The 72,089-nt window shown below is 47.8% G+C and overlaps 1 protein-coding gene across 3 annotated transcripts; it reads left to right on the top strand.

The window, feature by feature from the left end:
* The first annotated feature begins 25,736 nt into the window (after positions 1-25,736).
* On the top strand, positions 25,737-50,058 carry LOC147725936 (uncharacterized). 3 transcript variants are annotated; one of them, XM_086960067.1, is made up of 3 exons: positions 25,737-25,864; positions 34,114-34,237; positions 43,413-50,058. In XM_086960067.1, the coding sequence occupies exons 2-3, from the start codon at positions 34,153-34,155 to the stop codon at positions 45,506-45,508; spliced, it is 2,181 nt and encodes a 726-aa protein (XP_086816193.1). In that variant the 5' UTR covers positions 25,737-25,864; positions 34,114-34,152; the 3' UTR covers positions 45,509-50,058. The 3 variants fall into 3 exon arrangements, with proteins under 3 accessions (XP_086816193.1, XP_086816192.1, XP_086816191.1); XM_086960066.1 differs by having other exon boundaries at positions 25,737-26,528; XM_086960065.1 differs by lacking the exon at positions 25,737-25,864 and adding an exon at positions 25,978-26,777 and having other exon boundaries at positions 34,116-34,237.
* Positions 50,059-72,089: the final 22,031 nt, after the last annotated feature.

Below are 72,089 nucleotides of genomic sequence, written 5' to 3'. Positions count from 1 at the left end.
TTGGTAATTAGTTTTTATTAACTGATTAATTGGTAATTATATTAAGTGTAATAATTTATTATTGAAGTGTGTTGTGAGTTTATAGGGCAATAGGTGGGAAGTAATTTAATTGTAATTAAGTAATTATTTATTTTATTGGGGGCGGAGCTTGCTTGATACCAAGATGGACGCTTGAGTCTCGAGCTCCGTTAAGCCGACACAATTATCCTGCATGATCCTTGGCCCTAGCGACGCTGGGGACACTAAAACCCTGCTGGGAAGGATGGATTTGCCGCGGACGATATTTGTGGCAAGACGGTGGAGCTGAGCGAGGTGCGACCCGACGAGTGAACAGGCCGTGAAGCCCCGGCCTCGAGTTGAGGATCCTGGTGCCAGCGTCGCCCTACGTGCGGAGGTGCGCTCGCCCGTCAGGTCGGTGGATCTGAGTCACGAGAGGCGGTGCGAGATTGCAATCCTACACGCACTGTGGGACGGTAAGCGGCACTGAGGGAAGCGCTGGATCAGGCGGCACCACAGCGGCGGACTGTGAGGCGGGGAAATGAGATCGGCCCCTGCTGCGGGTAGAGCGGGGATGCGGCACGACTGTGAGGGGATAACGGACGATCCTGACTACTTGGAGGTCGGAGCTCTCACTGGTGGTGTGGTGGGACTTACGGCGATTTTCAGCTGGCCTGACTAGGTTTGCGGGGGCGGAGGCCTCATTGCAGGACAGCGCTAGAGAGTCTTGGGATGGTGCACAGGCCGGGTCTGCGCTGCGGTGCACGTAAAGAGCGCTCTACACACAACGCTGCAGTGTGGGGTGGGGCCGAGAGCGGTGCAGCGGTGCAGGGGGCCCGAAGTGGAGCGCAGGTGGTGTATTGAAGGAGCATGCATCCTGGGGCCGCGGAGAGGAGTACTGACGATGTGGCACAGTTAGGAGAGACGCCTTGTTCTAGTTCTGGACACTGGTCTACTAGTGGAGGCTTTGGGGACACGGTACATACCTCATGGGAGCTGCCTAAATGGATAGGTGTGATCCATAGTACATGTGCTTTTGACACCAGAGCAGCGGCACAAATAAGAGGGAACTGCGTATCGCTGGGCGGAGTGCCGTGCACTCCATAACCAACGGGCACCACATAGGTCCCCCCGGACAGCAAGATGGGGAAACTGGAGCGCAGCCAGCCCAAGCTATCCATTTCTCAAAAGTGCTCAATCACAGGACAGAGCCTCAGGAGGCAGCAGCAGGCCCTCTTCCCCTTCGGAACAAGACCAAGACATCAGAAGTATACTGAAATCCATGGAGAAGGGGCGGCAGGAAGGTATTTCCTCGTTCGGGGTGAAAATGGATGCATTAACTTACCGAATGGATAGAATGGGGGAGAGACTTGATGAACATGCAGAGAGATTAGACATGTCGGAGAGTAGGATTACAGAAGTTGAGGAGGCGCAAACAACTATCGACTCAGAACATAAGCAACTGGGTAGGGTGCTGCAGCTGCTCCAGGATAAGACAGAGGATTTGGAGGTGCGCTCCCTGCACAGTAACATGCGCATCCTTGGCCTTCCTGAAATGACTCTGACGGACAAACTGGACCCCTTTATTGAACGCATGTTGACGACGATGCTGGGTGCGGAGATCCTTTCTACCACATTTATCGTTGAGCAGGCGCATCAGTCTTTGGCACCGGGTCCGAAGCCAGGAGCACCACCTCGTCCAATTATTGCAAAGTTCCTCAATTATAGAGACAGGGATTCGGCACTTCGGGTCGCCAGAGAAAATCAGACTTTAACGTACGAAGGTTCCACTATTTCATTGTACCCTGATTTCACAGCCAAAGTCCAGGAAGCGAAGAAACATTTTGCACCCATGAAGAAACAGTTGCGCGAACAAGGCCTAGATTATGCAATGTTATATCCTGCAAAGCTGAAAGTAAACAGAAATGGGCAGTCGCATATGTTCACTGATCCGCGTGCTTTACAGAAGGCGATAAAAGACTGGGCTAAGGAACGAAGGAAAACCCCGGAACAAGAATTATTGGATGAAGCTGCAGGTAGCGCCATGGATGAGCAAGATTGAGAAAAGCTCTGCTTCAAAATTATGAATAGACACTAAGCGGCGGGAAGTGTAAGTCACAGTGGAAATACCTTGGCTGTCAGGAGGAGAATAGTTCAACTGAGCGACGTCCCCAGTGGAGTGGGGGTGAAATAGCTGTCGGCTGGAGGAGCAGGAATGAGTATCAAGTACTTGTGCGTGCTTTTACTGGTGCGGAGCAACCTCCACCCACATGTGGTGACACTGTGCTTGGGGATAAGGTTCGGGAGGGGGTTGGCCTAGGGATTGGATATGTTGCGACCTAGTTGGGGGGGGGGGGGGTCTGCTGTGGGTGGGAAGGGTGGGTGGAGGGGAGAGGGAAGTTTTGAGGTTAATGTTACGAGATGTCATTACGATTTACATATCAGATGCTATGTTGATAATCATTGTGATGAGCACAATAACATGCATGGTAGTATATACACTGGATGCCTGGTGGGACTGAGGTAGACACCACGCAGGGAGCCTTGAGGGCCCTGAGGTGGAAAGTGCGAGGTCTAAATGACTATTGTAAGCTACGCAAGGTTTTGAATTATTTAGCTCAAACCATATAGACCTGGCTTTAATACAGGAGACACATTTGCCCGCAAATAGTCCTAGGTTGAACCTAAGGGGGGTGAAGGGGCAGATAAATGCGGCAGGCTTCACGACACACGCATGTGGGGTGCTCACATGGGTAAACCCCAAATCTGATTACACATTGAGAATGCTAGTTGCAGACCCTGGGGGCAGATATATTGTATCGCTGTTTACAGGCAGAGGGGTAGACATGCTAGTGGTGAATGTATATGGACCCAACTATGACAGCCCTGAATTCTACAAAACATTGACTGATATATTATGGGAGTTTCCTGGTCTTAATGTCTTGTGGGGGGGTGGGGATTTCAATATGACTAGAAGCCCGGAAGTAGACTGATCGAGTGTTCCGGAAAGGAGACAAGCAAAGGCAGCTAGGGAGCTTGACAGGATACTGATTAGTGAAGTGTGGCGTTCCTTATACCCAGAGCTGGGAGGATACACGCAATATTCTGCCTTCCATAATATACATACACGTATAGATTATTGGCTAGCCTCTACAAGACTTCTCTCACAAGTAGGCAAATGTCAGGTTTTCCCCTGCACGCTCTCAGACCACTCACCTATATTTTTAATGCTGACAACGCCGCAGAAAGTTATCCCTCCATTTACATGGAAAGTTCCGCCATATTCACTACAAGACCCTCTATTCAAAGAGGCATTGCATGAGGCGATAGAGACATACTTTGAAGCTAATATAGGATCTATAGATAGTTTTCAGACAGTGTGGGAGGCGTTCAATGTCTATATTAGGGAGGCGGCTATGAGTAAGCATTCAGGTGTACTTCGCTCGATTTGTCAAAGGCTGTCGCACTTGGAGCGGTGATTGGCAGAGTGTGAAGAACGACAGTTAATGGGAAACACTGATGAGGCCGGGGATGAAATAAAAGGTTTTCTGATGGAATATCAGGAGGAGGCAGACGCTGAGTTTCAACATTTGGGTAAATTCGACACAGCCAGAGTATATGGGGAGAGGGATAGGCCGGGTGTGGTTCTGGCAAATATGATGAAACAACAACGGCAGAAAATAGCGGTTACAGCTGTCAAGTCAGGGGAGGGTGACTTGCTTACAAATGAAGAGGAGGTATCTCAAAGATTTAGGGAATACTATTCGGATTTATAAGCTTCGCGTGTGATGGGGAGCGAGGAGGATATATTAGATTATCTGGAACATATAAAACTCCCATTTTTAACGAACGTGCAAAGAGAGTTTTTAATGCATCCAATTGAGCATGATGAGATCCGGGAGGCTTTGGGAGGAATGATGGCAGGTAGCGCGCCAGGAGTAGATGGGCTAACAGTTAGTTTTTATAAGACTTTCTTGGACCTTCTGCTTCCGCACCTTTCTCCCCTGTTTGCAGATATGTGCGACGCGGTGAGATACCGAGATCTATGAGGGAAGCGATAATTGTGTTAACAACAAACAATGTCTAGGTGTAAAAAAAAAGGAACTCAACTACGATAACCATCCAAGACACAACTAATTACTAACGAAAGTGGAAAAAACCCAATGAGTGTGTATATGTGTGACAAATCAATAGATAAATCTCAAGGGTATGGGAAAAAGATTCCCATCAGTTGCCACTCTGTACCCCCCATTTACATCATATGGGTTCTCACAAGATCCTGCTGCTGCCAAAAGGGTTGAGTTCCATCTTGGAAGGAGGGGAAGCAGAGGCCATGTAGGGGTCAATGTGAGAGGAGTGTAAGTACCAATGATGAGGACTCAAAGACAACGGTGGAAGCAAATAGAAAAAGTCCTTGTTGATGGATGCGGCTCGCTCAAAGTGCATATTGAAAGGGGAAAACACTGAAAACTCATTTTCCCAAATTCACATGATGCATAAGTTGTTTTCAAGTTCCAAAAGTCACCAGCTCTATCCATTGTAGAAGCGTAGAAGCTAATGTAGAAGACTTGTCTTGGGGACAGATGTAAAGTAACAATGTTTACTTGTTTGGCAATTGATTTGGTAATTTCCGAATCAACTGAAATGAAAGGGCATCCTAGATGCAGTTGAAAGGAGGGTATTTGGGGCATACAACATCCTTGCTATGCCTCGGCTGGATTTTCCTAAATCACCCTCAATTCAGAAGCAAGGCATGGAGAGAGAGGAGAGGGTGTGGCATAGCTGCCAGAGCTGCTGACTTAAAAACTCGGGAAACAGGTTTGAGTGTTGGTGTCAAGTAAAAATATGCATAATAGCAAGTGAGTTGACCCAGGTACTGGAAGCTTCTGTGTATTTTCCAGGGGTGTACTTGTAGCAAATAATTTGCATGACCAAGCCGCAGCTTCTTTTATATCTGTGCTGCCTGCACCTTCTGAGAAAGTTGGAAGTTTGGGCTGGACTGTTCCCATGAGGCGCAGAGTCAAGACTGATTTGTACACAGCTGGGTCTGAACTAAGGTGGTGAAGTGAGCAAAAGAACGATGATGGATTCAACTCAGATCTGTGACTGGGGGTGAGTGTCTGAAAAGTTTCAGCGTTCCCTCCATCCTCTCCTTGTTTTTGCTTTGTTCACCCTAAGTTGGCAGGTTATGCCCAGATGTGGGTCACTTGCTCACTTTGCCACTGGTTTCAAGCTAGCCTGGCTGATGAAGGGTGTTACACAGAAAATGGTCCCAGGATGCTTGTTTCCTGTTCAGAGAAGACTTGGCTTGGCCGATCGGGCTGGACTGTTCCCATGAGGCACAGGGTAAAGACTGATTCGCATAAAGCTGGGTCTGAACTGAGGGGGCGAAGTGAGCTAAAAAAACGATGATGGATTCAACCCAGATCGGTGACTGGGGGTGAGTGTCTGTAAAGTTTCAGCGCTCCGTCCATCATCTCCTTGTGTTTGCACTGTGGAGGAATGACCATCCTGAGCACGTAGCAGAGGAGAGGGTACAGTGTAAGATATTTACATAGCCTGTGCCACCTGTGGAGAATAATATGCCATGATAAAGGAGCAAAAACGGGGCAGGGAACATTCAGAGCTCCCAGAAAGAACTGTGTGATCGATCAACTTCGTGCCACATAGCTCTTACATGATCGTGATCGTGATGGGATTTGACACCTGAGTCGGCAGTAGGACATCATTTCCCAGACTTTATTTTTTCTTAAAAAGTCACACATGTCATTTTCTGCTACGTTTTCAGTCTCATTTGCACGGCACTACTTCACAAAGTGCTCTAGTCTAACAAGATAAAATGTTTCATTTTGCCATTGAGTTTCTTTTTTTCCTAATTGAACTCTGATAAAAATGCATACCATAAAATGCCTCCCTCAGTTTTTAAGAAACAGGCTCTATTCGTGCATATTCTTGATTTTTGTGAAAAAAACACATGGAAAGTTATCATATCTTTATTGTGCTGTCAACTTTTGACCTGAGCCCTCATGTTCTAGGTCTTTCATTATAGTTTCCTCAGGTTGCCAACAAGATAGTTTAATTTTTGTTTACATTGGAAGTTAGTAATTTTCATAAAAGATACTCAGGGCTTATTTATGAGAGCGCTGTCTCACTTTTGCATGACGTAAACTGGTTCACACGTTACCTAGGGCTCGGAATCTGATTTATAAAGCCACGCAAGCCACCCTACATGGCTTTCAGTGGCCTCCTAAAGGGAAACAACCTTTACAACGCAACTTTTACACCGCACTACCATTACAACAAAACTTTTACAACGCATCATCCATTACAACGCATGCATTTACAACGCAACCATTACAACGCATGACACTACAACGCACACCACTACAACGCATGCCATTACAACGCAGTCATTACAACGCATACAATTACAACGCATAGCATTAAAACACATAGTACCCTTATACTATCCAACACTTACCCTACTGTTGCACCGCCTGGAGTTAGAATAGTAATTTTTACCCCTACGCTATCCAACACTTACCCTACTGTTGCGACCCCTGGAGTTAGAATAGTAATTTTTACCCCTACACATGCAATGTAATGTTATGCGTTGTAATGGTATGCGTTGTAAATGTAGTATGCATTGTAGTGGAATGCGTTGTAAAGGTAGTTTCAAAGAATTCGTTGTAATGGCATGCGTTGTAATGGTATGCGTTGTAATGGATGTTGCGGTGTAAAAATTGCGTTGTAAAGGTAGGCGTTGTAAAAGTATGCGTTGTAACGTCATACATCCCCTCATAAATCATGAGTAAGGCAATGCAGCAAAATCACAGCTTTGCCTTACTCTACTCTTGGTAGGAATTCCATGGATGTTGTGGTGGGTTATCCCATAAAACACACATGGATTTGAATGCTGCGACCCTGGGGAAGTGCCAAATGAAATGAAATAAAAATAGCATTTATATAGCGCACGGCCACCCGGGAGCATCCTAGCGCTGGAGCTGTAACTGGAGCAAACAAGTACCTAGGGGAAAAGCCATGTTTTTAACTTTTGCCTCCAGAGGTGAGACATAATGAGGAGAAATATCCTTATTTCTCCTAATATGTACTCTTCCAACGCAGCACACAAAGACAGAGGAAACTGTCTCTTAGGACTGTTTCCGTTCAGGAAAATGTCCCTTCCTGCACAAAATAATTCTGCATGTAAGTGAGGCACCCTTGTACCTTGCACTACGTTGGCATTAAGCTGCCAAAATGGCCTTTTACTAGTGGGAGATGACCAGTGCTCTTCTGTCTGTTTGGTAGCAACGGGGTAGGTCGGGGAAGGCGAGCCTTTAGAGGGCGGCTCCATAATGGGTCCTTGGGTCCTGAGCCCAGCTCAGAAGGGGAAATAGCTGGGCAGAGAATATTGAGAATCATGTCATTGATTATAGCTGGGGTTAAATCCAAACTCTGAAATCGTGATTGGCTTTTAGAAATTATTAGAACAGATATAGCAGATATCATATTGTTGCAAGAGACCTGGGCCACTAAGAACTTCAGTGTTAAGGTATTCCTTACCTTGTGCAACATTTCAATCTTCGTGTGCAGGTAGATCTAAGGAAGGACTAGTTACCTTATGCTCAGTTAAATTAACTAGTCTATCTACTTAGGTAATTCGCTGTAGGCTCAAATATCAGCTGCTGTTATTGCAGATCCTGCATAGTTTGGATGTGATCTTGATTAATATGTATAACAATTTTTTTGACTCTCATCTGGCCATCTTAATTTAGGGATTTAACAAGCCTTCAAGACAGCTATAACAAGGAGGCATGGATCATTTGTGGGGGGAGGGGGGAATTTTCACACGAGGATTACATGGTCTTTGGTATTTGCTAAAGACTATAAGGCACTGTACATCTATTTACTCCCTATGTATAATGGTGCTTGAATAGGTATTGAGATTGATTATTTTATGATTTCCCGTGATCTAGCCAATTTCACTGAAATGTGTCTGCTTCCTGTGTTAGAGATCACAACCCCCTGTCTGTATTGTTGGACATTTACTTGTTGGGGACATTAGGGAAGCAGGAGAGTTTGGCTCCATTTCACTCATGCAATAAGGGGGTGAGGGTAAAATGGGAAAGGGTTTGATAGGGAGGTTTTCCAGCGAAAGATAGTGATGGATCAGGCATTTGTTAAGCGCGAGTACTTACTCATAAGGGTCTCAAGGGGCAAGGGGTGTGGGAAGCAGGTTCCAGTCGATCAGGGAGAGGAATAGGAGAATAGGATATAGGGAAGCCATATCAGTACTCACCTTAGAGAAGGAGCCACCTGAGATTATCGCTAATGCCTTCAGGACCTTAAGAATATCCACAGATAAGGGGTTGAGGCAGAATAGAGCTCCAAGAAAATGCGTACCCATTGGTTGGTTCAATGATGCCTGCGCTCTGGGCCGTTGGATACTGAAACTAGCCCTCTCCTCCAGACCACGCTCTAAAGGTGATGTGTTGAGTGGTAGGAGAAGCTACAAATCCATTCTGAAGACGAAGAGGTCAGAGCTAAGAGAAGAAACATGGAGGGACTTTGGTAAGAGCTTCACACACAAAGGATTCTGCAATATGTTGGGAAGGAGTAAATCAGCCATTTTTCTCAGGATATGGTGCAATGAGGTAGCCTTTTTACAGCTTGGAGTCATTTGCTGACCTCTGTGATTCCATTTCAGTAAGGGACGTTACAGTTGTCCTCAAGTAGAGCCCTGCAGAGAAAGCCCCAGTTCCAGATGAAGTCACCTTAGATCTTCCTAAAAACAATTCCGGTCTTTAGGCCCCAATTTTAGCCAATGTTTTTAATGCTTTTATTAAAGGGGATCCCCATTCTGTCTTGGAAAGCAGCAGTGGTTGTCCCCATTTTCAAGAAGTGGGACAGACACTCATCTCGCTGTTATCGTCCACTTTATCTCTTAAAAAGCTCCCGCAAATGTTTGAGCAGAATTATTGATACTAGACTAGAGGGCTTGCTGCAGAAAAATCAGGCTCTCTCTAAAGGGCTGTTCTGATTTCGCCCGGAGTGGGCACAGTTGAACAGTGTCTGAACCTTATGTCAAGACAAGGAGAGGTTCCGTTCACCTAGCCTTTATGGACCTTTCCTCTGCCTTTAACTTGCTCAACAGGTCCAAGTTGTGTTGCATTATGGCTAAGATGGGTATAGATCAGGCTATATTTGGTTTATTGCAGAGGATGCATTGGACTGTCTGATTAGGATGAGGTATGGTCCTTAGGGTGAGCTTTCCCCTGCATTCAAGGCTCGTGGAGGGTCCGGCAGGGGCCGATATAACCCCACATTATTATCTTTATTCTATATTAATGATCTAGAGCTGCACCTGAGTAAATCAGAAAAGGATATACCTATGGTGAAATCCAGTGCCCTCCCTGTTTTACTGTACACTGATGATGCAGTTTTAATATGCAGGTGTTGAGCCCGACTCTTTTTAACATCTTTATGACCCCTTTGGCGGCACTGGCTGAGTCTTTTGGGGCCCAGATCGTTTCCTACGCCGACGATACCCAGCTTCTCTTTACGTGCAGAAAAGGAGAAGATTTTGATGGAGAGAGTATCCGTGAGTGCCTTAGGGCTGTTTTCCAATGGTTCCAGCTTAACTGCCTCAAGTGCAACTCAGATTAATTTGAGGTACTCTTCTTCGGTTGTGCATCCGATCCAGATTGGCAGGAATGGTGGCCGGTCGGCATGTTCCCTCCAGCGGGCTCGTCCCAGCTGGCAAAGAACTTAGGGATCAAGATTGACAATGGTCTGGTGTTAAAATCTCAGATCCTTGGTTTTACGGGCACATGCTTTGGCCTCCTCAGGATGCTCCGGAAGTTCCTTCCGCTGCTTTCTGAGGAGCACAGGAAGATGACGGTGCAGGCCTTGAGAGGCTGAAGATTGGATTATTCCAATGTCCTTTACCTCGGCCTGCCAGAATATCTTTTACAGCGGCTGCAGGTGGTCCAGAACTCGGCCGCAAGGGCCATCTTCGGTCTGCACAGGCGAGCGGGAGTTTCTGGTCTTCTGCAGTCGTTGCATTGGCTGCCTATCCGTAAGCGGATAGTTTTTAAGGCTCTGACCCTGGCCCATAAGGCGCTTTACGCCTCGGGCGCCAAATATCTCCAGAAGAGGCTTGCTTTTTACCATCCCGCCAGATCTTTGAGGTCTGAAGCACTCTTCCTCGCTGTGGTCCCACGAGTAAAAAGGGCTCGGATTGGAGGTCGCTCTTTCAGGCTGCTGGCGCCACAGCTTTGGAATACTCTGCCCCTAGCTCTGCGGAGCACCTCTAATCTGTTGAACTTTAGAAAGGGCCTTAAAACTTGTCTTTTTGCCCTTTAGGTTGCTTTTCCTCCTTTTGCCTGGTCTGTTATTTTACTGTGTTGTGTTTTCTCTTTTGTTACTGGTTCGTTAATTAAAAGCGCCGGGACACTCCATGGAGTAGCCGTGGGCTATAGAAAAACCAATATAACATAACATAACATAACATAACATAACATAACATAACATAACATATCTAGAACCACTAATGTATTACAATGACTTTTAGATGCTTTTAACAATTTTATGGGGGAGTTTGACCTAAAAGTTAATCAAAACACATTTTTGCCTTGAGTTTTGGTCCTAAAAATATTAAAACAAGATACTTTTTCTTGGGATGGTCTGAAATTTGTAGAGTAAAAATGTTTAACTATCTCAGTATTCCATTAGACCAATATTTGTGTTGGCACACTATATTTAACTGCAGGGCAATGTAGTGCCAAAGGTCAGTCTTTCCTTTTGCATGCCAAATAGGGCACAAACCGGTGATCAGCATATACCTAATTAAATGTAATGCTGTAGCTACCTATGGCGCTAGTGATTAGGGTACATGGGCGCAGGTCCTTTGCAGAGGGTCAAGAAAAAAATTTTACATCAACTTTTGGCAGTCCCTCAGTTGGCTCCTTCGTTTATATGCAAATCTGTGATTGGCTTGCTTCCTTGAGAGGACACGATCGTGTTGGACCCCCTGGATTAGAATTTGGGGTAAATTAGGTCCCTCTCTTTCAAAAGATATATAGGAAGATTTTCTTTCTCTGGATCACGGCCAGGTGATCCCATGGGTTACTTTTATTAAGGAGGGTTTAGGGATTTAGGTTTCCCTGAGCTATTTTCTAATCCATCAAACATTAAGTGAAATGTAATGTCCCAGGTGAAAGCAGTATTTAGAGAAAGGTGGTGCCTTCTTCACCAGCCAAATTTTGATAAACTGGGTATTAGCACTAATGGCAACTTGATTAAAACATCGCTGGAATGTGACATTTATCTAATATCAATTTTTAACTCCAATAATAGATTTTATATGACTAGGTTTCATTTTATTGGCCTTTCCCGGGGACGTTGACTTGAACGGCATTATGATAAGGCGCATTTGTGATAATACCCCTAAACAAATCACGATGCTCTTTGTTCTCTCCCGCCACTCATACTCTCTTCCCCTAAAAATGTTTTCTGACACCAATTCTGTGTAGATCTAAGGTATGGTCTCATAGAGAGGCGTTATCTTTATGCAGAAACTATATGATTTGGAGCTCTGGGTTGCATTAGTCAACTTTGTGCATTGTTCACTGAGGATAAGAAATTGATATGGGTTTGTATAATGCATTGATGATTGAATTTGTATGCTTTTGGACAGGGGCATTGTTTTTTATGTCTTTTTTATCTTCATAAGTTTCATTTTTATTGGTATGTTAAGCGTGTGTGCAAGAGACATGGCAGCATGACTTTATCTTGGCGGGGATAATGTCCAAGCTACACAGTTTGAACCACCATTCTTTCTTCTTTCTAAATATGTTATATTGAATGCACAGTATTGGGATAAAGTGTTGCTCCCAGTGTCACACATTACCTATTGCAATGCCACATATGTGTTTGAAAATCATGAAAATGCCACTCATGGGGTAGCCTGAAAACTTGGCAGCTATTCTCCAGGATTGCTGTGTGCTGAGACCAGAGTGAGGCAATGGTGTTGTGATTTGAAGGCCTGTGAGCTTGCACAACAACAGACAGATAGAGCCAACCAAGAGCTACCTGGAAGCCAAGACCACCAGCGGCAGAGGTGGGTCCCACTGCCACTTTCTGTGCCCCACAGAGCCCGAGGCTTTGTGTCACACACAGCCATAGTAAGGGCATATGGAGTCCCACGCCTCGCGTGGTACTCAGGTGAATACTCAGGTAATCATTGCGTGCAATGTGCATACTATGTTCTGACTGACTGTGTGTTCCTAACTTAGAGGTCCATTGGGATTGTGGTAAATCTGCATCCTTCGGGCCGTCAGAAGCCACCCAGAGGATGCGGATTCACCGCTGCAGACCTCCAAAACACCACCAGCCACATTAGGATGGTGGTGTTATCAGCGGCGGACGGCAAGACCATCCGCTGCTGATCCATGAGATGTTGTCTGCAATTTGGTGGTGGTGTCTGTAAGACACCGCCAGCCAAATTACAAAGGGTGAGGAAACATGCTTTTCCGCGGCAGATTTTCCGCCGTGGAAAAACGAGTGTACCTTTGCTTCTGGGGGCCCGTTGCGGGCCCCCAGGGTGTTGGGGGGTGCACATTGGGGGTACCTATGGTACCCCCCTGCATATGCATGCACAAAGCGGCAGGCACCACGCGGTGCCTGCCGCTTTGTGCATGCATATGCAAAGCATGCAATTTTAACCTTGCGGCGGGTGCTGCTTCAAGCAGCACCCGCTTCAAGGTTAAAGATACGGGAAGTGACCTCCAGGGTGGCGGTCACATCCTAATTTGCATGGAGGGACCGCCGCTGCCCCTGCGGACGGTCCCTCAAGCTCGGGGTGGCGGACGGGCGCAGGTCCGTCCGCCATCATAATCGGGCCCTTAGTGTGGATCCCAACTTTATGGTGTTTGTGAGAATGCTTACCCCTCTGGGCAAATGTGTTTTATTGGAGCCAAACTTCTGAGACCATTGTGGTGTCGCTGCCTATCTGTGGGATCGATCTGAGTTTTCTAGATAGATAGATAGATAGATAGATAGATAGATAGATAGATAGATAGATAGATAGATAGATAGATGGATGGATGGATGGATGGATAGATAGATAGATAGATAGATAGATAGATAGATAGATAGATAGATAGATAGATAGATAGATAGATAGATAGATAGATAGATAGATAGATAGATAGATAGATAGATAGATAGATAGATAGATAGATAGATAGATAGATAGATGGATGGATGGATGGATGGATGGATGGATGGATGGATGGATGGATGGATGGATGGATGGATGGATGGATGGATGGATGGATGGATGGATGGATGGATGGATGGATGGATGGATGGATGGATAGATAGATAGATAGATAGATAGATAGATAGATAGATAGATAGATAGATAGTTATTTTTTATTGCGTTTATATCTACCTAGGCATCAATCTGATACATAAGGAGAGCAGTTTCTTATGCTGCATGCTTTTATATAATGCTTTTATAAGTTGTACGGAAGCTCACGTTTGTTCTAACCATTGTTATTGTAAAAGCAATAACCTGGAAATAATGCTAGCACACCTACTCCTTTGAATGTGTGATATCACAGGGCCTCTGCCCATGAACAAATATTGAAAAAATATGGAAAGGTGTTTACATTTTACAACATGCATTGACAGCTAAGTTTTACTTATAAAGATGGATATCAGAGAATGAACTTGGGTATGTCATTGTTGCTTTTACTTTGGTGTGTTAGTTTTCCTTGATATTGATTCGTATTGCTCATCAATACATTTTATTGAGCTGCTTGCTCAGAGAAAAGCCGGTTTCCGCGGTGGGGCTCTTTCCTATGAAGCCCTTCCCTTGCGCAGCATTTACATTTGCATTTATTTGCTGTACAAGTTTTTACAAGGAGTTCGTTCCTTTGAAAAGATTTTTAGAATTCACAACTCTTCAAGATTTTTCTGTTAAAGATTAATGTTTATGGGAGGTTAATCTGTCAAGTTACTGGAAATAAATAAGGAAGGGCGATTCTTAGAAAGTTGCGCTGAATTTTACAAGTTCCTCAGAGGGGATTCAGTGGCTTTCGAAGCCCTTTAAAGATGACAGATCGCATCTCCTTTGACAGAAGTGATGTTGGCTTTCTTCTTTATTGAAATAATCTTGAAATCTTGGGAATGTGTCTGATGTGACGCCAGAGAGCAAAGTGCACCTGGGATAATGCTCCTAATAATTTGCATAGTTTGTCTAAAAAGCCTTGTCTGTTTAACCTGGTTGGCTTTCCAGGGTTGGCTGACAATCTAACGTGGCTTCATGTAATGTAATGTAATGTAATGTGTGTGTCTTGTAAAGCGCACTGCTGCCCTGAGGCGTGGTGGCGCTGTAGACCGCTGGGGAACCCGTCCTGGCTATCCCTGTGAGATGGTCCCTCCTGGGTATCTCCAAGGTGAAACCAGGCATCCCCGGCGAATGTGGGGGGCCATTGTAGAGATGAGGCAAGCTAATGCCCAGAGTTGCTGAGTGTGATCCCTGGTTAGAGTAGGCACCGAGGTGAGAATTATCAAGTCCGCTGACCCTGGTCCATGACCCTGCCGCGTTGGGAATTGAACCCTGGTCCCAGGCCGTTCTCTGCTTCCGGGTCTGCTGCCTCTAACCAGTGAGCGATATCTTGATATGTGATTAAAGAGACTGGGTGATTGTTTACAAGCCGCTTACGCCACCCTTACATCACTTTTCCCATGTTAAAAATGACGCAGAAGTGGCGCAGGGTGCTTGTAAATAAGCCCCCTAATATTTTGCTCAACAATCTTCGGCTCAAAATTCTGTTAACTCAAAGCCTCTGCACAGGCTCCCAGATGGCTTCTCCATCCACACCCCATCCTTGAGAGAGGCCAATATTGATGACAGCTGATTCATGCGCACGACCAGAGGCCCTGTGACATCACACATATAAGGAGTGGGAGCGCAATTCTCTTTCCAGATTGTTACTTTTGATATTTGCAGCCTTTAACTCCTTGTAGATGTGGGTGGACTGGAAATACATCTTTGTATGAGCCAATCAGATTCAGGCTCTGCCACAAAACCTAAACTTTTCGTTAATCGTTGTGTGTGATGTCAAACAACCAGATGGTCTTGGACAAAAACGTCTGTGGGGCAATTATATTTCTATTGACAAAATGGCATTGGTTCTGAAAATAACAGAGGGTGAAAGCAGAGTATAGTAGTTTGTTAAATGTTCAATGTAAAAGGCCGCCCGTATCTGACTTAGCCACAGGAGCAGAGGAATGCTGGGTGCTCATACACCAAACAGGGTGGTAATCAGAGAAGGCTCAGGAATGGGGAGAAAAATACCAAAAGCGAAAGACTGGAAAATAGTGTCATAAGCAGTATCCATGCACCATTTTTATTCTTTTAATTATTTATTAGTTTTGAAAGACACGGACACTGTCTACTGCTGAACCAATACATTCCAGATAAGAGCAAGAATGTGGAGAGCAATGAAATTTGACAAACTAAAAAAACTTTAAAAGGCCCAGATTCCACCTACGCCTGCTCGGCCGGAGGAAGTTAAACTTATGAGCAGCAATTCATGTAGTAAACCACTCTCAGGTACCCAAAGGGCTCCCAAAGGCAGGCGAGTTTCAGTTGGGCAAGCCCTAATCAGGTTGTAGCTCATACCCTAGCTAGAAGGCCACCGTACAAATGACAGGGTGAGAGATACAGCACTCGGACAATGCTCTCGATAAAGCCAGTGCTCAAATTGTACCCGCCATCATTCCACCGAAGGCCGGATACTTAAAACAGGTTAGTCATGCTGGACCTCTTGAGCTTTGGAGATTTATCACTGAAAAATGTGTAAGTCCCAAATCAGAATGAGAATTTATTCTTTTTTCAGAGGCGTTGGGAGACCAGACCAGGACCAAATTCGCCCGACATGGTGAAATAGCCAGTTCAATATTTTTTTCTGGTGGGTGCCACTGAGGGTCTGAAATAAAAGTTTAACAAAGGATTCCAAATGTTCTTCTGTAGCTCATGCAACCATAGGAGTACACTTATCAGGTCACTAGGACCTCGGGGGAAGCAGGTAGAGACTCTGAGGGTTCCAGCCAGAGGTCAGTAGTAAAGTCCAGAACCCTTGCAGTTGAAACTGGTCAGCTGGTTACTTCGGGAAAAAGGAATCTTGTAGCTTGTTGTGTACCTGCAGCCATATAAGAGTGATGTCAATTGACCCATAATGGTCCACTTCTTTGTCTTTGGTCTTTCGGGAAGGAGGTTCAGCAGGCCCAAACCTGTTCCTGTCTTCTGCAAGTCCTGAAAGGCTGATGCCTGACGATCCCAGATTTATGCTTTGCCCCAGCTAGTGGGTGGTGATGACTGGAGCACTCCCTAACCAAAGGGGTAAAAGTTCCAGGGGGAAACTCTCCCCACATTTTCAGTGATCCTATTAGCCATACTGCCAACCATTCAACAATGAACCTCACTTTCATAATCCAAATGGAGAAGCCCTTCCTCCCCTTGTGCAGAAAATGTGTACTCGCCCAGAGTTGTGCCTAGGGTAATAAGCTGCCGCCTCCACTGTGTTACCTCAAAATTGGTTCCAGGGGTACCTTTTCTCCGGCTGTTTGGGATGCCAGCCTGACTATGAGTACAACGGTAGGGCCTTTCCAGATGTCAATTAACATTTACTTGGGACATGGCAGGCTCCTTTGATGTAAATTACCTTCCTGGGTCCACCCTAATTGGTCTTCCTGCAATAGGATTAAAACACCTCTTAACAACAAGGGCTGTGTCTGGAGAGCAAATGTAAATTAGCCTTCAGTTGCTTCAGCCAGAGGAATAAGTAGCTTTTTAAAAGTAATATTTCTCACATATTTTATAAAATAAAAATCTGATGTCACCATTAGAACAGACATTTATTAAATATAAAAATAAGTCTTTGAATGGAGTCTATAGCTGGTACAAGTCTAAAGTCATAGATTAAAGTGTGTAAACCATACTTAGTATGTGCCAGTCATGGCCTGATTATTGACAATGTTGTTTTGATCACTTGGGGAACATGCCATTTCTAATGCCCCTCATGTTCCATTTGAGGAAAGAATGGAACATGAGTGGCATTAGAAATGGCGCGTTCACTGTTTTTACTCAAAACCAGTTTATGGGTAGCTTTGCTCTGGCTGGGTTTGGAGCCAGCCTGACTTATTTTCAATCCGTAAATGTTCTGCACCGTATGTGGGCAGTAAGGTCTTCTAAGTGGTGACTTATTTATTATTTAAAATAAGGTTTTCGTAACTGCCAAAGTAATGATTTTCTTAGGTGTGTGCAGCAGGGTTTGATCTGCTGTTGTTAGGCTAAGTAGGGCAGGCCTAAAGGCTTGTTTTCATTGTTATTGTAGTGGACGGCACAATAGGTGCTGCGTATCACAGGTGTCAATAAACTTACATATACTAGAGACTAATAGGTGAGTAAGTGGGTGCAAAAGCACTTCAGTTCTAAGTCCAGCTTAAATAGGGTCGAGAGAAAGGAAAACAAGCATTTGCAACGCAATCAGTCTGCCCTTGTTGCAGAGATTCTTCACATACACAGAACAATGGGCAGGAAACGAGGACCTCGGTTTTGTAGTGGTGTACCAGAAAACCCATCTCAGTGCCCAGAACCCCAATCCGACAAGCTATAATGTCTCATTCGTTCTCCGTACTACAGCGACGCTACCAATGATTAGGCATCCGAGAACACTTCACTCTGTCCCTCTCAGGAATCACAGGAAGAAGAACATTCTTTCGTTCAAACACTCATACTTGTCCACAACACGGGTAAACAGAGACACAATATAGTTTAAAATGTTTATTTTAACTAACGTCCCCTACAATGCAGTATACTAGCCAACACTAGCAGCAAAATACATAAGAACAATGTAATTAGCATGGTTACAATTCCATAAAGCACAAAAGGGGAAATCATATTATAATGACAGTGTAAACAGGACTACTGCGCCTTACCACCCTCCCTTTGCTGTAACCTAGTTTATTATAAGAATAAAAGACCTCTAGGCTTTGTCAGGGGGACCCCATACCTCCAAGTTTAGGTGCAAGGAATTACATCCCAGGACAAGCACAGCTCTTCTTCATTGGAATAAACCTCTTTAAGTGTCTTTTCATGAATGCAATTAAAAGCACTCGACTTTCAGTAATGCAACTGTGTGCAATGTTGGGTCTATGGGCATGGGATTGACCAAAGTGAATCAACAGCATGCATTGTTTTTCGACCTTGAACGCGCTGTGCAGACGAGAAGCACAGTGTACAGCTAATTGTGTGAAAAGCAGACAGTTCTCATGTGAGAATGCTCCAGCAGGCTATCCACGAGAATAGATCCATGTAGTAACGTGTGCAAAGCGGCAAGATTGCTGCCAAGCATATACTAACTAATGCTAACTTTGCAATGTGTGCAGTTAATTCTATGACCTCACTACAGCCTTTGGGACCATGTATGTATTTAGCTATGCAGCACATTAGCCTGGGTGCTGAAAGTAAACATCTCCTGTTCTTTAACATGGAGGAAATAAGTACCAAACTGCGTGGGAACACATGGAGAGAAATATTGCCTTTCAGCAGGAAATGGTATAGTCCAAAGCTCTATTTTTCAATATAAAAGCAGGGCCTTCGGTGGTCATATCACTGAATAATCAAGATTTGAAAAATATATTATTGTCTATGGGTGCCGGTGGAAGATAATTTCTATGGACTGGAATCTAGAGAATGCTAACCTGATTCTGGTATTTTACTGACCTCTGCTGGTCGTTTTCTATCAAGAAAGTTAAATAGAGGCATTTGTCAGAAAAATTTCCCTCAGCAGAAAGCAATTCTTGTATATTCAGTGACCACCGCGCCTTCCTTAGGCCTGGTCACCCCCTCCTGTCCCCGCTGACACCGACCGCCGCAGAAGAGCCTCAGCCACCCGAGAACCGGCTGCCAGAGCGCCCCAGCCACCCGAGAACCGGCCGCCAGACCGCCCCAGCCACCCAAAAACCGGCCGCCAGAGCGCCCCAGCCACCTCAGAGCCGGCCGCTTGCTCCGATTTTCCCGCCGCTGCCTCCCTGCGGCCCCGCCCCCCGCCGCCCATTCGCCGAGACCCAGCCGACCCGCCCTCCCGGCTCCCTACTTATGACGCCCACTCCCACGAGCAGCGTTGACGCGCAGCGGGCGCACCGATTGTGCGCCGAAGGCGCGCCAAAGGTAAGCCCATCTGTGCCCGTCCGCGCCTGGACTGCGCCCAGCGCCAGGACCCCTGGTCCTCACCGCCGATGCAAGACTTCACGACAGACCTACGATGCCGCCACTCTCAACGCACTCAATGCCGACTGGAACCCCGCCTGCTACCGAGCCACCCCGAGACGCACCAACGGACCCTTCGCCTGCAAAGCCTGCCGCTTCACCTGCTACCGGACCTGCACTGCCCCCGCCGACTCCAACACTAATAGCAACCACCTGAAGTGCATCCTGCTGAACACCCGCTCCATCCACAGGCACGCCATGGAACTCTGGGACCTGCTGGACGCATCAGCACTGGACGTCGCCTTCCTCACCGAAACCTGGATGAACGCCTCCTCAGCACCCGACATCGCCACAGCCATCCCGGACGGATACAAGATCACCCTGAAGTACCGCGTCAACCAGACGGGAGGAGGCATCGCCATCGTACACAAGAACACCATCCGAACCTCGACTAACTCCGACAAAACCTTCTCCGCCGCCGAGCACCTGCACTTCCAGATACACACCGACCCAAGACCACCCTCCAAGGCACCCTCATCTACAGACCACCGGGACCACGCACACAGTTCAGCGAAGACATCGCAGACTTCATCAGCCCGCACGCCCTTCCCTCCGCCGACTACATCCTCCTAGGGGACCTCAACTTCCACCTGGAGAACAACAACGACAGAAACACCACCGCCCTGATGGACAACCTCGCCAACCTCAGACTCAAGCAACTGGTGAACACCCCCACCCACTATGCCGGACACACGCTTGACCCCGTCTTCTCATCCAGCAAGCACGTCTCCTTCAGCCACGCCACCGGACTCCAATGGACAGATCACAGCTGCGTCCACTTCAGCTTCAGTAGAACTATGGCCCACCACCAACCGCAACGGGTCCCCCGCCGCAGCTGGAGCAATATCACCGCCGAGCAGCTCACCGCCTCCCTCAGCCTGAACACTCCCACCAGCACAACGGACCAAAACGAAGCAGCCAGCAACCTCACCAAGTGGCTGACCACCTGCGCCGATGACCTCGCACCACTAAAGAACCCTCCCAGCAGACCGGGCAGCAAGAAAACCCCCTGGTTCACCGACGAACTCAAGGAATTCAAGAAGAACTGCTGCACCCTCGAGAAAGTCATTGGGTTACTGTACTACATTTATTACGTGATAAAATTGGGTTGGGAGCAGGTAAAGATGTCGGGCAGATTTACAATAACTGGCGCATCCCTGAAGATCAGCAGGGATGCTCCAGTTATGTTGTGTGACGTTAGGAATCCCTTGCGCCACCATGGATACGCCGCATTTAGAATGCAGGGCACCATGGCGGAAGGAGAGACAGATGCGTGACGCATCTGTCAGCTTATAGTTGACCCAGTGCTGGAGTCGTATCGCAAACACGACACAACTCCAGCAATGCTCAGGGTCCGCCTATACTTGCTGTGCTGCGTCACCCCTTACGTCTGCTACAAGCATGCATAAGGTTTTGACTCAACGGGGATGTAAAAGTGACTCAGTGAAATCTTGTAGATTTCACGGAGTCACTTTTACGGGGCTTCCTTGCGATTGAACACCCACCCTGCATTCATTATACCGGACGCAGGTATAATGTAGAGCAGGGCTTTACAACATGAAGCATCTCACAAGTAAATCTGTTGCATGGTGGCGCGTGGTTTACGACGCCGGTGCGTCACAGAAGTGACGCAACAGTATCGTAAAAATGTTGCAAGGGGCTTGTTTATGCTGAAATTAATTGCAATTTAAAATAATCTTTAATTGTAAAGTTTGAAAATGCATTTTTTTAACTTGAATTTTTTTAATTGTAACCATTGGGTGCCTGCCGCCAGTGTCCTGGGTCACATGACTGTGATTAACTTAGCTTTGTGTATCTCAGATCATTAGACAAAGAAGGACTAGGTGTTGGCAGGATGGGTCATCCTGCCAGTATGGCTGTGCGGAGCTGTTTTCTTCCCCACTTACACTTCAAAGGGCAGCCTTCAGCACACACATAAATGAACCTGACACTGGCCCTTTATCACCCTAGATTTCCTGGAGCCTTGGCAGGGGAAGAACTTTCAAAAACCAAATGTGGGCTAGATATAAATGTAGTACCCTCAGAACACATCTTTGATACACTCCCAGCCCTGTGGACTACAGCAGAAGTTCTGCCTTTTACCCCAGAGGACTGCCTTGCTGCTAGAGGCTTGCCTTGCTCACTAGAGAACTGATATGCTAGCTGAAGCCTGTCCTGCTCTCTCAGAAGAAAGACCTGGCCTGCTTCCTTCATCCCAGGCTAACATGAGTGACTCCAAAGGTAAGTTAGTTGACCTCTTGTTCTAATCTACAGGGACACAGTAACCTCCAAAGGTCTCCCTGCATCTGTTAAGGTGACCTGCCTGGACCTGCAACTTGACTTGCCTGAGCTCTGCTGGCCTCTGCTAGAGTAGGCCTCTGATCCCCAAAATGTTCCTCCCCAGGTCCTAGATGCATGGCTGACATCAACGTGCACTAATCAGTGAAGAAAGGAGAAACACTGATATTTTGGGCTCTTAGTGATGGCTAAAGGGCCTGTTTGCGCAAGGGTTTTGCCACAAACAAGAAGTTCCAGCAACAATAGTCCATGACGCCTGACTGGCTCTTTGCGCTATTGAGAGACATGCTCATTTTCTAGCCGCCCTGCTGGAGAAAGTGTAAACACCTCTTCAGAGAGCAAGCGTTATCTCTGACATCGGAGAGCGGGGCTCTCACCTCCTAGAGGGTCAGAAACTTGGTGACAGGCTGGAGTGGACCAGTTAGCCAGCCCAGTAGAGGACCAGTAGAGTTATGGGGCACCTTTAAGGTAGCCTCTGGGTGTATGTATTAGCAAAACCATCACTGGAATCAGTGTGGGTTTACGAATACGAGGTGTTTGATACCAAGCACCATAGCTTTCAGTGATGTCACTATGTATCTGAGTAACTCGTTTTGACCAGTGCCCAGTGCATACCTTAGGATGGCTTCCCTGTTCACTTGCAATATCTAGTAATAGAATTAGACATTACAGGGGCATATCTGCTCGTGCACAAATGTCCTCACATAAAACATAATGCACCTTGCCTTAGGGCTCGAAGGCCTGCTGTAGGGTGACTTGCATATATTAAATGCAGTGACTTTGGCATGACACCCAGGAGTGTGTTGAGGAAATAGAAATTTTACGTGGCCAGTGTGTTCCCTACACGCACCCTATGTATGTACATATTCCCCATGTATGTCCATGTCATCATGCAATCCCTTCTCATGCCTGTAATAATAATGGCTCTGCATTTCCATCTAATGTTAGCATGTCAGTTACCAGGCCCACCATGAATGAAACGTTAATTCTGCACTGAGGCCTATGTTGCCAATGCATTTACATGGTACACGTTTTTGTGGCTCAGCCGAGCCAGGACCCGAATTCAGGCTCCAAGCCTCCTCTCACTCTGAAAGCTGCAGAATAGTTATGTATCTCTGACCTCTCACTTACTTCCTGCTCAGCCGAGAGGTGCCCAGCTCGGCCTGCCAAGACAGTATTTTGCCTACAGTTATCTGCCCTGCTCAGCAGAAACACATTCCTGTCTAATGAAAGGGATAAACATATTCCGCCTGCAGAAGATAGGGCCTAGCCTTTTTGTCTCCATTCAAGTGATTTACTGAACCTGCCTCCATAGAAGGCCCATGGCCCACGCAATGCACGAAGAAATATATGCACACACTAGTATTTAGTGATGAGCAGCCTTTGCTCGAGCGACCTTTACTTCAGACAATACATCCTCCAAACACAAGATATCAGATAATGCCAGGGGTGCAGGTCGTTCTGACATCCCAGACTTTTCTACTAGCGCTAAAGTCAGCTCCCCCCAGCTCTCCCCAGTTACACGTCAATTCCACGTCATGACCAGTTTTGCGCGCAAGTAGGGTAAAGGTTCCTGCTGACCATGCAGACCCCCTCTATGTATCCACCCACCTATGACACACCTATGACTCATCAAGTGAACACCCACGTGTACGTTTTCTTACACGCCTTCTTTCACGCCCATGTGCTCTTATCTCTCTCTTTCACTTGCTCCGCCTGGAGTGCTCCGCCTTCTCTATCCAAGTCAACGTATGTTATAACTATATATAATGTGTTTGTGAATAAAGATTTAGATGACGATCCTTCCTGATCCCTAGTGGAGATGGAACCCGATTCTCCAGTAACTCGAGTTATTGAATTAAAACCCTTCTGAATCGGACACCACGGACTCTGCCTCTCATTATATGCATGATCCTTATTAATGTATAGAAATTATGACAGGGTAATTAATTATTTACCACAGTGTCAGATTGTGTTTTCACTCATAATTTGCTCCTCGCCATACAGCCTGCAATAGCAGTCTGTGTGGAATTTGTGTGTAGGTCCCTTAGAGTGGCATAAGATATCCTGTAGCCCTTAGGGACCGTTTTTTGTACCCACACCCTAGACAGCAGGTGTTCCATTTACTAGGGACTTACAAGGGAGATAAAGTCCTTGGCCAATTGTCAACAATCAGACGTCAAATTGGTTCAAGGAAGGAGCGCTGGCACTGAGATCTGGTTAGCAGGCCTCAGTGCACTGTCAAAGTAAAAAATCAGCATCTATCAGCAAAAAAAGGGGTGCAATAAAGTCGGGGGATAGCTGCAACAAAAACCAAGTTTCCTACATTCTCACTGCATCGCTGTATGTGCGGCATAAACACACTTCCTCTAAGTTAGGCCTGACTGCTTTGGTGCTAACATCTCCATGGGTACAGCACAGTATATTTGAGCGACTTTTGTGTGTCAACATGACAAGGATTGTGTTTATTGCTTGAGTAGGGGTTCACCCTCCTCAACCGATGACCCAACTTCTTACAGCTGTGATGCAAGCTTAGAATATAGAGGCAAAATGCGATACATCCCATAGCCAAAAATCCACGGGACATATTATCAGCAACTAGTGATATTAATCACTAAATAACCTTATCAACATTTTTTCTATCGCCGCGCATCGCCGGATTTTATCGGAGCAATAACGTGCTATTAGCAACGTTTATCTCAAATGCGATAAAATATCCGGCGATAGCGGCTTAATGCGTGAATATCGCTGGAAATCCAGTGATATTCAGGCGTTAACGCCAATAGGGTCCTAATCTGAATATCCAACTCTCATTGGATATACAGGTTAAGAAGTGGTCTGAGCAGGCGCTAGTTTGCAGCGATATTCGTGGTAAGCGTGAATTTTTTTATCGCTACGCCTGCGTTGAAAATAGGTGACAGCAATGTTAGCGACTGCGCTCAGTCGCTAACAGGTTGGGTACGCCCACTTTGCATGTCATTAGCGATAAAAATCGCTGACTTGCAAAGCGGGGCCCAAACCGCTCGCTATCGCCTACAAACTGTCGCTAACTACTGTTAGCGACAGCTTGCTAATAGGGTGTTAAAATTATCGCCCCTTTAGCGGAAAAAAGTCCCGCTAAAGCGGCGACAAGGCCCTTGATAATATGCCCCCAGGTTCTCCTCTTTATCACTTACACACAATATTTTGCCAAAGTGGCCCAAACACGCCACTACGGCAAAACTGGACTATATTTTGATAAATATTCACAAGCTGAATTTCCTTGCTCTCGTAGACTATGACATCTGAATAGGGTATGCTCTTTCTGGACTGTACATGTAAACCCATCAGTTTCTCTACCCAAATCCAATTGCTGTGTTTTTTGCAAATGTGGGTCGTACTTGCAACATTTTAATACGGCTATACCATTCTGTGAAAGTACTGTAATTGAACAGATTATACTAAATCATTTCTCAGAGTAAAACATAAACACTGATGATTTATAAAATACCTGATAAGGCAATTCTCTAGGTCCTTTAACTGAAAAAGATATTACAACTTCTATCTTTAATCTCTGAATGTCACGGTTTAATCTTTAAAACTTTGCCTTGTCTTGCTACATGATTTAGTCAAGCCTGCAACATAATGTGGTCCTCCTCTGCACTTTTGTACTGAATACAATTAAAGTGAATAATGTTAGCCAAGTCAGTAGTTGAATTTATTTTAGGGCTGTTATGTCACATTTCAGAAGCATGCTTAGACACTCCAGGCTCCCAGAAATGTGTCCATGTACTGGCCTGGCTCACACTGTCCTTCAGTAGGGTGCATGTAGCATGAGCCTGGGTGCCTACATGTGCACCATTAAATGCTTTGTCTAGGAAGTACACTTATTATTAGGAAGGTGGAGTACGATTTAATGCTCAGGTGGGGCTCTGAATGTCACTCCTAATGGCAGTAAAATGCGCAATATTTGCCATCTGGTTAATAGTTACTGGACGAAAAATTCCTGCTGGTGATTGTTGGCATTGCTTCTGTGGAAAGAGTTTTACCTCGAAAGCTTCCTCCTAATTTGCATTGCAGATTCTATATCTACAAACATCTCCACTCCACCATCACTTACTGAGTGGGACATCCCACCGGAGGTGAGGGAAGACAGCAGCAGGAAGAGGTGAGAGCTGACACCATCACTCACTGAGTGTGGGAGATCCCTCCTGAGCTGGAAGAAGAGAGCAGCAGGCAGAGGTGAGAGCTGACACCATAACTCACTGAGTGTGGGAGATCCCACCTGAGGTGTAGTAAGAGAGCAGCAGGCAGAGGTGAGAGCTGACACCATCGCTCACTGAGTGGGAGAGATCCCACCTGAGCGGACAGAAGAGAGCAGCAGGCAGAGTGAGAGCTGACACCTTCACTCACTGAGTGTGGGAGATCCCTCCTGAGCTGGAAGAAGAGAGCAGCAGGCAGAGGTGAGAGCAGACACCATCACTCACTGAGTGTGGGAGATCCCTCCTGAGCTGGAAGAAGAGAGCAGCAGGCAGAGGTGAGAGCAGACACCATCACTCACTGAGTGTGGGAGATCCCTCCTGAGCTGGAAGAAGAGAGCAGCAGGCAGAGGTGAGAGCAGACACCATCACTCACTGAGCGCGGGAGATCCCTCCTGAGCTGACAGAAGAGAGCAGCAGGCAGAGGTGAGAGCAGACACCATCACTCACTGAGTGTGGGAGATCCCTCCTGAGCTGGAAGAAGAGAGCAGCAGGCAGAGGTGAGAGCTGACACCATCGCTCACTGAGTGGGAGAGATCCCACCTGAGCGGACAGAAGAGAGCAGCAGGCAGAGTGAGAGCTGACACCTTCACTCACTGAGTGTGGGAGATCCCTCCTGAGCTGGAAGAAGAGAGCAGCAGGCAGAGGTGAGAGCTAACACCATCACTCACTGAGTGTGGGAGATCCCTCCTGAGCTGGAAGAAGAGAGCAGCAGGCAGAGGTGAGAGCTGACACCTTCACTCACTGAGTGTGGGAGATCCCTCCTGAGCTGGAAGAAGAGAGCAGCAGGCAGAGGTGAGAGCTGACACCATCACTCACTGAGTGTGGGAGAGCCCATCTGAGCTTAGGAAATCCACCTGCGCAGTGACCTGACCTCCAGTAATCAGCCAGAAGGAGAGAAGGTTATTCTCTTGGCAACTTTGTGAAGTTTGAATAGATACAAATACAAATGTCTTAGCAGGACATCTCTGCAAAATGTTACTTTGTGTGAGAAATCGTCAGCAACAGAAGGACTTTTATTGGCAACAAATGTTTTGAGAACTGCAACCCCTTCTTTTTAGTGGGGAAAAACATCTTCTGCAAGAAAAGAAGAGGGAACTTGCAAACCTGTGATCCTTTTCAAAGGGCACACACAGTTCAACGGAGGCGTTTCTCCAACATAAGTGCTTCCATTAAATAAGCATAGTATCCCCCTCTAGCACTCCCATCATGGGTTTTAGACTTGTATTGCTTAGGGCCAGATCTCAAAGGGGTTTCAAATGATCCAAGCCCATATAACGATTCGGTAAAGCTTTTCTGAGTCATTGAACAGGTTTAGGAAACCACACCGAGCTGGTATTTGCAAGGGGCATTCCTTCTAAACACAGGTTTATGCTGGTGGGTATTAATCCATCCGCAAACATTGAGGGCCATAATGACCATTAATTCATGCACCGCAGCAAGACGCCTTGCTGCGCTGTGTGAAAGGGAGAGGGCAAGCATGCGCCATGTCTATCAAGACCCGTCGCAGTCCTGCTTTCGCCTTGCACTGGCGCACTTTGGCTGCCTCGTGCCAATGCAGGCAGGATTGATTTTCTGCATCAAGGGACGCCTGCTGCACAGAAACACTCCTTTGCAGAATGCAGCACATGTGGAAGAGGAACAAAATAGAAGAAATACAAATATTTCTCCTTGTTCCGCCTCCCCTGGGAAGGTGTGGCATGTTCATGCATTCCAAGGTCCACCACTCATGGTAAACTGGGTGAAAGCCAGAGTCCCACACTCCACCCTGGAATGTCCACCTGGAGCAGAGTAACGTAAGGCAGCTACTTGTGCAGGCTTGCGTTACTACAGTCTTGTGTGGCTTGGGAAATCACATCTACGATTTGTGTTGCCATGAATTTGCTTTCATGCCGCAAGGGAGACACAAAACCTTGATAAATATGATCCTTCTATTTTACCAATATTTATTATTATTAAAATTATTATTAAAAAGGATTTGGTACCGCGCACATACACCAATTGGTTTCTTGGCGCTCAAGACCGGGTAGATGGAGAACATTCAGGGGCCGGGCAGCTAGGCATGCGCCAAACGAAACAGATGAGTTTTTAAAGAGTTGCGAAAGCAACGATAGTCGGTAGACAGACGAATGGCAAGAGGGAGGGAATTCCAGTTGGCCGGAGCAAGAAAGGAGAAGCAAGCTCCTCCATGTTTCTTGCGGTTAAATCTAGGGGTAATCAGGAGGTTGTGAGCTGAGGATCTGAGGTGACGGGAAGGGACATAGGCAAGTAAACAAGAAGAGATGAAGGCAGGAGAGCGTGAGAACAGGGATTTGAAAATGATGCAGGCCATTTTGAAAACACACCGCTGTGCAACAGGGAGCCAGTGTAAAGTTTTCAGCAAAGGGGTAACATGCTGATATTTAGGCTGCCGAAAAATAAGTCTGGCTGCCTGATTCTGGACCAGTTGAAGTCGGGAAAGATGGCAGGCAGGGACCCCCACGTATAAACAGTTGGCATAGTCTAGACGTGAGGTGATGAGGGCCAGGATGACAAGAATAAGGGCCTCTTGAGATAGAAACCTGCGAATCTTCCCGATACGGCGGAGGTGGAAAAAACAGGCCGACGTGACGGTGTTAATGTGAGGCCGCATTGAGAGGTCACTAGAAATAGTCACCCCCAAGCTCTTCACTGAGTTCACTGGACAAGGAGGGGAACCCAAAGCTACAGGCCAGAAGTTGGGAGACCAGGGAGTAAGAGGACCACCGGTCACCACCAGCTCCGTTTTACTAGGGTTGAGCTTAAGTTGACTAAGGTTCATCCACTCATAAATGAAGAGCATGGCATTTTGAAAATTAGAACAAGAAGAGGGAGAGGGATTGAGAGGGAAAATAAGCTGCAGATCATCAGCATAGTTAAAAGCAGTAAGTGAAAACTGACGAAGGGAGACAAGAAGGGGCTGCATGTAGAGGTTAAACAGAAGCGGGGATAAAGCAGAACCCTGGGGGACACCACAGGAAAGAGAGGATAGAGGGGCAGAAAAGAGAGAAAGCCGGACAGATTGAAAACGAGAATGAAGAAAAGATACCACCCATGACAGGGCCAAGCCAGAAATGCCAGCGTTTCTGACACGGTCGACCAAGATACCATGGTCGACCGTGTCGAAGGCGGCTGAGAGGTCTAAAAGTACAAGGGCCTGGGACAGATTCCTGTCAGCTCCCTGTTTCAGTGTGTCCATGACTGCCACCACAACTGCCTCGGTGGAGTGGGCTGGTCTAAACCCCGCCTGTCGGTCGTCGAGGAAATGAGTTTCCTCGATAAAAGCACTGAGGCAGCGGGTGACATAGGTCTCTAAGACCTTTCCTAAGTAAGGAAGGAGGGAGATGGGGCGGTAATTGGCTAACGTGGAAGGGTCAAGACCCGGTTTTTTTAAAATGGGGACCACCACAGCGCTTTTAAAAGCATTAGGGACAGAGCCTGACAGAAGAGATTGATTTAAGAGATCAAGAGGAGGACCGGGGCAGGCCGCGAAAGCCGCTCTTAAGATGGACGTGGGGCAGCAATCGTTAGGCGAGCCGGAGCTCACTGTCTGAAGCAATGAGAGAAAAGTATCCAGGGAGATGGGGGGAAATTTAGAAAACAAGTGGGGATTCGGGGGAGGGAGAACAGAATCATGGGGCAGAGTAGAGAGGGGAATGTTATTTTTGATTGCGGAAATTTTGTCAGAAAAAAAAGAGTTAAGAGAGTTACACAAGGCTTGTGTGGGAAGGGGCTGAGGGGTGACCCGATCAGGAAGGGAGAGCTCGGCTACAATAGAAAAAATTTCTTTGGTCTTGGATGCCGAGGTCAAGACCTTCTGAGAAAAATAGGATAATTTGGCCGAGATAATCGACCGTTTATAAGCCTTTAGTAAGTCGGAGTACGTGACTTGGAGTAAAGGGTCATAGTTCCGCCGCCAGCGGCGCTCAGCCTGTCTGAGGCGGAGTTTGTCCGCCTTAAGAGTGGAAGTAAACCAGCGCTGAGCGTCGTGGGGGCGTTTGGACTTAACAGTTTTGATGGGGGCAACAACGTCGCAGGCAGAGGACAGCCATTGATCAAGAGAGGTAGCTTGGGAGTCCAAGTCAAGATAGTCAGGGGGGGATGATGAAGCAAGAATAGAGTGGAAATGGGGAATGTCAGCATGTTTCCAGTTTCGAACCTGAAGGTTATGGGGGATCGGAGGACGGGTAGGCAAGAGTAAGTGCAAGGAGAACGAAATAAAAAAGTGATCAGACCAGGGGCAAGGGTAGACCAAGGGAGAAGGGATGTCGAGGTTAGTGGACCAGATCTGATCTAATGTGTGGCCTTTGTTGTGTGTGGCCACGAGAATGTGTTTGGAAAAATTTAAACCTAGCAGTGAGTCGGTGAACTCACGGGAAAGGGAGGATTCCTGGGGGTCTGAGGGCCAGTAGTTGAAGTCGCCCGCCACCAAAACCCGAGCGGAATTGATGGCAATTTGCGAGATCATACTACTGAATAAGGATGGGAAGAGAGGCGAGTTGCCAGGGGGGCGGTAAACTAATATACAAATAAATGAGGAATTGGGAGAGGTAAATTTCAGTGTAAGGGTGTCCGTATTAGCTATGGGTGGGGTGGAAAGGGTAGTGAACTGTAAGTGAGAGCGAATGATAGCAGCGACTCCGCCGCCGGGTCTGCCGGGGTTTCTATCAGAGTGGAGAATATAGTAGCCTGCAGGGACGGCGGCCAAGATGTCAGGGTGAGAGTCGGCATTTAACCACGTTTCCGTGAGGAGTAAAATGTCGATAAGACCTCCATCTAGGAGTTGGAATATATTTAGCTGATGTTTAGGGAGAGAACGAGTATTAAGATAGAGTAGTGTGAGAGGGTCACTACTACTAGGACTGGGCGGAGTCAGCCGAGATGCAGCAGAGGGAGGTGAGGAGATGGGAAGGGAAGGTGAGGAAGGAATTATAAGCGGGGGAGAGGATAGAATGTTGTTATCTCGGATGGTAGCTATAGTACGGGGAGCAAGAAGGACATGATGGGAAAAGGCACGAAGGGCCTGAGAGGAATACACCAGACGTTGAGCAGCATGCCTGGCCCCTGGCCTCGGTCGGCCGCGGACGGGCGCAGACGGGCTCGACTTATGCGCGACTTCGGCGCGAAGTCGGCGCTCCCGCTGCGCTCGTCCGCTGCGCTTCCTCCAGAGGGCCATTTAAGCCGTCCAACGTGAGACACTAGACCGCTCACCTGCGCGGTCTGGAGGCAGGGCGGAAGTGCCAGAAAGCGGAAGTGGCGCTCTTGCAGGGACCCTCCGCAGCAAACGGCACACAGCCGAGGCGGACCGGGGTCAGGAGCGGGTGAGTAGCGGTAGGGAGATAGGCGTCACAACAGGAACGCAAGCGCTATCAGCCTAAGCGCGATCAGCAAACATTAAAACATGAGCGCCGAAGCTAGTGATCAGCTTCAGAGCTACCAAGAATTAAAATGCCAAGAGGGCTACTGCTCAGCATCAGCTGAGAGAAATAAAAGAGAATGAAAAGCGCTTGTCAGCAGCGCTGCAGCACACGCGTGGTCTACAAACCACCAAGTCAGTCAGCGGGGCCGGCAGAGCACATTAACCATTTGCAATTGAGAAGAGGTCCTGTCACACTGGGGATGTTGAAAACTATTTCTTTTAGTAGCTGGCATTGGTCCATGGGATAACTGCTCACGCCTTACAATATTTGAGACACTTTTTTATTGCTGTCAATTATCTTTTCAGGAAAGCGAGCTGCATTTAAATAAAAAATATTGCTTTATTTAAAAACAATGTTAGATCTGACTGCGTTGTGAGTTGTAATTTGCAACCTACCTCATCAATATTAATGATGTAGGTTGAATTGCGACCCACTATGGGTCTGTATTTTGTGGAATGACCTACTAGCACATAGGTTGGTTCACCAAGTCACAATGCATTGTGTGCAAAGTGCATGTGTGCAGATTGTGTTTACTTTTACGGAATGGCAACCAACATCCTAATGCCACCTGCAGAGCTCGTGACCAGAGCAACCCTCTATTTTCTTGTCCCACAATAGCACACACTTGCACGATGCTTCTATCAATGGTGGCTAGTTAACGAAGTGCTGTGGCGGTAACTATTGTCTTCTAGTGTACCCTGCCCCTTTGAACAGAGAACACTGTCCCCAAATGACTAGTACAGATATCCTAAGAAGAGGCAGGCACTCTGTTACTGTCTACATCTGGCTCCACACAGCTGTAGCTGTCTGGTGATAATTCTAATATTATCATTGAAATTACATATTGCATATATGTCCATTATGTCTCAGATAAAGTAGGGGTGTAATAGGTGAAGATTGCAGTGCACCCCTCATCAATGGAGGGGCGTCCTGGAATCTGTGTCGGATTAACATCTCCTCACCCTCGTGCAGGCACACTTCAGAATGAAGGCAGATGTTCCACGTCTGCATCCCACCCAGGAACAGAGGCATGGCCTGTGGATGTCAATGTGACCTCACAAGCTCTAGACCTGCTTGAGTGCAGGGGGGAGAGTCTACTGACTCTCAAATACCCTCCCCACCCCACTGAACCATGGTGGCGCCTGCCACCCAATGGCTGCCCCGCAAGGCTTCAGCCCTTCCTACCAGAGCTGCACACACAGGAGCGGGCTCTGCCCTTCACTCACTCTATCGCGACAGGTCCTGACTATGGATTGGTGCAGACAGCCGAAAAAACTTTGTCTGCGCATTTGAATGATTTGTCCACAATAAAGAGAGATAGTTGTGGCCGCTCCAGGGGCTGTCATACCCTACTATACGGCCTACTTGTTAGACGGCAGAGAGCCGCTGCCACAGCAAAGCCAGCGTGCCTCGCCTTTGGAGCTTATTGGCTCAGCCAATTGCTTCTGATGATGCTGTACCTCAAAATAAAAAAAAACAGTAAAGGCGCAATGACACATGCATGAGAGCACACGCACTCACCAGCGGAATGAGTACAGAGGTCCTTGGGCTTGTGGGTAATATGGAGGAGTGTGTGGGTGAGGGAAAAGCAGCACACCTAGGGTAGGGGAGAGAACACCACAGAAGCACACAGGTGAGAGAAGGCAACACTGAAAAATGCAAGAATGGGAAAGTGTAGCGCTGGGGAAAGAGCAGTACACAGGCAAGAGAGTAAAATGAGAGGGGTAGAAACAGACAGCTGCATTTGTGTAATGCTTATTGTTTAATAAAAAAGAAATGAGAAGCCGGTGGAGGGAGGAAAAGCAGACAGACTAAAGAAAGAAAAATAAGAAAGAGGAAAGGAGACAAGGACATGGTGAAGAGAGCTGGAAAACAAAAGCACTCTTATGGAGTGCTTCAGCAAAATAATTGTTCCCTGAAACCTAGCAGTAGAAGGATTCATGTAAAGAGGTTATGCTACAAGGGAAGGACAAAGGCAAGATGGACAATGCAAGTCATCCAATAAGAAGCAAGCAAATGAGAGTGATGATAAAGCCACCCTATAGCAAGCAGAGGTGGGCTTTCAAGACACTGCAAAATCTTGGTAAGTGGACAGTCGATCTTGCGCAGCCAGAGAGCATGCACTGTCTCGGAGGCTCGACCTAACAAGTGGATATTAGACACCTAGTATTGTTTTTGTTATGTGGGAATAGTGGTTGATTCCCTTAAAGCCATTAACAGTTTAGTGATGAGCTGGATCACAGGGGGGTCTCTTGCAGAAGCATCTCCATGAGAACATGGAGTCAGTAAAGAGCTGAATCTCAAGACAGGATTGGTCAACTGCTGGTACCTGAGCCATGTCTATTATCACCACTCCAATGTCATAGTACAGACTGAAGCAGATAGCCATACACTGCAGCTCCAGAACTGCTGACCGTCACAGCAGGGGCAGTGTGGACCCGGGGATGGAGGTGAGTCTGTCAACAGAGAGACTCTTCTGATGCAGCACACCCAGCATGGGACTACTATACCAACCTCTGTCACCCTGAGTAACACACCTTCTCCATCTCTTGTACTTCCTAAGCACTTCAGTGTGATGGGGGAGGGGGCTGTGTGTTTGGACATTTGAGCTCCTGGGGGAGAAAAGGTGCAAGCATAGAAAGGTTGAGGTAGAGACAAACTGCTGCAAACCTCACAACCTTTCTATGGAGTCTTTTTCAGCCACAATGCTGTTCTAGATTGTCACAGCTTCAGGTATTTAGCTGTCTCTGTCTTTTACATCAGTGCTAAATGATTTCTCTGCCCTCCTATGCAGGACAAAGACCCGGCAAGCAAATCGCTGAAACCTGCCTCCATGGGACCCCGAATACTGATTTACTCGCTGCTCATCGCGCTTTGCATCCTGGAAAGCTCCTATTCTGGCCCAGTTGCCATTTACAGTAAGTGATCTGACACAGGAGCCTGAAGTACTTCAGTTTAAAGAGTGACTTCATGCAGGGACAGTGATCATGACAGTATTAGACCCCCCTGCAAGAGGGTGAAGGCCATCCCACCCTTACAAAGAGTAATAAAAGCACCATATATTTGGTCAAAACTTTGCCACACCCCAGATATGCTGCCGCTCAGCTTTAGTGATGTCGTCTTGGTATTCGTGCTCTTAGACGTGGCTTAGGCCTTATTTAGAGGTGATCAGAGGAGACCCTATTCACTGAGCTGCTTCACTTATGATACACACACAAACAGGAGTTTGCACATCAGGACCACCACTTTCCTGCAAGTTGTTTTGAAGACTCAAATTTCACTTTCTTGAAACAGTTTTGAACATGTGTTTTGAATAAATGGATGCAGCAGAAAGCTGTGCACGTTAGTCATTATTCTTATCTTTTAAATGTAGTTCCAGAGGCTCAGAGCAGAGCTTGCCAATGCGTGTAAAGTCATGGCTTGGGCCGGTAATGAAACAGTACAACAGTCATATGTGTCTCTGAGGACAGAGAGCATCTGTTTGAAGTTATGGTTTGGGCAGTTAAATAAAGAAGGGACTAAAGTCACATGTGTCGTCATTGAGGGGCACACATCAATGTGTGTACATTCCTGACTTAGCCAGTTATTAGAAAGGGACAAAAGCCATGTGTGTCACTTTGCAACCGAGCAGCGGTCATCCATGTGAGTAAAGTCATGGATTGGGCAGTTAGCAAAGAGGGAAGAAAGCTAAAGGCATATCTAAGGACACAGCATTCATCCATGTGAGTAAAGCCACGGATTGGGCAGTTAGTGAAAAGGGAAGAAAGCCATATGTATATCTAAGGACACAGAGTTCATCCATGTGTGTAAAGTCATGGATTGGGCATTTAGCAAAGAGGTAAGAAAGCCATAGACATATCTAAGGACACAGCATTCATCCATGTGTGTAAAGTCATGGATTGGGCAGTTAGTGAAGAGGGAAGAAAGCCATAGGCATATCTAAGGACACAGCATTCATCCATGTGTGTAAAGTCATGGATTGGGCAGTTAGTGAAGAGGGAAGAAAGCCATAGGCATATCTAAGGACACAGCATTCATCCATGTGTGTAAAGTCATGGATTGGGCATTTAGCAAAGAGGTAAGAAAGCCATAGGCACGTCTAAGGACACAGCGTTCATCAATGTGAGTAAAGTCATGGATTGGGCAGTTAGCGAAGAGGGAAGAAAGCCATAGACATATCTAAGGACACAGCGTTCATCAATGTGTGTAAAGTCATGGATTGGGCAGTCAGCGAAGAGGGAAGAAAGCCATAGGCATATCTAAGGACACAGCATTCATCCATGTGAGTAAAGTCATGGATTGGGCAGGTTGCGAAGAGGGAAGAAAGCAATATGCATATATCTAAGGACACAGCGTCCATCAATGTGTGTAAAGTCATGGATTGGGCAGTTAGCGAAGAGGGAAGAAAGCCATAGACATATCTAAGGACACGGCGTTCATCCATGTGTATAAAGTCATTGATTGGGCATTTCCCTGATGGGAATCACAACCTTGGTGCAGCACTCTGTTCTCACTGAACCCATCCCTATGCTAGGCAGAAGATAGTACTGTATCCAGAGCTGATGAAGTCCAGATAGTGCATTATAACTTATCAACTTACACACCGATCAGCTCAGAACAAGCTCTATTCGATTTTACGCCTGTAAAATCACAAAAGCAGACTCAGCAATATAAACACGTCTTACCTATAAAAATCTTATTTACTTACACACACTCTCTGTATCCTCTAAACTACAGCAGAATACACACTTATACATTCCTTCAACAGACCCCCACACCCTATTTGGCGTGCTCAATCTTTGGTAATGGCACTTATGTTGTTATTATAAGGGAAATCAAAGGGGGAGGAAGAGGTGGTGCTGTGTGGCACCGAGGTGGGCACATCCTACTCTTGCGAAAGTAACAGTAATCAGAAAGGTCCACCTCGAAGAGGGTCAGTGTGTATCCTGTTGACTATGGAATACACACACTTTGTTAAAATACCCCTCACACACCAAAAGGGCCCTTGGTGTCATGCTTCATCATCAGGGTCTTCCCGCCCGGCTGCCGGACGGGGCAGTGCTGCGACAAGCGACTACGCTGGAGCACCTTTTAAATGTGGGTGCTATGTGAGTGAATTTGAGTGAGTGTCAGTGGGGTCAGGGGTGATGAAAAAGTGATGTTTAAAAAATACCTGGCCTAGTGATAGAAAAAACTATTTAATAAGCACTGGCTGGTATTGTTAAAAAAAGTGGTGTCGGAAAGAATAAGCAGGTTAATGGGCTTACTTTCCTGTGCGGGTCAACATGTTTCGGGGCGCCATGCCCCTTCATCAGGACCGGGGTCAGATCCCCCTGTCACTCACTAATGTTTCACCACAATAGGGTGTATGTACAAAAAAAGTGTAGAAATGATCAATGTGTATAGATATACAATTTACATTTTAATACACATCCCTTGCTAATGTTAAGATACTGATGTAGTATGCTTAGTAGGGTGAGGAACAGTGCCCCATGAGCCAACGCTAGACCGAAGAGTATTTGAGGGTCCAATCAACCCCCAGCCTCGTTGTGCTTCCTCCTCCGTCCGTGGCTTCCGTGATAGTAATGACTATCACAGGATCTGTATTAAAATATAAATTGTCACGTGGAGAAGTGTGGCTCAGGGGTTAGAGGCGGCAGACCGGGAAGCTGAGATCGGCCCTGGACCAGGGTTCAATTCCCCGCCTCGGCGGGTCTTGGGCTCAAAAATTCCACGGACTCGATAATTCTCGCTCCGGTGCCTTCTCGACTCACGGGTTCACACTCTGCGACTCTGGGCAATAGCTTGCTTAATCTCCACAACGGCCCCTCGCGGCGGGATGCCTGGCTTTCACCTTGTGGATATCCTGCCGGGGTTATCTCACAGGGGAATACCAGGACGGGTTCCCTAAGCAAGCGCCGGGAAACCCTTTGTGGGTAGCTGTGCGCTATATAAGCTCAAATACATTTACATTTACAAGGGCCCTTTTGGTGTGTGAGGTGTATTTTAACAAAGTGTGTGTATTCCATAGTCAACAGGAGATACACACTGACCCTCTTCGAGGTGGACCTTTCTGATTACTGTTACTTATGTTGTTATGTCACTGCACCCCGCAAATTTTGCATCAGCATCCTGCATTGTCATATCAATGAATCTGTGACTGTAGACAGAAAATAGTTTTTTTTAACTTGTAGTCTTGGCACAACTCGGGGTCCGGGATAACTAATTAGGGGGTCCCGGACTGCTTACAAAATTAAATAATATTAACAAATCAATACAATATACATACATAAAGAAACAATCGTGAAAACTTCTAAAATTGTGATGGAATTTGAAATTGCAAGCCAGAAACTAAGGGGGTCATTAGGATGGTGGGCTGACAAAACTCGCCCGCCATACTATCGGGAAATGGGACCACCCGCCATAAGGGCAGGGTCCGGTGGGGGCTATTAGGATGCACTCGCCACAGTGGCGGGCGCATCCTGCATTCCTGTCATTGTGGTGGGCGGTGTACTTAGCACGTCCGCCACAATGCCAGGAAGGTATGTCGTGCACTTCCATGCACAACATGGCAGGCACCCCACGGTGCCTGCCATGTTGTGCATGGAACTGCAGGGGGGTACCATAGGTCCCCCCATGTGCACCCCCACCCCCCAGAGTCCCTGGGGGCCCGCAACAGGCCCCCGCAAGCAATCCCTGGCATTGCTGCTGAAGAAAAGCATGTTTCCGCCCCCATCCTAATATGGCTGGCGGTGTCTAAGAGACATCACCACCATATTAAACTCTTTTCCGCCTGTTCAATTTAATCTGACCGGGCGGTAAAGCGGCAGATTGTCTTTCCGTCTGCCGCGGTCCACTGCCATAGTAATTAGGCAGTGGGAAATGGGTGGCGGGCGAGGAAGGATCTCGGGCGAATCGCCACCGCCATGCGGGCGGTGGCGATCCACTCTAGATCCTAATTGGCCCCTAAGTTGGTATCTTCATATTGATTTCTCACGAAGACGAAGGCAGGCGGCATGAGGTTTTCTACCCTTGCCCCCCGCTTTTGGAATGCCCTCCCTCTGTCTATCAGATCCAGGTCCAGCTATTTGGATTTTCGTAAAGCCTTAAAAACCCACCTTTTCACTCAAGCTTACCCATCACAGTAACTCGCTGGTGTCTTCCGCCGTTGTGCCAACTCCCCAGCGCCAGGAAACCGCTTGGTAGCAGAGCGCTTTACAAATCACTTCAACTTCAACTTCTTTAATTTGACTAAAATGGTATGTATAATATACCTACTTAAAGGAAAGGGGCGTTCAGCCACCTCTCTTCAGCCATTGGTTGGTTGCATTATTTGCATTTTGCATCAGCCCACTACAGCATAAAGTACATGGCCATGTGTCAGTTTATTTAAGCAAGGTAGTTCCCTAAGTACCAGTCTTTCTGTTTTTGCGTTATAATTACTTTAGTGTTGTCTCTGGGTTTAGAGTCCAATTTGCTGACAAGACCATTTTTGTTTTAGATTGATGGAGGCCGAGGAGCTTCATAAACAGTACAGTTTTACAAAAGCATGACAAAACAAATAAGAGTTGCCGAAGGTTGGTGGCCAACACCAGCCCTATTGCCTTTGCCAATTCTGGTTTTGACAAGGTGATTACCTCGTAGTTTACAATCTCCTAGGAGCACCGTCTCACCTTCTCTGCTACAATAACGCATGCCTGATATTCCCTTTATGCCCTAGGGGTACCAATCTGGGACCTACACTCCGGGGCATCTAATCCTAACTAGGCCTAACACGTGGCCCTAGAATAAACTCAGTCGGACACTGAGAATAACTTTGCTGCTCGGTCTGCGCGCCTCAGAATGCCTGCGTGCGTGCGAGACCTCTTTTTATTATAGGGAGTCACATGACTAGCGCGCCTCACGTCCGGGGCGTCGGGGGCGGGCCTCCGGGAACATAACATTCCTCCTAAAATAAGGAAAAACCAGAACACAGCAAAACCAAACTCAAACATTTTCAACCAGTCTCAGTTAACCTTAGGACAAACACTTTCAGCCTCCTCATGAACCTCTCGGCTTCCCCATTGGCTTGAGGCCACCGAGGTGTTATGCGCCGGTGGCGGGTCCCAAGAGATGACATATAGGTAGCCAAATCCTGCCCTTGGAATGGTGGTCCATTGTCCGTTCGAAGTTCCTTCATGGCACCATGAGTGGCGACAATCTTTTCCATTTTGGGGATCACACAGTCTGCGCTGGTGCTTGTCACTATTTCCACTTCTGGGTACTTTGAATGGTCATCTATCATCACCAGCATGTGTCTTCCGTCCGGGAGACTGCCAAAATCCATACTGACCCGCTCCCAGGGTCCTTGTGGTCGAGGCTCTACAATGATGGGGGCTTCCCTGGAGGCTTCTCCCGTGACTTGGCAGGCAGTGCACGACCTCACCATGCTCTCCACCATGTCATCCATGAGGGGGAACCATACTTTGGTTTGCAGCCGGGCCTTGGTCTTGACCATCCCCTGGTGACCTACATGTGCTAGTTGTATTACTTGTCCCGTGAGAGCCGTGGGTATTACTAGACCATGCCCTCGCAGCAGACATCCTGCCGTGTCTTCATTGAGTTCATCCCTGACATGGTATAAGCTCTTCATAATCTTCTGAGCCTCCGGGGTGAGTGCCTTCCAGCTCTCCTTGGCTTTATGCCAGTTGGCAGTCCGAAGGAGGTCCTTGACCCGCTGTATGCAGGCGTCTTGGGCCGTGGCGCTCACCACGTCTTCCAGGGATATGGGGCGCGGGCATGACCTGGCCACCACCCACTTCACATACGCTTCTGTTTCTTCCGCCTCATCCATCTCCTCCGGAGTGGCGGGCCTGGGATGGCGCGATAAATAGTCTGCCGGGTTCTTCGCTCCCGGTTGATACTCGATGTTGCAGTTGTATTCCTGCAGTTGCAATAGCCATTTCTCTATTCTTGGTGGTGGTTTCGAAGAAGTCCCTGAGAACAGAGCCACCAGCGGCTTGTGGTCGGTCACCACCGTGAATGGCTTCCCATAGACATACAGGTGGAAGTGTCTACATCCCCAATGAATCGCAATGGCTTCTTTTTCAATCTGTGAGTATCTCTGTTCAGTGTCCGTAAGGGACCAGCTGGCGAAGGCAACTGGGGTCCAGTCTGTTTCATCCCTTGGCCTTTGCATCAGTACAGCCCCCAGCCCTGCCGGCCCGGCATCTACCGCGATTAGTGTGGTGTGTCGCGGGTCAAAGAAGGCCAGCGTGGTGTTACTGGAGAGGGAGCCCTTGATGTCTTTAAATGCCTTCTCCTGCTCCGGTCCCCAGCTCCATGGAGTGGAGTCCTTAGTAAGCTCACGCAGCGGGAGAGTTAGGTTGGCTAGATCCTTAATGAAGCGACCGCAGTAGTTTACCATGCCAAGAAAACTCCTGACTTCAGTAACCATCGTGGGTGGTGGCGCATCTTTGATGTCTTTGACTTTGTCAGGATCGGGGTTGACGCCATCAGCTGAGAACACATATCCAAAGAAACCAATTTTGGTCTGCAAGAATTCACACTTGTCTCGGTGTAGTGTGAGCCCCGCATTGCGGAGCCTACGGAAGACTTGCGCCAGCCGGTGATTGTGTTCTGGAATTGTTCGGGCATGCACCATGATGTCATCGCTGACATTTATCACTCCAGGTATGCCGGCGATCAGCTCCTGAATGACATTTTGGAAAACTTCAGCCGCACTGGAGATCCCAAAACTAAGTCTAGGTTGTGATGTTTCTTGACTCCTTATCTAACACCAGCTGATGGCTGATGATATCCCGCACGGAGGTCAAGTTTGGAAAACCAGCAGGCTCCAGCCATTTCCCCGATTAAGTCATCTATTGTGGGGGTGATATGGCGCTCCCGTTTGATGGCAGCATTTGGGAGGCGCATATCCACGCAGATCCGGACTGCTCCCGGCTTTTTCGGTTTCCGCGTGACCACAATGGGCGAAACCCAGGGGGTGGGGCCTGATACTTTCTCGATTATTCCGGCTGATTCCAGCTTGTGCAGCTCTTCTTCCACCAGCGGCCGAAGGTGGAATGCAATGCGACGGTGTCGCAAGGCAACAGGTTGCACTGTAGGGTCCACGTGCAGATGTATTTCACGACCTTTGAAACACCCAATTCCCTCAAATAGATCTGGAAAGTCCATGATCAGTTGTTGCACCGACTCATCATGTACTCCAAAGGCAAATGTGACCACCCCCAGGTCTTCGGCTGTTCTGCAGCTCAGGAGCATGCCTTGGTCCTCTTCCGACACGAAGATGTTGGCTCTTGTGACTTTGACCCCATGGCGGACTGCCGCTCTGAACTTCCCACAAATCCGGAGCGGGATGTCCTGACATCGGGCAGAGGCTTCCCCGATTCCTCCAGGATTCTCTCTCGCAATTTTGCAGAAGCGCACCCCTGTATTATCTGTCCCCTGATTTCCTCCGTTACATCCTGGAACCCACAAGTTAGTGCCAGTTTCTTAAGTCTGGTGTGGTATGCGTCCAGTGATTCTTCCGGCAGTTGCCGTGCTTGTCGGAAGATGAACCGTTCGTAGTCCTGGTTCGCCATGGGCTCAAAGTGCGCATTGAGAGCGTTAATCAGGGTATGATGAGTCTTGGGGGTCGCCTCTGTGAGGGTCCAAGCAATGGAATGAATATCTTTGCCGCCAAGGTGGAGGACCATAGCACGCTTCTGTTCCTTGTGGACCTTTGTGGCTTCAAAGAATATTAGGAGCCTGTCCACCCATTCCTTCCATTTCAGAGCGAGAGTGAAGGGCGCACCCTCCACCACAAACGGTTCAATGGGCGGAATGGTAGCCATCGCCCAGGACACGCTTGATCAGGCCCGTGGCCGGCCGAGGTGAGGTCCGATGTGGCACTCCGAGGAAGTTGCTGACGGCTGGGGTCTTGCACGGACATGTCGATGCCCACCGGCAGTGCGGACAGTGACCGCGGTGTGCCCCTCAGCAAAGGCAGCGGAGCGCGTGCGACCGGCGCTCCGGAATCGGATGGCGATGTAGCGCCTCGGGACGGGCAGACACCACGTCCCCTCGAGCAGCCAGGCAGCACTGGTCGCCGCCCAGAACGTCGCGCCAGGCGGGCCGAGGTGCGCTTCACGCACTCGCCACTGATCTCGGTGCGGCACCGGACGGGGGGGTCCTGCGGGAGAAAGGCCGCACACGACCAATCGGGCCTCGATGCGCAGCAGGACAGCATTGTGCAGCGCCGCTCACCTCCAAAGTGCCAGGGGTGGAAGTCGCCATCTCTCCAGGCGCGCTGTGCAGGGGTGTGTGGAACAGCAAGGCACGAGCACCACGAGCGATAGGCAACGCTCGCAGCCGCCTCACATGAAAGTGGGCACACACACACCTCGAGCGAGGGGTCGGCAACCACCCTCGTCGCCAATTGTTGTGTCCTGTGGTGGGGAAATGAATGCCCTAGGGGTACCAATCTGGGACCTACACTCCGGGGCATCTAATCCTAACTAGGCCTAACACGTGGCCCTAGAATAAACTCAGTCGGACACTGGGAATAACTTTGCTGTTCGGTCTGGGCGCCTCAGAATGCCTGCGTGCGTGCGAGACCTCTTTTTATTATAGGGAGTCACATGACTAGCGAGCCTCACGCCCGGGGCGTCGGGGGCTGGCCTCCGGGAACATAACAGGAGCTGCCATTGAACAGGATGTGCACTCGGGTCACCCGGAAGAGATTGCACAACCTATTTTCTCATTATTACATGTCAGATGAAAAGTTACTTAATAACGTGTACATTGTTCATTTGCCCATGGATTCTTGTTGCTACATAGTTTAGAGAAAAGGTTACATTTGTCCCAAACTAAGAACTTTTGAAAACAAAAGATGAACCTTGTATTTGCTGCCCCACATGTGAAGTGTGGTTCTGTGAGAGGGATTAGCTCAGCAGCAGGAGCTACAGTTTACATATGTTTGGTTTAAAGAATGATTGATTTGACCTCTCCAAGATTTATTTTCCTCCAGATGTTTGGTGTTATTTATTTTATTCTTTCAAGTTTAATGGTCAGCCACTAATTAATCACATTTTTTTAAACTGTTTTCCCTAGGATTCAAGAGGGAAGTGGACTGTAAATCTTCAGCTGCTAATCTCAATGATGCAGTCAGGAGTGTCACTAAAGCTGAGGACGTGAGGCTGGAAACCGAGCTAATGATGAAACCGTACGCCAACTGGGAAGAGTTCCTGGTGCCCGCCCCCGTCTCCATCGCCATTCTGGGAGAGCTGGCAGCCATTTCATCAGCTGGAGGCGACTTCTCTATCAACCTGAATCCACCAAAAGATGGCTTCAAATACATGAAATACCCAGAGTCCTTCTCTGCCACCCTAATGCAGGTCTGCAATAAAGCTTGGGTTTCCTTCAGCATTGCAAACAAAAACATGGATCAGATCAGGCTCCTCACAGGTTCCATGCCTGGTGCCGCTAAACAAATAGTCCTAATTCTGTTCCAGAACACGGCAAGTGTTAATGCCCTTCTCCCACAGCGCCTAAGCTCCTTTCTCAGTTTGTCCAATGAATGCATATCATTAGCTCAGTCTGTGGAGACGAGTTTTAGTGACACCATTCATCTAGTCCAGGAGGTGCTTGAAGCTTGTCTGAACTCCAAGAAGGGCTATGAGAAGAAGCTGACTGATGTGAAGATTGCCCTGGAACAGCTCACCATAAGAGAAGCATCCTCAAACAAATCTGTGCAAATGGCAGAGGAATTCAAGAAGACTACTGAGACTCAGCTAAAGGATGCATCAGATGCTTATAAGAAGGCTTTGGATAAAGTGCCCTCTGTGTGGGAAACCATGGGTGCTAATTTTGTGGGTGGCCTTCTTGATGCACTGTCTTTAACTACAAACAAAGTTATAGACAGGTTTCTTGGTCCAGGTGGCCCTGCTAGTGGGACTGCTGGTACTGCTGGTAGTGTTATTGCTGCTGACACAAGGGATGTGAAGTCCACCCAGGCAACCCACAATATTTGCTCCAAGTCCAATCAGATGACAGCTATCACAGACGGCCTTCGAAAAGTCTTGGATAGTACAGGCACAACTATTAACCTAAAGATAGTTTATGATGAGAGAGAGAACGCAGTGACAACAAACTATGTAAAAAGACTGTTATTGTCTTTGAAACAGGATGTAGCGGATGAAGCTGAGTGTAAAGCACAAACACTTATGGATGCTGTTTTACTATCTGCTGTTGCTATTTGTGAAGACTTGGAGAGAGCTGCATTATCTCACAATACAGATGACAAGACATTGAAATCAATAGCTCAGAGGATACATTCACTGTTTAGCAGCTCATTAAAAGTTGATTCATATTGTAAAACAGCGACTAATGCTCAGCCTTTGCAGCAAAAGCCACCAAATGCAGCCAGCACTCAAGGCCATGTCGGCATCGGCACTCAGTCTGCACAAATGGCACAGGCACGAGTGGAACAAGCCAACCTTCAATTAAAAAAAGTTCAGGACATGTACAAGGAATCCTTTGAGAATGTCAAAAAAGAAAATGAAAAACTAACAGCCATCCTAGTTGAAATGAGGGGGCACAAACTGGAGGAAATTGATTTTGTTACAGCCAAAAATATGCTCATTAAAGGCTTGGACGCCCTGGGGAAGGTGAAGGAGCAGTGGGAGAAGATGATCCGCTTCTTTCAGATGATATCCAACCTCATTAACTCCTGCCTAGGAAAAAATGTCAATGAGTTAGTGCAGTCCGTCAAATCGGTGCAGAACATTCCCAATTATTCTTCTGAAGCCTTTGTGAAGGACATGTTGTACAACCAAGCCTTCAAAGCCAGCAACATTGCCAACTTAGTCAACATGATCTCGTCTACCTACTGCGAGGTGTCACAACGCTACTTGATGGACCGCGTGAGCGCATTAGGAAGATTTCTCACCATGACTCCCTCAAATCCTGCATTCCAGATCGAGCGAGAGAAGTTACAAAGTGGTTGTGCAGAGGCACAAAAATCAATCCAAGATTTGGTGATTTCAAAAAAACAAGACTTTGACATGAGTATAGAAGCAAGAGTTGATGCAATCAATTGCCAGCTGGGATCAGCTATCCCACCCATGTCAGCAGCTGAAAAGAAGCAAATTGGTGAGGCTGTAAATGCAGGGGCAAACACAGTGGAAGATTCAAGTAACTTGGGTTGAGACATATTTAGCTTTGTCTAAGAGAGCAAAAATGTTCTCTTTAAGTGATGGGTAATCCCTTAAGGTTTGATTTGGAGGTGGTGGGTGGAATCTGTTCCATTCAATGGATTTGGATAGCAGGAACTTCACATTTGGTGTATCACATTTCTTGCTTCAAATAAATGTTGTCCATTCTTGCATTATCATCAATAAAGTCTTTATTTCGATTTTCAAAATCATAAAAGACTGAGTACATCATTAGTTAAAAAGACATCAGATATAATATGCGTTCTACAATCATCCAGGCTAATGTAAAAATCACAAATATATTTACATATGAGTTAAAAACATTGTTTCATAAAATGACAAAGTTGTAAATACAAAAGATAAAAGCACATTTAAAAAGCGCATAGAAAAAGGGATGTACTTAAAAACACAAAAACTATGACAGGACAATTGTTTCCTTTTATCAGCCCCTAAAATGGGGACCAGATTTAGGCAAAGGGTCAGCAGGTGTTCATCTATCTCGGGGTCTAGACAGATATTTTATCAACATACCCATTCCATCTTGTCTCAACTCTCAAGAATAGAAATAAAAAAGTTAGTACCCCATTTGGCAAGCTTCCAGATTTGGATCATGTTTTTCTTCTTACTGGCTGAGACCAAGTCTTGCCAGCGGTTCTCATCCCAATCCTTCTTCGCTTGTTGCTGGGCTTTCTTATACCTTACTCTAGCCTTTCTAATATTGCCCACTACTTTGGATCTAATAGCCCTGGATAAAATCTTATAAGCCTGTCGGCAAGAACTATTATACCAAGAAGCCGCCTAAGCACAAAAGTTTTTCCTTAGTTTGCTACTTTTAATGTAAAAAATATTCAGTTGCTTGAACGGGTCATTGTGAACTTGGGGGATAATTTAATTAATGTCCTCCTAGGAATCACAGTTAAGAAGGGTGGTGGTCGAATAAGCAACCAGTTCCTTCATTTGTTCCAGAGCACCTTCATTTTCAATAATCTTAGCCCATTGAACTCTCCTCATATCATTAGTGAGCAGGGCCTCTGCTGTTACGTATTCAACTGCCCTGGTATTTGGATTTAAAAAGCCTGTAGCTTGCAGTTGTAAGACCAAGGGGTTATGGTTGCTTTCAGTCCACCCCTGCACCTTCATATCCAAGAGGGGTGGCCAAAATTCTACATTGAGGAAGATGTAATGTATGCGGCTTCTTCTACTGCCCTCAGTCCCCTTTCCAAACACAGCCCTTTTAACTTAGTGCAGCCTCTGTCCATTTTTTTAATGGGACAAGGTTCCAATTGCGGAATGTTCCACTGTGCGTCCTCCTCTGCACTAATGTTTCTGTCATTATGGTCCAAAGGCTCGAAGCAACAATTAAAGTGGGTGCGATAACCACACTTGATCCCCTGCCACCCGGCTGCCCTCTTGCATAAACATTGAAAATCACCTGCTACCCAGCCTACTGATATCCTGCCACCGTTTGCTGCCGCAAGAAAAGAGCTACCCCGCGGTCCCACCGACCGGTAGTCCTCCCGCCGCCGCATTTCCATCGAAGCGGCTGCCGAGTGGAGGACTACCATCCCCAGAGGGCTGTGCGGCGTCACGTTACCTCGCGCGCCCGGAGGCGCCATAAATCAAGCTTCCTATCCGCGTCGCAGGAGTGCCCGGGGCTAAGCCCGGGAAAAGGGTGGGCCCTCTGTGGCCCTCAGAGGCCAGAGGAGGCTGGGCCGGGCCACCCCCTTTTCACCATCGTTCTTACACCGAGGATGTCACCTATCAAGGAGAAACCTCCTACGGCAGGAGGCGACAAACGAGGTACGCTCGACAATTTTGTTATTCGCCCCACATCAGTAACCGATAGAGAAATTGCACTTTCTGAGCGGCAATCTGAGAGACGCCGCTCTGTAGAACTAATAAAAAATAAGCGATCATCCCTTGGACGTATACAGCATGCTGCCTCACCCCCTCCTGCCACTATTCATGAGAGCGAGGGATATGAGGCGCCCCTCAACGACAGCATTCCACTACTCTTCCAAGACTTAATCTCCCCACCGGTTGAAACCAATGATCGAACCACAAGTGACTTAATGTCCTTTGGTAATCCTAACCCTGATGTAGAGATTCTCCTGGACACCTTACCTCCGCAAGTAGAAACCGCCCAAAACTCTTTACTAGATGCACTTCTAGATATACTAGTACTTCAAGTAGAGCCCGTCTAAAAACCAAAATCACCTTTAAACGCTTCCCGAACTCAAGGCCAGCCACCAAAAAACGAAGGAAAAAGGGGGCTTGTATTCAGAATAATAAGACTAGGAACACTCACCTCAATTTTGGGAAGAAAATAGGTCCTGTCCCCCACACACCTACAACCCCTGAAATAGTTATTCCTCCAATCCTCCCAACTGAAGAACTACTTAACGCTGACATAATGGGCACATTGGAGCAATTAATTAAATCATTAATACTTCCTGTAGTCGAGAGACTCAAGAGAATAGCGCAACAACTGGGTACCATAGAACAGACAATAGCAGAGAGCAAACTTGTACCTAAAGATCCATCAATGCCCACTTTAATGTCCGTACCGTCCTCAGCAGCTACTGCCCAGAAAGCAGTAAAACCTATCACCCAGCATACCCATAATCTTCCAAGCCATCCACCTTCCAAACCAACTGGGGAACACGCAAAAACAACAGCTAAAGTGGCCCAGGGTGGCGGAAAGCTAAAATCCTGCGAGAGCAAAAGTGAGAAAAGGGTTGCATCTAGCACCCAACCATCTGCCGACGGCTCCATTCCTCCACCGTCGGCGACAAAACATAACTCAGATAGACGTAGGCAAATTAATCTTCCCCCCGAGGCCGAACCTTACGTCATTGTTTTAACAGGGGTTCCTGAAATATCTGATGGTAGGTTTGAAAGCCATCAAATCCTAAAGAATAAGACTATGCACTGGCTGGGAACACATAGGCCACTACCCGCTAACCTAAATGGAGAAATTCTCCATGTCCGACGAGCAGGATGGCTGGGTAAGAGACCTAAAACAACCCCTGGCGACATAGTCATCGTAAACTTTAGAGACCATAGAGCAGTCACTTTTATTAAAGACTGGTTTCCGGGTGGGTACGAGGGTAGTATAAGGGTCAGAGAAGTCAACTATTTCTACCCGAAAGCCTTGGTGGGGGAACCTTCCGGAATTCAAAAACGGTGCCATAGACCAGGGATGCCCTTAGTCTTCAACATACCAACCACAAACCATTTTGCCCCACTCATGGGTCTGGAGAGGGTGGACTGACTTATCCATACCAAAGAGGCTGACCCTTTAATGGTGGGTATTGCCTCTATGTCATCATTAGATGATAGCAGAAAGAATAATGAGGAACATCAGGCACAAACACACGGGGAGGGGGGAGAATTCAAAATTGAAGGAGACGCAGGGAAGGTACAGGACTTTGTACAGGCCTGGGAAAATGCTTTTAAAGGTGCAGAGGCCCCACCAATATACATGCAAGTAAAGGGTACTAGCAAGGGCCGAGAGGCTAAGTTTAAGTCTATAAGAGAAGTATCACCAATGGCGCAATGAATACCCATCCCAGCCAATTCGTATTATCATGGAACTTGGCAGGTCTGAAGACCAAAGCGCATAACCCTGAATGGCTAAAAGCCATTCATAATTATAGCATCCTGTGTATACAGGAAACATGGCTGACTAATGAAATCCACTTATTGGGATATCAAACATTTAACATCCCTGGGAGGCCCAGCACCCGAGGAAGAAATAGAGGTGGATTATGCACATACATTTCTAACACTGCTGGCATTAAAGTCTCCCGAAATATCTCTGATGACTTCTTCCAAGTTCTATTGTTGGCCAGGAGTGAATAAACTTGCCATAATTAACTTCTATAACAACGACCCCTGTAATGAATGGAATAACATCTTCTCCAGGTTAAGGAAGTGTGTAGGTGCACTAGAAAAGGTAGGGACAGGTGATTTGGCACTCCTCTGGACAGGGGATTTTAACTGCACCATCTGTACTAGCAACGACCTGGTCATTTGCCCTCTGAAGGGAAACGACTTTGGTGACTCGTCCCATTTCATCTACCGCGGTATAGGGAATAAACTCAATGAAGTGATCTATGAGCTAGACCTGGGTTTTATAAACGAAATCTGTGCTACAAGGAGAGGCTTTGAGCCAACCTTCACAGGAAGGGGTGTGAATTCGGTGATCGACTTTTCACTCTTATCACATCGATACCGAGGGTTAGACCTATCCTGGGAGACCCTAAAATTCGCTTTTGGGGATCATTATCCGATCTCTATTGAGTTGCAAGTAAAGGGATCGGCCATAAGTATCAACAAAGAGTACTCGATACCTATAACCCTGGGGAAAACAAATGGGTATTCACTTAAGTGGGAAAAGCTGGACCCCAAAATTCCTGATAAGCATACTGTCTAGAGCCCTGGACCAGGTGACAATCTGCTTGAGGGAATTTGAACGACCAGAAATAATCTTAGATTCCTTTATTGAGACTACCAAGGAGACAAACAACCTTTTACTGAAACCATTCAAAAAATACAACAGCAAAAAATAGGGCTGGTTTGACAAGGAATGTTCTACAGCACACACATCTAATAGCAGTCTTGCATGAAGTCCCAAGATCTGTAGCCTATGTTAGAGAGGCGCGTAAGCTTTATAGAATCGCACTAGACACTAGGAGGAAGGAATTAAAGCGGGACTTATGGGAAAACTTACATCTAGCATGTCAGAAAAACGATAACACCGCCTTTTGGAAGGCAGTTAATGCGCCTTTCTTCCAAAACAGTGACAACGACGCAATAGAAATTGCAGTGTCAGGGGAGGCGTGCGTTGAACACTTTACACATCTGTACAATAATCCTAACCAAATAGGATGCATAAGCCCAACATCAACCAAAGAGCCCCCTGCCCAGTTCATGTTGGGAATCACCTTTGACTATAGGGAAGTCTTAAAGGCCATCAATGACAGCGCATCGGGCAAAGCACCCGGACCCGACGGGGTCCCCATCGATATATATAAAAGTGAGATAAAACTCTGGGCTCCCCTCCTAACCAACGTTCTGAACAGCATTAACACCGTAGGTTTTATACCCACATGGCCCGAGGCAATTGTGGTGCCAATCTTTAAAAAGGGCAATAGAAATTATCCTGCCTGCCATCGTCCAATTTCACTTCTAGACACACTGATGAAGGTAGCAGGCAGGATCACTCTAAATAGGCTCCAAGATTGGTCGGAAGAAAATAACATCATAACCCCTCTTCAGTATGGCTTCCGCCAAGGGAAGGGTACAATAGAGCAGAGTCTAAACCTGGCCCTCCTGGTCGCTAAATATACAGAGGCAAAGCACGAAAGTCTACACATAACATTCGTAGACCTGACCTCTGCCTTTGACTGCGTAGACCACATAAAGCTTTGGGACAGCTGAAGTGCTTGGGCATAGAATACAAGATCATCGTTTTTATTAAGGAACTTTATAGAAATGCAGGGGCAAGAGTCAGGTACGGCAGAGATGGCCAATGCTCAGAAAGGTTTCATATCAACAGAGGCGTGAGGCAAGGGTGCATTCTCGCACCCTTCCTTTTTATACTATACATAAATACAGTGGTGGAGCACATGAGGAAGTTTCAGTTCGACTATCCTTCAGTGGGAGGGACTTCCATACCAATCCTCTTATATGCGAATGATGCCGCAATACTATCACGGACCCCAATCGGCATGCAGAGGGCGGTAGTGGAATTTTCAAATTACATGAACACTCATGGGCTAACAATTAATGTAACAAAGACTTATTCCATGAGATCCGGCCCTTCCAGAAAATCGCCCAAAACAATCTTTTTAAATCAAAAAAAGATACTTAATACTGCTACTTTCTGTTATTTGGGAATACATTTCAACGATAAGGGAAATTGGGCGAAGGCGGTCCATGCTAGAAATTTGGCATTCAGTAGAGCAACCGGAGCCCCAATACATTTCTCAAGGAAACTTGGTGGTCGTCCGGCCAAAGAACTCATACAAATTTACAAGGCCGGATGTCTTTCCACTGGGACATATGGCGCAGGAATCTGGGGTTTTACAATTTCTAAGCAGATACAACTGACTGAAAACAACTTTTTACGGTATCTGCTTGCCACGCCAAAATCGTTATCTATCTTTTTCAGTCATAACGAATTGGGGCTTTCCTATGTAGAGGACGCGATCAAAACCAGCCCCCTCGGGGGCGTGGCCAGCAGCTGGCGATGGCGGCAGCTTAGGAGGAGAGCTCCGTAACTGAAGCGGCTCCCAGTGAAATCCGATCATTTATCCTTCCATAACAATTCCCAGGCGGGAAGGCAACGAAGCCCAGGACCGGGCGGCAGCGATCCAGACCAGCGGGACTTCAATCCGAGGTCGGGAAGAGCAGTTTTGACAGCACCCAGTGTGGGCCTGCGTGAAACATCCGGGCCGGGGAGCAAATTGCGCTGCTGACCTGGCAGGAAGCGGATTGTCCCGGGCAGGGTGACACCGGAAGGGCCCGACCGCGGCCGGCGACAGCGGAGAGGGAACCGGAGCGTCCACCTACCGACACCGGACCTCAGGAGCCCGTACTGTGTGCCCCAGCGCCCGTCCAAGGTGAGGAGGAGGACGACCTGAACAGCCTGCAGGGACGGGTAAAGGCGCGCAGTGCGGCGACATCGGGACTGGTGTCCGCAATCTTGAGTCCCATTGAAGACCTGCATCAGCCGCTGCGGACCCGGCGTGGCAGACAGAGCACTGGGACGGGCGACGGAAGAACTCGTGCTGCCAAATTGACCGCAGTGTAGCCCCGGGGCCCCTCCGCTGAACAAGAACGCAGCGGCGAGCAATAGACCTGATTGGGCATCCTCCCGGTGCCGACTCCGAGAGCAGCAGTGCGTCCACGTGGGACGCTTATCTTAAATCCGGACAGATTGACCTAGCGGTGTCACGGGCCCCACGCTGCCATCAGGGGTACCAGGCGGTAGATCCGACGGCCACAGGACAAGGGCGGCACACGAGGGACTGGAGTGGAGGAGCGGACGCCCTTCCAGGGGGAAAATAGGATATAGACTGCCCCACGCAGGGGTCTGAGTCTCAGCTGGCAACTTCACCCCACCGTCCCCATTGAAAATCGTGAGAGCACCACCAGACTACAGGGACCCTGCAATACCTACTGTCGTCGCTGGCCGCAGGGGCCACGAACAACTCTCAGGGGCCACACATACCCTCTGAACGCAGCGTGGGCCCTTAGACTGTGTCCGGTAGCTATCTGGGGTAGGAACGCTTGGGTCGGCCCCGGGGGGACCAGGTGTAAACACGAACAAAAAGTTGGACCGGCTCAGGAGACTGGGACACCGGCTACATTCACCTTTGGCGAGTCTCGCAGCCAAGATGGCCGGCAAGGGGCCAAAAAACGTGGCGGCGCAGTCGCGCCTGGACCGGTTTGCATACGAAAAGCCCGGCTCTCCCTCACCGGACGCCAAATCACAATCGGGCAAGACGGCTGAAGCAGCCGGTGGCAAGAAGGTGACCATAGACGATGTCATGCGGGCCCTCACACAGGTGCAAGCCACGGTGGGGTCGATCTCAGCCGAAATCACACTTATAAGGGCGGACTTTCATAAGATGACGGAGAAGGTGAATAATATGGAGGTGGTGACCAAATCCCTGGTTGAAGACGTATCGGAGCTGCAGATTAGTATGGAACGCATCTCAAAGGAAAATAAGGAACTGCGCGACAAGCTCGATGACCAGGAAGGGCGCTCGAGGCGGAATAACATCCGTATAATAGGTGTGCCGGAATCGGAAGACACGAGGGCGATGGACCTATACGTGGAGAACCTAATCACGCAGACCCTAAAGCCCAAAGGTCTCTCCGCCTTCCTCACAGTGGAAAGGGCGCACCGGGTCCCGGGGGGACGCCATAAGACGGGCGCTAACCCCAGACCGATCGTAGCGAGGCTCTTCAATTTCAGGGATCGGGACGCCATCCTACAGGCGGCAAGGAACTCACCCCCTATTAAGATCCAGAACGCCACACTGGCCTTCTTTCCGGATTACACAGCCGAGGTTGCACAGAGGAGGAGAACCTTTTTCGAAGTCAAAAAGGAACTGAGAGCCAGGGAAATCCCGTACTCAATGCTTTTTCCGGCCAAGCTTCGGATCGTGGCAGATAACAAAACTTGGTTTTTTGATTCCCCGGAGGTGGCGCAGGAATGGCTGGAGGGGTGGAGGACGGCGGGCCTCCCTCGTCGCTCCAATAGGCAGAGCAAACACCGTAATGCTGGATCCCGACAGGGCTCACAAGCCAACGACGAAGATGCGGAGATACATTCCCCTTTGACTGATCTACAAGAGGAGAGCGCCGATGGGGAACAGTGAGTCACTGCTACTGTCTGGCTGAATCGACGACAACGACGACCGGCAGTGCCGCCTTGGACACTGGGCTGAGGGGCCTCCGCGGCTGAGGAAGGGGGCCGCTGACTACGGAGATTCCTCCACCCCAGCGAGCAAGTACTGTGTTTTGGGTTGGGGTCAGGCACTCTGCTGAGTTGGGGGGGCGGGCAGTTTGGAGTCCGTTGAGCAGGGGGGCAGGGAGGGGGGGAGTTGGGGGTAGGATGTGGTTTTGGTTTTTAGTTTGTACACAGGGTCTAGGAAGATACCATGGGGTACACAAGCGTAGAATGGTAGTGTCGCGGCACAGCACGCAGGCTCACTTCACAGGCAGCCTAGTCCTCTACGCGCACCAATTATCCTTCCGCTCATCCAAACATGATGGGGGGGGCACTAATATGGGGCAGGCACCCCCGCTAAACCTCATGTCCTGGAACGTGAGGGGTCTGGGAGACAAAATTAAACGTGGGCTGGTCCTACAGAGTATAAAAAGGTTGAATCCAGCCCTGGTCCTACTACAGGAAACACACCTCACTGGCACAGCCACACGGGCCCTAGATAGGAAAGGCTACAGCATGGTTGTCCACTCTGAGTTTACTAAAGGGTCCCGGGGTACAGGGATACTAATGCATCGCTCATCCAAGTTCATAACCCAATCAGTTAGCATTGACACCCAGGGGCGCTTTGCGGCGATACATGGGCAGTGGGAGGGGAAGCCGCTTAACGTGGTTTCGGTGTATATCCCGCTGGCACTGCACACCATAGCTCTCCTGGAACTGGGGAAATTTTTGTTAGACCTTCCAGAAGGGGATCTCATCGTGGGAGGTGATTTCAATGCAGTGGCACACAACTCCCTAGACCGCCACCCAGTGCGTACACAAACACCAGGGCCCTCCAGATTGCATGACTTCATGGAAGCACAGGGTTTAATAGATATATGGAGGCGTTTTCACCCAGAAGACCGGCAATACACATACTACTCGGCAGTTCACGACAGCCTATCACGGATTGACTATTTCCTTACGTTGGGGGGGGGCCTCCTCAATTTCACTGACTCTCAGATCAGACCGCGAGGGGTCTCCGATCACTCCCCGCTGACACTGACTCTGTCCAGTCAGGAACGAACCCATAGACGCGTCTACCCTATCTACCCGGGATACCTCAGGGAACCGGGTATAGCCAGGGCTTTGAAGAGAGGTACGCGATCGTACCTCACCGAAAATGTAGGTTCGGTGGCGTCACATACCATCCTGTGGGAGGCCTACAAGACGGTTCTTCGCGGACAGGCAATCTCAGTCATCACGCAGCACAAGCGCACACAGCGTCAAGAATTGGTAGAGCTAGAGGAACAACTTGACAAGGCAACACAGGACCACGAGAGGAACCCGACTGGGTTACCCAACACACGCTCCGACTGTGCCAGCAGCGGCATACCGACCATGTACGTCGCAGGGTAATGGACAGTATGGCAGCAACAACGAGTAGGGTGTATGACATAGGAGATAAAGCAGGGAAGCTCCTGGCGTGGCTTGAGAAGACACGGGGTGGGCAGAGGGCCATACTGCAACTGAAAGACCCAGCTGGTGAGATACATACCAGTCCGGCGCGAATAGTAGAACTCCTGGCAGACCATTTTCACTCCGTATACTCCCCCGAGTTCGAGGTCACGCGGGAGATGGTAGAAAGTTCCCTCATGGGAGTGCCTACCCGTACTCTCTCGCAAGACGATCGGGACGAGCTTGACTCCGACCTGACGGCCGAAGAAATACAGATAGCCATAGCAGCGTTACACCCAGGGAAAGCACTGGGCCCCAATGGAGTGCCGATAGAATGGTACAAACTCATGTCCGAAACGCTGTCCACACCATTGCTCCATATGTTCAGGGAGTGCCAGGAGCGGGGGTGACTGCCTCCTGATCAGCGCACAGCCACAATCATCGCAATACCAAAGCCCGGCAAACCCCCTGAAGAGTGCGGATCATACCGCCCGATCTCCCTTCTCAACGCCGAGAGTAAAATTTTGGCAAAACTATTGGCCAACAGACTGCTGCCCCATCTGGCGCCCCTGATACATCCGGACCAGTCGGGCTTTATGCCACACCGGAGTACGGCGCTGAATTTGCGACGGCTGCACGGGGTGCTAGCACGAGCCCCACAGTTGGAGGAGCCGGCAGCGGTGCTGTCATTGGATGCCAAGATGGCGTTTGACATGGTGGAGTGGCGCTATCTCTTTGCGGTCCTGGAACACATAGGTATTGGCTCGAAATTCATATCATGGGTCAGATTACTGTACACCGAACCCGTGGCAAGGGTGACTGCAAATGGGCATATCTCGAGGGAGCTTCCGCTGGCGAGGGGCACGAGACAAGGATGCCCGCTTTCACCGCTGTTATTCGCCTTAGTGCTGGAACCCCTGGCCACGAGTATCAGAACCACCCAGCTACTGAAAGGCATACAGTGGGGAGGTGGTTGGGAAGATAGGGTCTCCCTGTATGCCGACGACATGCTCGTCTACCTCACGGACCTTACGAACGGTATCCCGGTCCTACTGGCACTGTGCGAGAGGCACGGTGCAGCTTCAGGCTATAAACTTAACTGGTCCAAGTCCACAATCTATATGGTGCAGGGTGACCCTCCGGTCCTACCTACGGATTGCCAATTGCTCGTAGAACCCATCTCCTTCAAGTACCTAGGGATTCAAATTACAAGGGAACATTCAACCTTTCTAGACCTGAACCTTAAGCCCCAGCTGGACAGGCTGAAGGCAGACGTGCGCCACTGGAAGAATCTCCCCTTGACACTTCTAGGTAGGGCGGCGCTCTTTAAAATGATGGCGCTGCCTCGCTTCCTATATGTCCTGGAAAACAGGCCGGCGATAGTCCCCGTATCATTCTTCCGCCACGTGTCGGCACAATTGTCAGGCCTCCTGTGGGGAGGCAAACCGGCCAGGGTAGCGCAGTTGAAATTAACTAGAGACTGGTACAGCGGGGGGATAGCCCTCCCCAACCTTGAATTGTACTACTGGGCAGCTCACCTTAAGGTGATCAACCAGTGGATCCATAGTGCACAAGATGACCCGGCTTACATGGCGGATAGACGCCAACTGGGCACGACCACCCTCCTGGCCCCACTCTACAACAAAGGAATGGTGAGGAAGCTGGAAGGACCTACCAAACACACTGTAGCTCTATGGCATAAAGCTCAGAGGCGGCTTGCATGGGAGGGAGTGATCACTAAACTCACACCACTATGGGATGCCAAGGCCCTCGGTAACGTGCGCAGTTCTAAAGGGTTTGACCAGTGGGATAACATCGGAATCTCCACGGTGGGCGATCTATGGACGAGAGAGGGCGTGCTCTCCTTTGCGACCCTGAGGGAACAGTATGACCTTGGGGTAACTGAAACATACAGATACGTACAAATTAGGCACGCACTCATGTCTGTGTTGGAGCCGGGTGTGACAGTTCCGGAGTCGGCTCCGTTAGAGGACCGACTGCTTACGGATTATATGGAGGCAAGTGCGACCTCCCTCACTTACCGCAAACTACTGAACAACCTACCAGATCCGCTGGGGAAGCTGAAGGAATGTTGGGAGGACGAGATAGGGGACCTGGATGAGGCGGACTGGAATGCAGCTCTGGCATCGCCCAGGGAGGCAGGTATATCCACCCGATTCAGATTGGTCCAATTTAAAGTATTACATAGGGTCTACTACACCCGCACGACACTATATAAAATACACAGGGCAGAACACCCATATTGCCTGAGGAATTGTGGGGAGGAGGGTACACTGTTCCACACTGTGTGGACCTGTCCTAATATACAAGAATACTGGAGGCGTGTAACACGCACGATAAGCCAGACCCTACAGAACCCGTTCACGCCTGACCCTAGGGTTTGCCTATTGAATGTATGGGGCCCAACAGACATGTCACTGCATGCGAAACAATGGGTGATCATTGGGGTGATGCTGGCAAAGCGGGACATCGCAAAAAATTGGGGGGCACTGGAGACACCGACACTGGCGCAGTGGTGCAGGAACATGGATATGCTTATGGTGACGGAGAGGGCGGTGTACCAACAGAGGCGTAATCCACGCAAATGGAACAAAATCTGGACACCCTGGAACGCATACAGAGGAGACATTTGTGAGCCTCTGCCTGAGGAGGAAGATGGGGACAACTCAGGAGAGGACGAGGATGTAGAGTAGTGGGTGGGGGGAGGAGTAGGTATCAGAAGCAGCGCACGACATGAGGCCCTGGGAATTGTAAGTGTAGGCGAGCCTGTTTTTATCAGTAAATGTGTAAAATGCCGTTAGATGCTTCTAGACACGCCAATTGTTATAATGGATTTCTGACACGGATCGTGTACCTTGACCCTTGTAGTAACAAGTTTAAAGTTGGGGGGGGTAAAATTTAAAATGTTGCTCTATTGATTGAAGGCAGCTAAATGTTGACGCTGCACTGAAGGATGATTCACCGTTACTGTGTACCATGTGATAGCAACAATAAAAACAAATTTAAAAAAAAAAAAAAACCAGCCCCCTCCTTTTGTGGCATAAAATTTGGACTACCCCGGAAACATCATTGAACAGGGAAATTGTCTTGGACTGCTTAAACTTAGAGGGGGCGCGAAACATCAAATGGCTGAACTACGTGAGAAACATGTCCATAAACATTGGCCATGAAGAATATTTCAATGACCCGCTGCGCCTGGAAACTATCTCCAAGCGCTCCTTGAAAAAGACCATCAAGGAACATCTGGCTAATAAAAGGTGGTCGAGCGAGAAAGAAAAAAACACCAACAATTTAAACGGCGTACCTATTCAACCGGAAGGAATGAAACTTTATCTAATCATGGAGAGCAGCCCATATTCTAGAATGCTCTTGACTAGGTTCCGGGCTGACACATTTTTCCGTCTGATAACATTCCCTAAATGCAATGACTGGGGCAAACAGCTGGAAAAGTGTCCTTGTGATGGATCGTCAAACCAAACAAACATTCATTCTATTCTCTTCTGTCTTTTTTACTTAGCCCCCAAGAAACAGTTTTTAAAACCTATATTTACCAAATGGGGCATCAGAGGATGTCATGATGCGTACTGCAAACTTAAGCAATTAGAGACTGTTCTTGAGATAAAGGCAGTGGCATCTTATTTGAAGACCATTATAGCCCTTAGAAAGGCGATGTAACGCTTTATGAATTTTTGTAAATATGTCTCTACCTGTTAATGAATTTGAGAAAGGACACATCTGATATTTTAACCATTGTATTAATAAATTTCTTTTAAAGGCTTTTTACTCACTATTCTTAAACTGAAAATGTATTTTTTGTGCTTTTATGATTCTGTATTCAAAATCGAATAAAGCTATTTTGAATGAATGAATCAAAACATCAGGTCTATGCACCATACTGATCCGTATGGCCATGATGTCTGGACTATAGATGAATACTTCTTTCACCGAAATGCCCAATTGCTGTCTGACCCAACAGGTCAGCCTGCCTATAGGTCTCCGTCTCTGCCCTCCTAAAGCAGCCTTTGAAAAATGTAAAAAGCCAGAGTGGTAAATTTTATCCAATGACCGGTCTCCTAGAATATCCAGACATCATGACTGTCAATATATGTTGACTACTCAGTTGAGGAGGTTTTGGAAGATAGACTTGCCATATTCCAGGAGGCTATGGACATATATGTTTTTTAAGGGCCCTATGGTTGTGTTTCTGGTATTTACTTGGGAGTTAGATACATGATCGTTTTCTGCAGTTACCAGACTGGGAGTACTGGATGAAGTTTGAGATCTTACGAAAAGTGGGTGGGATGAAGTCTTCTCCCCACCCCATTTTTTAATTCCATCTGCGATTGGCACGCACCCCCTTCAATGTCAGAACTATTGGCATATGTAACTTTCCAACTGGCCATAGGTTCAGATATTACAGCGGGGTCGGGAATACGCGGTCCTAAGTCAGACCCTGTCTGGCCCATAGATACTAGTGTTCCAGTTAGAGGGGGATTGTCTATGGCTCCCAGTCAATCTATGTCCTCTAAAGAAGAGAAGATTTCAAAGCGATTGCTTGTGATTACCGGGGAGTCATGTTGGCTGTGTGTTCTGGATAACCCGCTCATCTCGCTACACCTGAGGGTGCTGGTTGATTGATAAAAAAAAACTATGGAAAGATGTTTATGTCATCCTCCTTGATGAAACAGTTCCCAGCCCTCTCTAATGTATGCTGGACCAGACTTGGCGACCTGAAATTTAGGACAACTCAATCACCTGGTAAAGACTTGTGAGATTTTCCAACCCGGGGGACTCTACGAACCATTTTAAATTTGAGAAAAATATACTCCTTTAAGCCAATCCTATTACCCAACAAATAATTCTTAATGTTGACCAGTGCTCCCGTGCATTGGAAGGAAGCATTGGAACATTGCCCAAAACAAATGTATGGGGAGTAGCTTCTGGGGGAGATGTAGGAAGGTATGATGGTTCTGAGCACTAGCAGCACTAGCAGCATAGGGCTCAGAATGCCGTCCCCGAAGACCGCTCTTCCTTAGCTGCGAAGTTGTTGTCGGCAGCGTTCCACCCTCTGAAGCCTTATCGGGTTGTGTGGCCTCAGAGGTTGCTGCTGTTTTTGTTGATGGTATAGGGCGGCATGCATTTTCTGGGGGTCCCTTTGGTACTGATACATCTCCCCTCACCTATTGTGTCATAGTACCAGCACCCCTCTGCCCATTAGAGTTATCGGGGACTACTTAGTATGCCCTGCTCTATTTTATTAGGTCTATCTTTGATCGAGGTCACTTTCTTGAGTCGGGGGTCATTCAGAGTTAACACTTTTAGTTCTATCTGTGAACAAAGCTTATCCATGTTAAACAAGGGCGGTAAATCAAAGTCAAAGTCAAAAAGCTTTATTTCGATAAAACAATTATCATAAAAGCAGCACAGTAGGTCAAACGTACATGTAAAAACAGTAATAGATTAAAAAAAGATTTTGTTGTCTATGTGCATAATATTAAAAGTGACAATGATTTCAGTAATAATTGTTTGTACAATCAAAAAAACTAGCCAATTAATTGGTTGAATTTTCACAGATTTCTTAATCAAGAAGAAAAAAGATGGCAGTTCATTCAGTTGAAACATTTTATAAAAATAGAATTAAACAGTTGATTTCAGCCTTTTGGCTCGAATAGCCCAAGCCCATGAGAGAAATTTGGCTAGGGCACAAGCATAGGGTACACTACTATCGGATATGAGTATCCTAATTGCCACGTCATGGCTCCTAGTCCCCAGCTGGCGGCATAAGTTTTTGAGCCAGACCCTCCTTGGAGTTGCGTACTCGCTGCACTCCAACATGAAATGTGCCAGTGATTCCGGTTTGGCAAGGCAGGCTGGGCATAGCTCGGACATTTCCATGTGGGATTTCCATCTTGCGGTAAGAGTATTAAGTGGAAGGGTTCCCACTCTGAACCTAAAGTACAAGGCCCTATCAAAGTGTTTTCCAATTGCATCAAGGTACAATTCCCGTCTAGGACAATCTTTGAACTTCAAGAAATCCTCTGTGAGCCTGCCCAGGGTGGTGCTAGAATTCCTTTGTGAGCAGATCCAGTCCCAGTAAAGCTTTTTAAGGACTAGCTTCGGGGGTGATGTTCTACTCGACCATGATTCAATATGGCCCAACTTTGTTAGTAAACTCTTCATGTCTCTCAGCCATTTGATTTTGTGCCAACTTGGCGATGACATGATTTCTGCTAGACCTCTGGCATATCCACTTAGTTCTTCCACCCGCCAGATGCGTGATCATAGTAATAAAGGACGGAATTTGGCAATATCATCAATCTGGGGGCAGCCTAAGTCCATCATTAGAGGAAGTGTAGGGGTGCCTTGAGGGAGGGACATAATTGCTCTGCAGAATTTGTTTTCAGATCTCTGCAGAGCATCAGTGGTAGATGAACCCCAAAGTTCAGCCCCATAGAGGGCAGAGCTGACACCTTTAGCTGAATAGATCTCGAGGACTGTAGCTATAGGCCTTGTTGTGCAGGATCGTTGCTCTTTCAAAAGGGCTCCTGTAATCCTTTTGTGGCTCATCAGCATTTTATCTAAGTGTGGGGTCCAGTCCATTTTGTGCGATAGTCGTATCCCAAGATAGTCAAAGACCTTTACCCTTTCCAAGAGCTCAGCATTCAGAGTGGGAGAGCGCACATGTTGCTTCGGCGGATTCAGCACGAGGTACTTCGTTTTGTTTGTGTTTATTACCAGACCTCGTTTGGTGCAAAAGGATTGAAAATTGTCCAAAAGTCTCTGGAGTCCCATTGGGGATTTGGAAATTAAAAGCGTATCATCCGCGAAGAGGAGGGTCGGTATGCGTTCGCCAGCCAGGGATGGTTCATCAGAAGGATGTTCGAGGAGATGCTCAACCACCCCATTGATGTAGAGAGAGAAAAGGGTGGGAGCCAGAACACATCCCTGGCGGACACCTCTCTCAACCGGAATGCTACCCGTTTTCTCCCCTCCAGGGCCCCACCTGACTTGGGCAAAGCTATCTTGGTGCAACCTAACTAGTAGGGACAGCAAATAGTGTGGCAGCCCCATGTCAGCGAGTACTTTCCAAAGTGATTCCCTAGGTACAAGGTCAAAGGCAGTCTTTAAATCGATAAACGCGAGATAAAGACTGCCCTTGCCTATAACCACCACCTTCCAGTACACCATCATGAGCCTAAAAGCTTGCTCAATCGTCCCTGTGCCCACTCTGAAACCTGCCTGAAAGTCAGAAAGAATTTTGTTTTCTTCTACCCAATTTAGAATTCTAACTAACAGGACTTTGCCGACAACTTTTTGGCCAATGTCCAACAAGCTGATCGGCCTATAGTTGGATGGATCAGCCTTCGATCCTTTCTTGTAGATAGGGACCACCTCGGCCCCCTTCCACGATGAAGGAATAGGGGCACCTTTACAAATGGCAACAAGGAGAGAATGGATCAATTTACCCCATTTTACACTGTCAGCCTTTAAGAGGTCACCAGGAATGCCATCGGGACCAGCCGCTTTTTGTGGAATAATAGTGCTTATTGCATATTCCACTTCCTTGACCGTAAAATCAAGGTCAATATGCCAGATTTCATGATTTAGAGTGAACGAAGGTAGGACCACCCCACCCTCATCAAGATCATCATGGCAAGTATAAAGTTTAGAGAAGTGATCGACCCACGCCTGGCTTGGGATATTACAAGTTATCAGATCACTATCTGGTCTATTGCGGGCTCTTATGGTATCCCAGAACCATTTCGAGTCTTTTTTAGAGCTAGCTTCTTTGAGAGTTGACCAATAGGCATCTTCCCACTCCCTTTTCGCTAGCTCCAAAGCTCTTTTATGTTCTCTCCTAGCCGTCTGTATTAGCGGTTGGGACTTTCCTTTGACTGCCTCAATTAGGCGTGCTTTGGCTTTCCTACATGATGCAGAGTACCAGTCGTGTCTCCCTTTAGTTTTGTTTTGGGGCATGGTTTTCCCTGCAGACCCTTTTACCCAAAAAACATCCCCTATTGTTTTTACGGCTGCTTCATAAATAGGAGTTGCCCTATCAGCTGCCAAGAGTGGGTCTATGGAACTGATTTCCTCTTGTGAGCCTTTGAGCACTTCTTCGATAGTGGAGAGTTTGTCAACATTACCCAAGATTTTATTCCACTTAAGGCGTCTTCCACAAGAGGAAACAGTAATCCCCTGGGGACAGTTCGGAGATACTAACGGCACTCCGGGGGACCAGAGATTAATTATGGATAAAGAAAGTGAATTATGGTCACTCTCTATGGTCGGGATAATAGCCATATCAATGACCGAACTCCAGAGCCCCCGATCCAACAGAATATAGTCAATCCTCGAGGAATGACCAACTCTGTTGAATGTTGGGGCACCCATCTGGTCAGAGGATGTGCGGCCATTAGCTGCCCTTAATCCGAACTCTAGAGTCAATGCATTAAGCTCTATTGCACTACGAGTCCAGCGCTTAATAGGAGGGATAGAGAGCGTAGGAATACCCCATCTACTGTCCTCTTCTCCTAGATCAGGTATTCCTTCTAGGGGAAGTGGCTCATATGTGCAGTTAAAATCTCCTGCTATTATAATATGATCAGAATCTGTATGATCGGATATTACGGGTGAAGTACACCCATTTTTGGAACCTCTAGCATAGACATCGTAGAGATCTACTGTTAATCCCCCACGATGGCCAGATAGAGAAATGCCAAGAATATCTGGGTTACCTGTCCGCTTAATAGTTATTCGACAATTGAGCGAAATGCTTACCCAGATGATAAGCCCCCCTGATGGACCCCCCTTCCTATGCTTAGGTTTATCAGCTAGTGTAAGATGGTAACAAACCCAACTCGATACAGTGGCTCAGTGCTCCAGGTCTCCTGGAATACACAGATCTTGTGGGCTTCAATCAGGACGTTCCACTCAGGCAGACCTAATTTCCTAGTAATCCCCGCAAGGTTCCAACTAAGGATTTTTATTTCACCAAATGTTAGATTACCTCTAATGTTGGTAGTACTTTTGGGGTTAATTAGGTCTTCACAGTCCCTGGTTGGAGCATCGGATAGTGGTATAACAGCTGCCACTGTTGGAGATTCGGGACAAATAGGGTGAGGGATGGCTGAGGGAACATCTTCCATATCCCTATTGGTATCAGAGTTTAGGGCTGGAGCTTCCGTGAGGTTAAGTCAATCTACCTCATCTAACACACAGAATCTATTTGAGTGAGCGAACTGTGAAAAAAAGGGATCAAAGGGAGGGGGCAATCCTTGCCACGGCTGTTGCCACTGGTGGTTTGCAAGTTGTGTGGGCTGAAGGGGTTGCTGCCACTGCTGAGCAGGATGATGGAGGGGTTGTGGAGGTTGAAAAGGCTGCTTCCACTGAAGAGTAGTATGCTTTGGGAGTTGTGGGAAATGTAGAGGTTGCTGCCATTGTTTGGTGGTATGTTGTGGAGGATAAATAAACCCTCTGCTATTTGGGAAAACAGGCCGATGGGAGTTTAATCTTGGGGGCATGGGAAGAAAATAGGACAGGGGGAGTGGATTGATTTGGGTAGCAGGTCCACTGTTGGGTGTGTTACATATATAACTTGCTGCCCCTATATCCCTGAAGTTAACTGTGATTACATCACCTGCTATAGTTTTCGTATTCCTGCCCACCCAATCCCCTCTACGCACAGAAAGAATTTTCCCACTCATATGGCTAGGTAGAGGCTTGTGTAACTGGAGCCACTGGGCGCATTTATTTCTTAACTCTACAAAAGTTTCTTTTACGCCCTCCTTCAGTGGCGGAACGGCCGTCAACACTACCACAAAGGGAGAGACTTCCGGTGGCAGGCTAATTGTCTTAAAGCGTGACTGTTTTGGCTTAGAACCTTGAGGCTTGTTTGAGGAAGAAGGTACTGTTGGGTTGGTGGAATTCCCATTTGAATCTTTGGCTTGTAAATTGTCTGCTTCAGTAGATGTTTGTGATGCTGGAGCAGAGCCCACCACATTAGGGGTAGGTAGGGATAAGGGTAAAGCAGGATTGTTTCCTGTTAGGGTCGAGTGTAGTGTAGCTGGATCCTTACTGGCTAATGGGATGTTAGCCTTGCTGGATGGATCTTTTACGTGCTTAGTGCAAGGTGCAGTCTTGGAAAGTGCTTCTTTTGTCCCTTGCGGCTGAGTGGGCCCAACCCCACTCGTCTTATTAGCACATTTCGATTTTATTAGCGACGTTAGCCTATCAAGTTTAGAAATTAAAGGCTTGATTTGCGCTGCTATTGTAGCTTCAAGGTCCAGTTTTAGATCTATTACCATATTTTCGACCCAGCAGGGTATGCCTGATGCCGAGTGTGGGGTGGGCGATACCAGGTTGTGATTCCTAGCTTTAGTCTTGGGTTTATCCTTGGTTTTAGTCTTAGGCGGACCTTTGCAGGAATAGTGGCCCTTCTCCCTGAGTCGATCAATACAGGAGCCGCTCCTATGTCAGGTTGCCTATCAGCACTCAGATCTGGCTTATCAGATAGCTGGCAGGCTTCTAAATCTGGAGTGGCCTCAAGGTCAACATAGGACGGATCGGAGTCAGATTGGGTCACTGATAGATCGACAGCGTTCGGGACTGTGAACGTGCCGGCAGTAGTTGGGGGTAGGGGTAAAGAACAATGGTTCGAGGCTTGTTGGGAGGGAGATTTTGCAGTTGCAAGAGAGCCCAGGGACGAGCGCTTAGCGTTCATGAGATCCAAGGAAACTCTTTTTTCCAGCAAAATGATGCTCTTGTCGATGGTTTCATTTACCCGTGAAATGAAATGATCTATGGGTCCGGTCACTTGTGTCACGGCCATAGCTTTTTTTGTGCAACTTCTGGTTCTGTTGCGCATGGTTGACATCTGCGCTGCGGGGCCTAATACAGCAAAGTGGTCCTCAGAAACAGTAAATGTTAAGTTTAGTAGCCAGCCACTCTATGCTGGAAGAAAGGATGAGAATCACAATGCCGCCTACCTTGCCGATAGATAGGAGGCAGTGATGCAGGGGTTCAGGGCCAGGGCCGTCCTCTGCCGTCCTCGAACGGCCTCAAACGGCCCGCTCTTAGCCCGGTCTTCGCCCCGAGGCTGCGTCCCGCGCTGCGGGAGAGCAAGCAGTGTTTGTAGTGTTTGAGAAAGGGCGTGGGGGCGGAGCTCCAGGGAGAGCGGACCGGAAGCTGACCACGGTCTCGCAGGGACACCTGGGTAAGGTAGTCCCTGCACGCTCGCAGCCCTTGGGTCCCCGAGTTCACCAGAAGTCACCCCCACCGAAGGCGGGCAGAGTCAGCACCAGCAGGAGATCCCTCGGCGAAGCGGCACCCGCGGAGCGGGTGCGGCGAGCAGCACAGCAGGAAACAAACGGAGAGGTGGGCGCTGGTCCACAAGTGCGCTTGACAGCAAAACGATGTGTCCCAAAGGTCAGGAGCAAGCCCAGGTGATTTTAACTGCCTTCTGATGGGCGGGGAGCGGAGCTCCAGGGAGAGCGGACCGGAAGCTGACCACGGTCTCGCAGGGACACCTGGGTAAGGTAGTCCCTGCACCCTCGCAGCCCTGGGGTTCCCGAGTTCACCAGAAGTCACCCCCACCGAAGGCGGGCAGAGTCAGCACCAGCAGGAGATCCCTCGGCGAGCAGCACAGCAGGAAACAAACGGAGAGGTGGGCGCTGGTCCACAAGTGCGCTTGACAGCAAAACGATGTGTCCCAAAGGTCAGGGGCAAGCCCAGGTAATTTTAACTGCCTTCTGATGGGCGGGGGGCGGAGCTCCAGGGAGAGCGGACCGGAAGCTGACCACGGTCTCGCAGGGACACCTGGGTAAGGTAGTCCCTGCACGCTCGCAGCCCTGGGGTTCCCGAGTTCACCAGAAGTCACCCCCACCGAAGGCGGGCAGAGTCAGCACCAGCAGGAGATCCCTCGGCGAGCAGCACAGCAGGAAACAAACGGAGAGGTGGGCGCTGGTCCACAAGTGCGCTTGACAGCAAAACGGTAAATGGGCAGCACTAGCAAGGGGGCATGTAGCAATAGTTGGCTTTTCTTTAGACTGTTGGCTACCGTTTTTGCCATGGCCGTTTGTGACTGCCTTACGTTAAGCTACTTTGGAGGGTGGGGGAATTGGCTTTGAAGGTCCACTGCCTTTCCTTTTTTTTTAAGGCGGTTCGCTACCTGCAACCCCAGTAAGCTTCTTGCCCCTAGTAGTGACCATGGACATATTGGTAGAGCAGTCCGAGTTAGATAAAATGGGTGAGGTAAATGGCACTGGTTCAGTTGTGTCGTGAATCTGCTATATGATATATCATTGGTACAATTAGTCAACGATTGGGAGGGATGAGCTATATAGCTGTGGGTGCCAAGGGACGTTTGGGGTTCAAGTGATAACCTGCGCTCAGTGATTTGGATCTCATGCATTAGCACTGATTCTGCCCCAGAGAGAAAAGCGTCAAACGTACCCACAACCCCTACTCCCACCTTCAGTTTCCTCATATTGCTAGACTCTGACCTCCAAAGAACACACTTCTGTGGTTTGTCCATTGTATTCAACTAAAGCTTACTTTTCAGGAGTTAGAGAGGTGGCCCAGCCTCTTCCAGTCACTGACGCGCTTCGCTCGGGCGCCTCCCGTGAAGCGGGTGCCGCGAGTTGTTATATACGCCCCCGGGCGCACCGAGCAGCATCGGCGCCTCCTGGCGCCAAAGGCTGGGCTCTCTAGGTGATCGAGTCCCCCTCCAATCACCGAGGTTCAGGGGAGGCTGTGGCAAAAGCGGCTCCCCCTTTAGGCAGGTGGAGTTGTCTTAGAACAGGAGTCCAAAAATATGAATCCCCAACAAATAACACCTTCTTAACCTGGCAGGGAGGAAGGGAAAAAAATAAACACAAAAGAGATCAAAAAAACTCCCAAACAAGAGTGCAAAGGAACGAGGAGCAAAAAACACGCCCGTCTTGAGGCTACTCCGTGATTCCACCCGAATTTCACATAACCAGGTGGATAGGATGCAAAACTGCACAGTAACGCAGCAGAGTTACTCCCTTCTTTCCCTTCTTCGCATTCCCCAACCCAACAGAAATCCGCTATGAATCCGAAAAGAGTAAATAAGCAGAGGGACAGGTAATTCCAGTGAGGAAACAACTGAGCGCACTCTAATTCCTGGAGGACACAGAACAGTCCACAAGTCCAGAGCCCAGCAGCCGGTCACACGTGAAAGAGGAAACAGGAACCTGTTATCCATTCATTTAAAATCATGCCTGATATGTCACTTTATGGAAGTCGCATTACACGCAGGTATCAAGCAATGATTTCTCACTTATTGTGCATGGGTATGTTAGATACCTCGATGCATAACCTCAAAGACACACTAAACAACTCTGCCTTTAAAGGAGACATTGATCCATAAGGGGGAGGGGGGAGTTTAAATGGCCACAAGCTAAATCTGTTGTTGAGCTCATATGTATGTGCTTGGACTCAACACACTCTCAAATAGTCTGCCCTTTCAAATCAAAGTGGTTACAGGTTCCTGATTCCAGTGCCTTCTTCTGACCAAGAATTCTGAATTTAAAGTACCTGTGCCTCAGAGCTGCTTAGTACAGGATTTCCGGGCAGGTCTGCATGCAGACCTAGGCCCAGAAAAGTGTCACGGACACATCATAGACCCAAAGTTACTACATTGCATTGCATCACAGGGAGGGAGCAGGAACATGCCATATCTACAGAGATATGGCACTCTCCTTCCCTTTCCCTAGTGCTGACGCAGAATCAGGCTGCTGAGCACCATACATACACCGTTGCACCTGCATAGAGTTTGTACTGGAAGGATATCCTTCCAATACAAAATACTATATCCAGACAAGCTGTAAAACTGTTCACATTTTGTATGTGTGGTGTACAGTGCAGAACATTTGCAAAGTCAGAAAGAATGGAAAAATAAAAGTATTTCTCCTTTTAATGTCTGCTTTCAAGTGCTGTAATGGTTTGGCACAACACTATCTACTAATTGTTAGTAGATATGCTATTGTATCAGAATGCATGGGTGGTTGAATGAGAACACCCATCTACCACTCAACGGTTTGCCCCTTTGATGCAGAGAAACACAAATTGGTCCTTTGTTGCAAATCGCCATAAGTACCAATATGCGTTAGTTTGTAAATACCAAAAAGGATTTTGCATTGGACCTGAGTTAAAAAATGTCCGCAAATCTGACGCAAAACCTTTATAAATGTGGGCCAAATGTTTTAGATAGCGGTTACGTTTTGTAATTTGGGTATGAGCTAAACAGGTCACAAACTTCCCATACACTGTTTACAGACAACAATATGATTGGTTTTCAGTACTTTAACTAAAACATGCATTCCAGCTTTTGTATTTTATCCTAGACCATGGGAGGGCTTTTATGTTTAGCTATTGTAATCTAACATGTTAAGGGGTCAATTCCAGTCTCTGTCAGAAGGACTTCGAATCAGTTTTGTTTTTACCGAAACCGATCGAAAGCCCTTGTTTCCGACCGACTCGTTTCAAATTCTGAACGACCAAGTACGATGCGTGGAATCCGCTAGCGCTGACCCAATCGGTTCCAAAAAGAATTCAGAGACATAGAGCCTTTCCGGAGCCGATTTGTACAGCTTTATAGGCTTGGTTTCTGAGTGAGCAAGTACGATGACCGATTCGGACAGCCTTTCCGATTCAGTTTGCCCGGATTGAAAAGGCTGCCGGAATTGGTATTTGGAGGCCCGTGGCAGGCCCCTTTCACTCGGGGGCCTACGAACCGGGCCCGTGGGAGTACCTACAGGTCCCCTCTTCCCAACCATGCACAGTGTGGCAGGCACCAAGGGGTTTCCATCACAGGGTGCACGATTATCCCTAACCACCCTGTTAGAAATGGGATTTCTGGTTGGACCTCCACACAAGGTTATATATAAAAATAGACTTTTTATAACCATAAACACATTAGATCATAATCGCACAGATACACTGTGCCAACTGGCACTGGGCAATAGTTACAGGGGATTATATACACAGGACAGGGCAACATGGGCCACCGTCAGAAATAGCTCTTAGTAGAAATAGCACTTAGTAGGACATTGCATTTCCTTTGTCTAGAGGGCTTAGGGTAGGGGGAAAATCAGACGCAGCTGGTTCTGGAGCACTTTGTTGTGCTCAGCCCCTCTCCTCATTCACAGGACAGGCTAGGGACATCAGTCGCACCACAGGGGGCAGAGCCAGCATTGTGTAGAGAAGGCCCAGACCTATTCAGGTCCCAGGTGCACTCCTCCCTCCCATCAACATGCAGATCTCTGCATTCACCACCGGGGCAGACCCATCCTGACTCCTGGAGCCAGGTACACCAGCCAGCTCCAGCCAATCACAAGCCAGACAGTCAATTCACATTTACTACACAGACATGCCAACTTCTAGAAGTGGCACTTCTACACTAGACACATTAAATCTGCGCACACCGTCGTGCAGCATTTAATCTCACGAGTTCGCATATACCCAACTCGCTCATGCACTCCCCACATATCAGGAACTACCATGGACACACACATTTCCCATGCATTCCTATGGGAGGGCAGGCCAGTCTCACCACACACACTCAGATTCCGCACGCACTTTACACTAGGACACAGGGTTAAAGTGCGCAGAAGCCTAAAACAACCAGCTCCAAGTCACATTTAAAAGCAAAAAGTTTAGGGGTGAACCTGCCAAAAGGCCAAGTCCAACACAACCCCCTTCCAGCCAAAACGCAGGGCAGACCAACCACCACTGTGATAGGCTACCCTGCTTTGGGCGATAATACACGGACGCGGGCCCGCAACTGCAAGGACACCCTCCTGTTCTGTTGCTCTTTCTAGCTCTTCCTTCAGTGTCTTATACTCACCCTTCATGTATATATAGTCCTAAGCCCGTGTCTTGACAGGCTTTTTGGCTCTATTTTGGAGTGATAAAGACTTTAAGCTTGCTCACATCTATAGGCTGTATTCTTCCCTTTTAAGCCCTTTCTTCCAGACCTAGAAGAGGATAGCTGCTTTATATAATGATAGATCCCTTACTCTAATCCATCTATTGCCTATTGACTTTGCCTTTCATTATTTTGCCTATAGTAGAGGTTGGATCCTGTGGTCCTGACTTTATATTACACATTGGTATGGTTTATGTAGGTACTCTGACAGAGCTAAGGGTTATTTCATCCTTCTCAGGCCTACAAGGCCCAGAACTAGACAGACTCCATTTTGCTTTCCATCCCCGCAGAGATGGGATGCTTCAAGGGGAAAGGCAATGTTTATAGTTAAACCTGTTGTTCACTTGGAGAGAACCGGTCTGGGCCAGCCCTTATCGGTAGGCTGTATTATTCTCTGTGTGGAAGACACAACAAAAGGCCGGCCGGCTGGGTGTGTGTCCTTGATGCGGAGTGGTGCAGGGATCTGATGGGCGGCGGGCTGATGGCTGGAACTTTCCATGAGGAAACAGCATTCTATATTAGTGAAGTGCAGAGGCGGAGTCAGTTAGTTGTTGGAGTTGCAGAAAGAGTTCGAGCTAGAAAGAGCTGAGCTGAAGTTGCAGTTGAGTTGAGCTGGAGTGGTAGAAGTAGTTTAGTTGAATTGGAGGAGCGGAGAGTGTTGGTAGAGTTGGAGGAGTGGAATTGCAGGAGGAGAAGAGACA

The sequence above is a fragment of the Lissotriton vulgaris genome, chromosome 3_1 (genome assembly GCF_964263255.1).
Source record: "Lissotriton vulgaris chromosome 3_1, aLisVul1.2, whole genome shotgun sequence".
Lineage (NCBI taxonomy): Eukaryota > Metazoa > Chordata > Amphibia > Caudata > Salamandridae > Lissotriton > Lissotriton vulgaris.
The sequence above is the reverse complement of the archived record's forward strand: the minus strand, read 5'-3'. Positions and strand labels throughout refer to the sequence as shown.

Coding starts and splice junctions, on each gene's coding strand:
- LOC147725936 (XM_086960067.1), top strand. CDS start 34,153: ATGGGACCCCGAATACTGATTTACTCGCTGCTCATCGCGCTTTGCATC. Junction 34,238..43,412: donor TGGCCCAGTTGCCATTTACA/GTAAGTGATCTG, acceptor TGTTTTCCCTAG/GATTCAAGAGGGAAGTGGAC.